This window comes from Squalius cephalus (assembly GCF_949319135.1).
Source record: "Squalius cephalus genome assembly, chromosome: 4".
In the NCBI taxonomy this organism is placed as follows: Eukaryota; Metazoa; Chordata; class Actinopteri; order Cypriniformes; family Leuciscidae; genus Squalius; species Squalius cephalus.
The window spans coordinates 4,494,035-4,566,123 of NC_137125.1; the positions used below are offsets into that span (position 1 = coordinate 4,494,035).

Here is a 72,089-nt window from a genome sequence, read left to right on the forward strand (position 1 = left end):
TACATAACGGGGGCGAGGCCATTTTATGTTGCTTTGGAGAAGAGTTGTTGTGGTAGTAGCGAATCACAACACACTGGGCCAGCTAACCAATCTGAGCCCATTGCGTATTTTTGAGGGCGGGGCTTCATAGAACCAGGAAATTATCCGACCGTTTTTACAAGGAGGGACAGAGCAGTGTAGAATAATGGTTAAATATGTGAAAAATAATGAGAATTTTTAAAAACGAAGCATGAACACATTACAGTGAACCCCGCAAACACAATCAAGCCTTCAAAAAAAGGTGTTTTACCACCCCTTTAAATGTGTATTATTTTTGTGTATACTCACAATAAAAACAAAGTGTTGTGCTTTTTGCCAAAATAAAGAAAAATAAACATGATGCGAGTTCTCTCTCTGTCAGTTAAGTCCATTCTGAAACACGTCCGAAAATGAACAATAACTCCGCGAATACTCAGTCAAACAGGCATGAAGCTTGAATTCTCTTCTTTTAAATGAAGTAATGTATATAAAAAACAAATATTCTCATCTTGTGAAATCTGTATTAAAAGAGAGCGATTCCAGTCGAGCGTGTGCTATTCAAATGCAAATTCTGAGAACCATTTAAGACCTGTGAAACGCCCACATCAGCTGTAAACGCAGCGCGCCGCAAGTGAGGCATGATATAGCCTACCTAATAATCCTGGAGAAAAGTTTCCTCAGAACACTGCTGATATGAGGAGCAATAGATCCCGCTGAGGAGTGAGGTAGGTTATAAACCGCTTTAATCAACTAAAATGCTTTGCTATACTGAGATGAGTAAAAATCGACTGAAATATGTTGAAATGAAATGTCTTTGTATAAGCAACGTATTAAACTGCAAATTAACATTTATATGCCCTAATATTTCATAAAAACAATGTTACAGTCAGGCGAAATATGAAAGACAACATTTTGTTGACTAGATTTGGGTACAGTTTTTACTGTAGAATATACTGCCACATCAAATAAGCTTTTGTTTAGCAATTTCTGCTCATATGTTCTATATATATATATATATATATATATATATATTATACACTCACCTAAAGGATTATTAGGAACACCTGTTCAATTTCTCATTAATGCAATTATCTAATCAACCAATCACATGGCAGTTGCTTCAATGCATTTAGGGGTGTGGTCCTGGTCAAGACAATCTTCTGAACTCCAAACTGAATGTCAGAATGGGAAAGAAAGGTGATTTAACCTGTTAAGCTGCAACCCCACTTTTGAAAAATCCCCAGAAATGACATACCCAAACTGAAACAGATACAGTTCATGAACCCTTTGTACTAAAAGCACAAGTATGGTCTCATTTGAAAGCTGACACCTGGCAGTTTATTGTAAATGTAGAATTAATTATTATCATAATGACAAAAATTGTTATAAATAGCTTCAAAGTTTTGTAAAGTTATTAGAAATTAATTTTTATGAAACATCCTCATGAAAATAAAATTGAAGTTGGCACTGGAGCAATCTAGAAATGCACTACAGCTAAAGCCACATGTCTAAACATTTTATGTTTAAAATCTGAAGATAATAAGTCCAAAACTCTGTATTTAGTTAAATGTTTTTCAAGACCATGTCAGTTGACTTTATTTTGATTTGACGCTAAGATGCTTCTGATGTTTATTGTCATCTTCTAACCATCTATCCAGTATATTGTCTCTATTGTTTTGTGGTGCAAACGAGCCCCATTCAGTCTCAGTCTCCCCCTGCACACATTCACACCTCTCCAGCCTGGTTATGGCTCTAAATATGCATTTCTTTTGTCTGCATTATAGTTACTAACGACTGGCTATTCACAGGCTATTCATAGGGTTTCAGTCCCTAATTTCTTTTCTCAAAGTTCACCTCACATTTTAAATAAAGAATAAAGAACATTCTTGAATAAAGAAACTTTCAGTAAGCATTCAAAAAAACATAAGTATAACTTCTAGGTTGCAGGTGCACCTAGGGCTAGCTAGCATGTTAGCTTAGCACACCATCAATACACGACTATTTATGAGATTAAAACCATGTTTGTGCTCCAAACTTACTTTTATAACGCAAGTGGAGTATTTTAAATAATCTTCTGTGATCTAATTTGGCTTCAGATAAAAAAATCTGACAGAAAATATACTATTGTATACTGTTCTGCACAATGATAGTCTATATAGATTAGCATTACATTATAAATATAATCTATTATTATGAAAATACCTGGCATGTCTTGAAAAACACAGGTAACTCAAATATCATTGCAATCATGTTTATTATCTTCAAAACATCTTTATCTGCATTTTACAGCGCGAACTCTGTAGCTTTGTGTGTATCAGTGACGTCCTGGAATGTCACATGATCATGGCTCTTCTTCATGTTCCATATATGGACAATTATTGTGCATATAGCGCCCTCAGGCTGTTGGTATGGATTGAAAACACAGTATCAGAGTATGCAAGCGCTCATAATGATTACATCGACGCATTTGGGTATAAATTCAATAAATATTATTCCTGTCTATAGAAATATGATGTGAATCTATGAGAATATATCAATATTTCTCCAAATCTGCATTAGCTCACATTTTTGAGCTAAAGCCCTGAGGGACGTTGTTTTGTGTATCGCTGTCATGACGACAGCACGGGAGTTTTTTATGAATGAAAGCGGCTGACGCGCATAATTCATATCAAAGGTATCGACTCATTTTTTCATTTCATAACTCCTGACACAAATTAAGAAATAACTGTCGCTATAAGTTTCTCAGAATACAATAGTGGTCAAATACTGAAACTTGAGTCTTATATCTTTTTAATGATGTATAGTTTGTCGAAGTATAACATTAAATCTGATAGTAACTTTGAGCTATATATAAAAAAAAACGCTTCAGTGCGCCGACGCACTGGTGAGGCTTAACAGGTTAAGCAATTTTGAGCGTGGCATGGTTGTTGATGCCAGATGGGCCGTTCTTAGTATTTCACAATCTGCTCAGTTACTGGGATTTTCACGCACAACCATTTCTAGGGTTTACAAAGAATGGTGTGAAAAGGGAAAAACATCCAGTATGTGGCATTCCTGTGGGCGAAAATGCCTTGTTGATGCTAGAGGTCAGAGGAGAATGGGCCGACTGATTCAAGCTGATAGAAGAGCAACTTTGACTGAAATAACCACTCGTTACAACCGAGGTATGCAGCAAAGCATTTGTGAAGCCACAACACGCACAACCTTGAGGCGGATGGGCTACAACAGCAGAAGACCCCAACGGGTACCACTCATCTCCACTACAAATAGGAAAAAGAGGCTACAATTTGCACAAGCTCACCAAAATTGGACAGTTGAAGACTGGAAAAATGTTGCCTGGTCTGATGAGTCTCGATTTCTGTTGAGACATTCAGATGGTAGAGTCAGAATTTGGTGTAAACAGAATGAGAACATGGATCCATCATGCCTTGTTACCACTGTGCAGGCTGGTGGTGGTGGTGTAATGGTGAGGGGGATGTTTTCTTGGCACACTTTAGGCCCCTTAGTGCCAATTGGGCATCGTTTAAATGCCACGGCCTGCATTAGCATTGTTTCTGACCATGTCCATCCCTTCATGACCACCATGTACCCATCCTCTGATGGCTACTTCCAGCAGGATAATGCACCATGTCACAAAGCTCGAATCATTTCAAATTGGTTTCTTGAACATGACAATGAGTTCACTGTACTGAAATGGCCCCCACAGTCACTAGATCTCAACACAATAGAGTGGTGGAACGGGAGCTTCGTGCCCTGGATGTGCATCCCACAAATCTCCATCAACTGCAAGATGCTATGCTATCAATATGGGCCAACATTTCTAAAGAATGCTTTCAGCACCTTGTTGAATCAATGCCACGTAGAATTAAGGCAGTTCTGAAGGCGAAAGGGGGTCAAACACAGTATTAGTATGGTGTTCCTAATAATCCTTTAGGTGAGTGTATATATATATATATAATATTTGTCAAAAATAAAGTCATCAACTAAGATGTTAGCTGTTCCAATGTGGGCTAAATTCAAACTAATGAATACATTCTAACAAAAGAGAGAATATTGTTGAAATTGTAATTATTGTTGTAATTGTAACCTTTTTAATAAAATAGCAAAACATATTTACAAGATAGATGTAAGCTAAATCTTAAATGGTCAATATAAGTCTTCTAAATATATATTTTGTCCTTGCTTTCATTCTTGTGGCTGAAGTGTCACACCTGAATGAATGGCTCATTATGCAGAGTGGGTGGGACATTGTATTCTCAGGTGTAAACCACTCCTTGTTCACGCCCCCCTTGCATATTGGCTTTCCAAGCAAAACCTGTCTTACTCAATTTAACCCTCTGGTGTCTAAGGTGTTTTTGGGGTCCTTGAGATGTTCTGACATGCCCTGACATTTGTGCTTTGTTCAGTTGCTTATAAACATATTAATGGCACACTAAAAATACACACTATTTACCACAAACAGGGCTACAATAATATGTGAGCAACAAGAATGTACATGTCTGCATTTTTGAGAGAATAATGTTTATGCATGGTTATTGAAAAAACTAAAGTTTCTAAAATAAGACCACAAAACACATACTAAATATGTGCCAATAAGACTTTTTTTTTTTATGGATGTCATCGCCTAGTGTTTTTTCTTCAAAATGATGTGAAAATCACCCTGCCTAATCATTCACATAACACAATACATTGATTTGAATTTTGCAAAGCACTTTCTGTTTGGAAAGGCAATATCGAGTGGGCGTCAACGATCATGTATATTTAGTGGTTCACACCTGAGGAGACAATGGGGCCTGCATACTTAATTAGCCATTCATTCAGGTGAGTCACTGAGCCACAAGAATGCAAGAGCAACAGTTGGAAGCATCTCAATTCTTTTTTATTTTTCCACATATTGTACTTGCAATTTGGCCTATGATATCCAAGGAAAACATGTCTAGTAATTGTGCAGTTAATTCTCATACTGTATTTTCAGTTTTGGAATATTTATCCTCTCCCCAAATTTGTCACTAATAAAACACAATAAAAATTATTTAAAGAAAAGGCTTATATTTACCTTTTAATAGTTTGTTTACATCTACCTTGTAAATATATTTTTTTTATTAAAAAGGTTACAATTACAACAACAATTCAAGTGTAATCTTTCTTTGTAAAAACTAAAGTATACATTTTATCATACATATTTCAAAGTTAAGGATTTGATTGATTATTTGATTACTTTATTTTTGACAAAACATACTATATTTAACATATGAGCAAACATTGGCAAACAAAAGCTTATTTGAGGTGGCAGATATTTTACAGTAAAAATGTATAATTATCCAAAACTAATCAACGAAATGTTGTCTTTCATATGTCTGTAACATAGGTCTTTCATTTTTATTATTAGAAATATAAATGTTAATTTGCAGTTTAATACATTGCTTATACAAATACATTTTATTTCAACATATTTCTGTCGATTTTTACTCAACTCAGTATAGCAATACAGTTTGTTAAAACATCATCATTCATTCACACAGAAACGCAATATAAATTTAAACTCTTTTTGCGAGCTGTGGTAAACAGCGCGCATCTCTGCGGCTGCCTTTCATTCATTCACAGAAACGCGATTAACTTGAGAAGGAAAAAAAAACATACTACAGTATTCGGATTCTCTCTCCTCGCAATACCCGCACTCTGAGGTAGATTTTCCATTATTATTATTCCTCACAGCGCTGCCAGATGGTGTAAACACGTAGGCTACAATATGATTAAACTTGTGTTTTCTCGAGCTGATATGGGGGGCGTTCACAGGTTTGCTTGGATTGTCTCAGTAATTTGCGTTTGAACAGCACGCGCTCTCCGTGGGCGGGTTCACATTACATTTGAATGAGCTCTAATTAGCTCGACTGGAATCGCTCTTTTAATACAGATTTCACAAGATGAGAATATTTGTTTTTTTATATAAATTACCTCATTTAAAAGAAGAGAATTCAAGCTTCATGCCTGTGTGTCTGTATGCCTGTTTGACTGAGTATTCGCTGAGTTACAGTTCATTTTCTGATGCGTTTCAGAATGGATTTAACTTACAGAGAGAAGGCAGAACTCGCATCACGTTTATTTTTCTTTATTTGGCAAAAAGCACAACACTTTGTTTTTATTGTGAGTATACACAAAAATAATAAACATTTAACAGAATCGAATGATGTATGAAACTTGCTTGTAATATCAAAGTCAACAGAGCAAAATTAATTTCTTTTGAACTGAACTGAAAAAAAGCGAGCTGGTATCGCCGGCGATACCACTGACCCCAGGGGGTTAAATCAATGTATTGTTTTATTTGAACGATTAGGCAGGATGATTTTCACATCATTCACAAGCCAGAACTCGAAGTGACAACATCCATTAGTCAAAAGTCTTGTGGACACATATTTTGTATGAGTTTTGTGGTCTTATTTCAGCAACTTTAATTTTTATTTTTTTTAATAACCACACATAAACATTATTCTCTTAAAAATTCAAACATATACATGCATCTTAAGCACATATTATGGTAGCCCTGTTTGTGCTATATAGAGTGAATTTACACCTTTGCCATTAACATGTTTATAAATAACTGAAAAAAGCACAAATGTCAGAGCATGTCAGAACACTGCCAGGGCCGAGAAAACCCCTCAGACCCCAGAGGGTTAAACATCCAAAATAAAAGAAAACTGTTCACACTTTATATCAGGGTGGTCTAAACGTCTGGTCACGACGTATATGGGCGATTCTACAGAATTGGTGCAAACTGCTGTCCCTCATCCAAAAAACACATTTGAAAAGCATTTAATTATTAAAATCTTAGATGTTTACTAAGATCCTTCAGTTATCTATTGAAACCCACAATAATATTTAAGATATCAGTAAGCTTTATATATATAAAATCATCATTTATGGGCTACTTTCAATTAGGAGGTGGCTGTCCCAAACCCCAACCCCTAAATTTCAACTTGTGAAAATGACATTGAAAATTTTTTTGCAAATTTTTCCATTCTTGTTTTAAAAAAAAAATGTTTTTTTTTTAAAAAATGAAGATAAAAAAAAATATTTTATATTTTTTTTTAAATCATGAAACTTTATCTAAAAAAAAGGTGTCCTGCATTTTCATGTCACTACCAAAACAGTGAATGTTGTAGTCCATTGGCTGAGACTGATTTTAACCACACCCCTACATTTTTGATCAGGAAATATTCCTGTGTCCCTCTCTCTCATGTGCTATATGGTGAGTAGATTGATCCCATCATTTTGAGGTAAATGTGTTCTAAAGCCTAAAAAATCGGTGTGTAACTTTAAGGAATGTCACTACCAAACTCATTTTTTCTGCTATTGAGAACTTTTTTGGATGTTATTCCATAAAATTTAGTTGTTATGTGTTCAACTGTTCTGACCAGTGATTGCTAACCATGTGCTGATTAGCATCTTCGAGCTAGGCTCAAAAGTATCTAAAATTGTCACTACCAAAACAGTCACAACCAAAACATTTTCTTGAAGTTTCGGTTGTGACATTATTGTTCTGGTAGTGACAAAAGGGAACACATAATCCTTTATTTGGAGGAATAAACTACATTTTAGTACAGTTATGCAAATAATTACTACTGTAGTATGTTTTAGTAGTGTTTAAGTATGCAAGATTCTGTTAAAATTCTGTAATGTGATGAGGTTACAATTACTTAAGGTTGCAGTCCATGAGACTAGCTTGGGTGTAAGGTTGTTGTCAGTAATGTTCATTTCTATGATTAAAGGGATAGTTCACTTTGAAATCAAATTTTGGTATGTTTTAGCTTACCTCAAGGGCATCCAAGGTGGAGGTGTCTTTTTTTCCGCAGTAGTTTCAATTTTGATATTTTTAGGTCAAACCGTTCTTGTCTGTCAGTCATATAATGCAGGTCTATGGTCACTGTCTCAAAGAGCATGCACAGAGTCCAAATTAAACAATTCCCCATCGTAAGTACACATTGATGGCCTAAGACACGAAACAAGCGGTTTGTGTGAGAAAACGAACAGTATTTTTAAAAAATGAAATAGATATATACTAGATGTCGCCTTGGCTACGGCAGTTCATTGGAACGAATGCCGTAGCCAAGGCGGCATCTAGTGTATATATCTATGCACCAGTCTGCGTACACGTCACACACCAGGAAGCGCGCGCGCCCTCAGATCACTTGGACGTGGCTGTGTACAAAAGGTAAAAACGATATAAATACTTTTCGTTTTCTCACACAAACCACTCGTTTCGTGTCTTAGGCCATCAATGTGTACTTACGATGGGGAATTGTTTAATTTGGACTTCTCTGTGCATGCTCTTTGAGACACTGACCATAGACCTGCATTATATGACTGACAGACAAGAACGGTTTGACCTAAAAATATCAAAATTGAAACTACTGCGGAAAAAAAGACACTGTAGGATATTTGTAATTTGTAGTGATTACAATTTAGCTCAAAGGAATTATTAATTAATTTATAGGGAATTCAAAAGAGTCACTTATTACAACCGAGCAAATGACTCGTTCGCGGTTCATTTGAACTGGCTGTAACTATCAACTCTGCAACGGATATAAATATCCGAACTATAGTGAAACACTATATAGTTAGCAAGGTAACTTAGATCAGAAGTTTAAGACATTAAATTTGTAAGCAAAATAACACAAGTAATATTTCTCTTTAGAATACAAACAAGACTTTATTGATTATTCTAACACATAAAACTAATATCTAACACAAACACACACATACACATTCATACGCGTTGCAGAAAGAAAAGAGTAAGGAAAGATTAAGTTTTAAGAGTGAGTTTAAGAGTGAGATGATGTAATCCCAAGTTTCTATGCACTTATAAGACACAACCTGAATGAACCATCAATCATTAGTTTAACCTATCGTTTCCTAGGTTATTAAATCTGTATCAAATACACCAGTTCAGCTTAAGAGTCTGGAGGCAGTACTTGCTTGTCTTTGTGTTTGGGGATTCCCTTTTGTTGCGTGAAAGGGGTTTTCCCGGTCGTTCTTGGCTGGTCTCCTCGTGCCTGATGTCTGGGTCACGTGGTCAGTCACGTGGCGTGCTGGCGGAATGAAAGTCTTTGTTTGAAGCTGGCTTTGCAGAAGAAACGTGGCTCGAAGTCTTGTTGCAAAACTTAACTTAGAACCGAGACTCACAACGGAAAAGAAAGGAAACTAAGAAAAGAAAGGAAATTGAGAGGAGTAGATGGTGGCTTGAATGAAGCTGTTTAACCCATGTCCTTCAGATCTTGATTTGGGTTGTTTCGTCTGCGCGTTTACATGGTTCCTGGTCTGTCTTAGATCTTCATCTCCCGCTGCATTTTTGGTTCTGCACTAAAAACTCTAAACTTTGTTCTGGTGTTAAGATTTTAAACTCAAATGTCCGCCCAGCCTCCTGGATCAGTTCTAACCAATTAGACACTGTCTTTGTTTAGGAGGTGGCGTTCTCTTCACTTCTTATCATAAATCAAGCTTATCTGTGCTCTCCTTACTCTCTAAGCTCTAGCAAAGAGTACAGAGGCCACAGCTAAGACATTATTACTATTATAAGAATCCGAAACATTTTCCACAGATTTCAATCAAGCCATCCTTTGAATTAAGAACATACGATAATATTGATATGAAACACAACACATTTTCATTCAAACATCTAACAATAATAACAATTACATGAATTGTATGGCATCTAAGCATATCAGATACACCCATCTATTGTCGGAACAATATAGAATCATGTCGTTGCATGATGCTTGATCTATAAGTCCATTGAAAATTGTTCTTGAATGATTTTATGTATGTTATAGGTAAAATCTCAGTTCTGTGGTTTGAAACGATTTTACACCCTGAGGTCTATCAGAGGTCCTTAAGGAGGGGTCTGGAATGTTGTGGGCTCGAGCAGCTTCTGCTGTTATCTTGATCGGGCTGAATTGTGCTATCTCTGAGCCAATCATTCTTTTCCAAGCTATCTTACATTGACCAGTTCTTTCTTTAGTTGGGCTCATCTTCTTTGAAGCTTGCATGGCCATAAAGTTCTTAGCTGGGGGTTTTCGTTGGTCAACGGAGACTGGCTGGCTGGAGCCTTCTTTTATGGCTCTGGGGTTGGTGATTTGGTGTCTGGAATGTTCAGTTCTGTGAGAAATTATGTTTGAACAATTCACCTGGAAGATTCATTTGTGTTTGTTTCGCACTCAATCCTACAACACCTACATCTTTGATGCCCTTGAGGTAAGCTAAAACATACCAAAATTTAATTTCAAAGTGAACTATCCCTTTAACTTGATAGAGATGATGACATAAAACACCAACATGCCTAAAAAAAATAGAAAAACTACAACAGAGACAGAGAGAATACAAACAAAGGTTGAGGGAAGACCCAGTGAAGTACGAGGAATACTTAAGGAAATAAAAAGAAAGAAATAAGAAATGAAGGGAAGAAGGAAAGTTGAAGAGTATCAGTGAATTATCTGACAGGGAGCAAAGACATGTCAGAAAAGCATGGAGGAATAGACAGAAAAGTCACAGGATGATGGTGAAAAGACAAAAAGAGGTGGAGACATTTTGCAGGGCTTCCACACCACCTAGCACTTCCAGTGAGGGTGATCAGACACCAGTACACACACACACACACACACACACACACACACACACAGTTCAGTGGTTCTGGAGATTTATCTGAATGACTCATAAACAAAATGTTGAAAATGTGAAAATAAAACAAAGTGGTTCTGAAACAGTCTACATTGTAAGTTGTTGGGGGTTTTTAGGAAGAAAAATCTATGAGCATGCCTCTTCTCACTTGCACCTCAAGACCCAAAGTATAGAATAGCTCTAGGTGTTCTTATAAGATATTTACTGTCTGATGTGTGTCTGCTATATGTACTGACTGCATATGTGCATCATAGTTATTTATTAACATAAAATGTGGACAGTCTGATTCAGCCATGGCAAACTAAGTATTGTGGTCACTACCAAAACATTACTGACACTACCAAAAATGTGCAGTCACTACCGTAACATGGGATGTTTTGTCAAAAATAAAGTATATTGAATTATCAACTAAGATGTTATGATAGTGTTTGGTTCAACGCATATTCAAACTAATGAATCCTTAACTTTGAAATCAGTACGATAAACTTTATGCCTTCTACAAAGAAAAATTGGGTTCAAAATACAACAAATCTCATAAATTACACTTAAAATATTATTAAAATTATAATCTTTATTGATGTAACCTGTAAAAATATTTTTAAAAAATAGTCAAAATATATATTTATAAGGTAGATGTAAACAAAATCTTAATAGGCAATTATAATCCTTCTTAATAAATTATTTAATATTGTGTTTCGGTAGTGACAAATTTGGGGAGAAGGAAAATATTCCAGCATTTTCTGAAAATACAATATGAGAATTAACTGCACAATTACTAGCAAAGCATACCTTGGATATTATACAATTTGCATACATGCAAAATTTGTGGGGAAAAAACAAAAAAAATTCAAGATGTTTCCAACTCTGACTTTGCACCAATTCTGTAGAATATATATTAATGATTTGTTGCGATGAACTTGCGTACCTACATTTTTTTTTATTTTTTTTTATTTTTTTTGTTGAGAGAACAGTGATTTTGACACCTATAAGGAGGTTGAAATGTATGAAAAAATTTAATAGAAAGGTAATAGTTTTTTTGTTGTTTTTTAAGGTGGTTTTATTGTTAGTTTGACAGAGGAATTTGTCCAAAATTGTATGTATTTGAAGTTAGCCTTTACCCTCTGCTGAAGCTGGGACTCAATGCGTTTTGCTCCATCAGCTCTAACTTCTGCTGCTGCTGTTCCTCCCTCATATGTAGCCAATCCTGATAAAGCTTAGACTGCAGGAGAGAACAAAAACAGTCAGAGGTGTTGAGGATCTCAGAGGACATTACAGTGATGTCAGAAAATGTATTTTTGGCTCATGTGGATGAAAGACAACAACTCCCAGACTCATGACGAAATCTGGTGGGTACGCGTACACACCGTCCCCATCGAAATCGACGCCTATGTGTTTCATACCATGTAAAGGGAAACATGATAATATAAAAAGTACTGTACAATAATGCAGAAAAGCACATTACAACCATGTTAAAGCTATTCAAAACGTTCAGATGCAAAAAGCAACTAAATGTAAAATTAGATAAACTAGTTAATGATATTGCGCAAATGCTCTCGGTCTCTTCAAAAGGTCTTCGCGAATTATTGTGTTATAAGACTCAGTTATCATACATCACGTCTCTTCTACTGTAAGTACACAGAAAAAAAAGACAAATGACTATCAACTTAATCATTTTATATTTATCTGTACAGTGCGTATAAATCATAGACTGTAAAAAATATGGACAAAGCGTCTGTGACGTCACCCATAGACTTTCTCAAGAACGGTTTTGAAGCCGTTTATGGGGGGTATGGGCGGCGCCATCTTGCATTTGTACTAAACAACAGATTTTGCAGTAAACAACATTACAGATCATCTTCGTTGTTTTAACATTTAAAATGACAAAACAATTCAGTTTGATCATTATTAGCCATTATAAAAGTATAAGTAAAAGGTACAAGAAGCTATACAAATAAAGCAAACAATTCAGTCAAACATCAGCACTCCAGTCTAACGTTAACCATACAACGGTAAAGTTAAATAGCTTAGAAAGTTATGAAACTTCCCCTCAGCCAAAACGATTGGCCAGGGAACAAATTATAGATTCACAAAACCAAAAATCGCCCGTTAGATGTACACAAGACGAATTATATCTCATATTTAACCACCACAGAGACGCCAGAGTCAGCGGCAAAAGGTCAGAACGTCTACCCGAGGAAAGGCTGTTCTCGGCGGGGTACATGAGCGCCGAGCGCCCGGTCATCGCTGGATCTCACAACTGGATAAAATTTTCTGAAATCTTTAAATAAACCACAGATTTGAGCTTTAAACAACTACATTCTCGCATGAAAAACTCTTAAAACTACATTTCATGATACAGAAACAGTAGTATTATATTTCAACTGTGTAAAAAAATGGTGCTTCTTATGTTGTCATTCTCCTTGGCGCAGCCTATGCTCGTTATCAGCTGCCAATCAAGCTGTCAATCAAAGTTAACCACGCCCTTATTTGGCATACATTTTATATCTAAATACAATCTAAACTAACGAGTTAGAAAAAATTCACCCCCCTCACAGTTGTCAGGGACTCGGAACCTATCGAAAAATACAATAAAAGTCCATGGGACCAACCTGTAAAAACATGAATTTATGCTGTGAAAACGGACATTTTAACATGGGGGCTATGGACATTTGCTCCCTTTTGGGACCTTCCCCTAGCGGATTTTCAATGTATTGCAGTTTTTCGCACTTCCGGGTAGGCTTCATTTTTCAGATTAGAATGTTGCCCCTTGGTATAAATGCATACATTATTATACATGATTCTGCTAAAACTTACTGTTCATGCAGACGCCTGAGGTGTCATGATTCTGCCATCTAGTCCCTGTCTTTCTTTAGTCTCGAGGCAGGATCATGACAGACCCATGTTTTGTGTACAAGCACATGGCCATTTGTTTGCTTGTGGTGTCTCGTTACTTAACCCGGCCACTTGTTATCCTTGTTTAGTCATTATTGTTTCACCGTTATCACCTGTTGCCCTCTTCATTTGCTCCCTATTTAATCCCCTCATGTTTTCTGTCCTGTGTCGGTTCATTGTCAATCAATGTGTAACCTGCCTGTGTTTGTACCATTGCTGAGATTTCCTTGTCAAGTAAGAGTTTTTGTCTGAAGAGTTGTATGTAGTATATCCCAGTTCTTTGTCTAGTTATTGTCCTGCTTGTTAGTCAACCATCCTTACCTCTGTTTTACTCCCTTGTGGGCTTTGTTTTCTGTTATAAATAAACCTTGTGTATTGTCTGCAATTGGGTTCATCCTTCCACCTCATGACATGAGGTCGCTCGTGACGTTGCCAACTGGTATCCCTTGTTTGGACAGAAAAAATCTGCCCTGGTCATCCACACTGTCCTGCAGACATCCTGGACGAATCTTCTGGAAGTATCAGGGTATATGCAGGAATCATAGAGATGAATTTACTACCTTTTTTACTACCTCCACAATATTTTTTACTACCAACACGACATCAAACAGCAGCCCTTTTTTGGGGATGTGAGAGGGGTATGCAAAGCACCACTTACTATAAGGTATAAGTGTGACACTGTCACACCCATCATACATATTAGTTTTATCCTTGCCACACGCAAAACTTTTGGCTATATCGGAGTCAGTGAACATGTTTTCGAACAATTCCCCAATGCCCTTATTCGAACTGAATGATGGTTGGCTGCGATGTTCAGGCACCAGAGAACCTCAGCCCTGAGGGCTGATGTTTGTGACGGTAAGGTCTGCTTTCTGGTTATCGCTGCTGTTACGGCTGGCTCATATACCGCAACATAAAAGAGGCAAACAACCAAATACTTTAACAAAAAACAATTTATTAACAAATCAAGCAAAACCAGTATTAAACAATCAAAATAAACCGACGTCTAGGGGAAAAAACACACGCGTGTGGTTACTAAATAAACAATATCTGGCACTAGAAATAAATATGGGAAAACAAAGATAGGCTACAAAAGAAATAAGAAGTGAGAGAAATGAGAGACCTCACACTCCAAGTCACAGGTCTTTATACCTATGGTGAGTTAATTAGGGATGGAATACACCTGTTGCCCAATTAACATCTGCACTGTGTAGCAGAGCCAGTAGGGGTAAACAGGCAGGCGTAACACCTCCCCCACAAAATGTATTCCTCTAAGGAATGCAAAAAAACAAACAAAAAAAACCAACAGCAACAAATTCTCCACTTGATCCCACTCCACTTGGTTCCTAGTTCCTGCTTCCTGGGCCCTAGGAAACAGGATAGAAAGAGAAGAGAAAAAGGGAAAAAGGAGAAACAACAAAATATATATCCTCATGCGCGAGATAGGGCATCAGCAATGACATTTTCACTGCCCCGGATGTGTTTAATGTCAAGGGAAAATGGTTGTAAGAAGAGACTCCACCGCATTAACCTCTGATTACGATCCTTCATTCGGTGTAAAAACACCAGAGGATTATGGTCGGTATAAACCACGATTGGACTTGCAGACGATCCCAGATAGATTTCAAAATGTTGGATGGCCAAAACAAGAGCAAGTGTCTCCTTTTCCACAACAGAGTAAACCCGCTGATGGACATTGAATTTTTTTGAAAAATAACAGACTGGATGTTCTACTCCATCCTGACTTCTCTGTAGGAGAACAGCTCCGGCTCCAGTATCGCTGGCATCGACAGCTAAACAAAAAGGCTGAGAAAAATCTGGCGCAACAAGCACAGGAGCACTAGCCAACAGTGCTTTGGCTCCATCAAATGCCTGTTGGGTAACAGTGGTCCAATTAAAGGATACTTTCGTACTTATAAGATCGGTCAAGGGTGCTACAATAGAGGCAAAGTTTGGGCAAAACCCACGATAATATCCGGCCATTCCTAGAAACCTACGCAATTCTTTGCGATTTGTAGGCACTGGAAAAGCACAGATGGACTCAATCTTAGCTTCAATGGGGCGAACATGTCCATTTTCTACTATTTTACCTAAATAGGTAACAGTAGCTTTTCCAAATTCACATTTTGCCAAATTTAAAGTTAAAGAAGCCTCAGTCAAACGAACAAATAACTCCCTTATTTGGACTAGGTGATCTGACCAAGATGAACTATACAAAACCACATCGTCCAAATAAGCATCACAGTCAGATAAACCAGACAACACCTTATTTATAAGGCGCTGGAAGGTGGCTGGAGCATTTCGAACCCCAAATGGCATAACACGGTACTGGAGAAAGTCGTCAGGTGTCACAAATGCAGACAGTTCCTTTGCTCTAACAGTCAGTGGAACCTGCCAGTACCCTTTAAAAGGTCAAATTTGCTCACAAACTTCGCAGACCCCACTCTATCCACACAATCATCTATGCGGGGTAAAGGATAGCAGTCAGGCTTAGTGATAGAATTAAGCTTGCGATAGTCTGTACAAAATCTGTAGGATCCATCTGGCTTATTTACAAGGAGACAAGGTGAACTCCAAGCACTAAAGCTGGACTCAGCCAAATTATGATCTAATAAGTAAGTCACCTCCTTTTTCAACAAGTGCCGTTTCACAGGGTTTACCCTATACGCATGCTGCTTAATTGGTGAAGCAGAACCCACATCAATGTCATGTTCAATCACTGTAGTGCAAGTAGGCACATCAGAAAACAAGTGAGGAAAGGACTCCACTAACTGAAGAATGTCGTTTTTCTCAGAGGGAGATAGATGGGGTAAATGATGGGCCAATTTTGAATACATCTCAGAGTTATTCAGTCGTCCTTCGACAACTCCTCGAGAAGGAAAATGAACGCAATCATCCCCCATACAATTCAAGGAGGAACTCTCTGAAAAGGAAGTTCCCTCCCCACTCAAATGTGAAGAATCATCTGACACAGTGGTTACTAACCCCACAGAAGATGCAGAAGGAAAATAAGGCTTCAAAAGATTTATGTGGCAAACCTGTACTCCATTGCGTCGTTCTGGGGTTTTCAAAAGATAATTCTGTCCAGAAAGGCATTTGAGGACTGGATAAGGACCTGCAAAACGGGCTTGAAAAGGATTACTTACAAGTGGCAACAAAGCTAGTACTTGGTCTCCAACCTGAAATTTCCGAGCCACTGCTTGTTTGTTAAACAACCTCTCCATCTTACTCTGTGACTTTCCCAGTTTCCTCTGAGCAATTGCTCGAGCCTCATGCAGCCGATATCGAAAACCACTCACAAAGTCCAAAACATTTTGGGAGGGTTCAGAAGGAATCCAGTTATCAGCTAAAACCGCAGTGGGACCACGAACTTCATGACCAAATACCAGATCATTTGGACTAAATCCAATGCTCTCCTGAGTAACCTCTCTAACTCCCATAAGCAGCCAAGGCAGCCCCTCCTCCCAATCGGAACCAAGCTCTACACAGTATGACCGTAGCAATGACTTCAGGGTCTGATGAAATCTTTCGAGGGCCCCTTGACTCTGAGGGTGATATGCACTGGAAATGTTATGACTGATTTTCAATTGTCGCAAAGCCTTAGCAAACTGACGGCTCATAAAATTTGAGCCTTGGTCAGACTGGATAACTCTAGGAATGCCAAATGTTGACATGAAAGAGGTTAAAGCTTTTAGAATAGATTTTGTAGTAATGGACCTGACAGGATATGCAGCTGGATACCGGGTAGATAAACACATAACTGTGAGTAGATACAAATGACCAGTCTTTGATCTAGGTAAAGGACCTACGCAATCAACCAGCAAATACTCAAATGGTTTTGATATAGCTGGAATAGGTTGGAGAGGAGCCACAGGGATTTTCTGGTTTGGCTTACCAGTGAGTTGGCACACATGACAAGTTTTGCCACGTCTCTTTTTAAACCAGGCCAGAAAAACTTGCGTTGCAATCGATCATATGTTTTCCTCACTCCCATATGTCCAGCCACTCCATCATGTGCTAACCTGATCACAGACTGCCTAAATTTAAGAGGAACTACCACTTGAACATAAACCTTAGTAATGGGTTCAGATTCACTGACCCACCGTCTAAGCAACATTTCATCTTTCAGGAAGTAGCAAGAGGGTAGCTGAGTCTCAATATCCCCCTCGATACAAACCATTGAGAACAAAGGTTTAAGAGTTACATCAGCTAACTGTTCTTGAATCAAGTCCTCTCTAGAGACATGAAAAACAGAGGATAAAAGATCCTCTGATACTGCTTTCTCCCGAGAGACAGACTCCTCAGAAAAGAAATCAGATGAATCAGAAATGTTATCTGCCAAAGTCATACCAAGTGGTTCCCCTTCAACTGTCTCACCAACAACCTGTTTTGAGGGAACAAAACTAAACCCATCTACATCATCCTCCAAATGAACGGGTAACCCTTTCTCCATAGTTACCTCAGGATGTAAAGAAACTTCACCTTCACACAGTCGGTCGGCTTTAAGTTGTTTTCCTCTGGCTCGGGTGACAGCACAGGAAGGAAACACATGGGGAAATTTCAGACCACATTCATCAGGAACATCGGCAGACATGGGTGAGGAGACTACAACAGTAGATGGTACAGGTTTTGATGCTCCCCAGACATTTCCCTGAGCAAGATCGTTCCCCAGGATGAAAGAAACCCCTGGCACAGGAAGGGAAGCCCGTACTCCCACAATCACATCACCAGTTACAAGATCAGAGATAAGATGTACCTTATGTAAGGGAACTTTTAAGAAAGTCATTTCTATCCCCCTAATCAATACATCCTTCCCAGTCGCAGTCTGACCTGAGAGTGGAAGAACTCCCTCTAGCAAGAATGATTGAGAAGCTCCGGTGTCTCTCAGGATCCTCAAAGAAACTTTTTCTTCTTGTCCTGGCAAAGACACAATGCCGTTAGTAATAAATGGAGCATACTCAGTATAATTATCCCCGACATCTACCTGTTTTGAGATCCCCTTCCTAATCTCAGAATTCTGTTGGGGAGCATGAATCTCCAGCGGTTCAAGTCCAACCAATCCGACTGGCTTGGCAGACTTCTTTAAAGCGTTACATTCAGATATTTTATGCCCTACTTTGTGACAGTAAAAGCAGATCACCTTACCCTTCTTATCTGATGAAAAATTCTGACTAACAGGGGGCACACTTGACACTGTATTCGATGTACTCACTGGAGGCGTCCAACGATTCCGAAATAACTTTCTACTCTGATCACTTGAACCTCTATCAGGAAAAGAAACTCTGTGAGTCAGAACAAATTCATCAGCCAACACAGCCGCATTAGCTAATGTAAGAGCCTTCTGCTCATTCAAATAAGTAGACACAGACCCTGGTACACAGTTTTTAAATTCTTCCACAAGAATTAACTCCCTTAACTGGTTCAAGGTTTCTACTTTCTGAGACTGACACCACCTTGTAAACGCAATCTCTTTTTCCCGAGCAAATTCAACATATGTTTGTCTTTCAGGTTTTTTATAACCACGAAATCGTTGGCGATAAGCCTCTGGTACTAACTCATACACTCTCAAAATGGCTGTTTTGACTTGTTTGAAATCTACACTCTCCTCTTCAGAAAGAGAAGAAAACACTTCCTGAGCCTTCCCTGTCAGAACACACTGCAGAAGTAGAGTCCAGACTTCTTCTGGCCATTTTAGAGAAGAAGCAACTCTTTCAAAATGGGCAAAGTACTTGTCTACATCACGTTCACAAAATGGGGGCACCATCTTAATGTTTCGACCAACATCAAATGAAGAATGCACAACCTGAACGGATTTTGAAACTTCAGATTTTTTTACTTCCAGTTCAAGTTCTAACTTCCTCATCTCATACTGCCTATGTTCACGTTCACTCTCACGTGCATACTCTAACTTTCTCAGCTCAAATTGTGTACGCTCACGCTCCTGTTCAAACTCTAATTTTTTAAACTGAAAACGTTTTTCCCATTCCCTATCTTCTAATGCTTGAGTACCTTCAAACGATAGTCTCTCAGTTTCAAACTGGGTTTGTTTCTCTATGGACATTAAATCTCTCTCAACCAGTGGATATGCTGCCTTACCAAGACCAGCTTCATCTCCTACAACCAGAATTCCCTTGGCTATCAACTGGCTTTTAACAGCTCTTAACAAATCCTCCTTGCGCTTCTTATCAGTTCCAGTCAAAATGATTGCATGACACTCTGCGATTTCTAAAAGTTGTTCTTTGGTGCACCTATCTAGAAACTTCTCAGAAAGTTCTACACTCAATCCCTGAATGGAAGTCATTTTGGACTTAACATACAATTCACACAATGGAGATTAGTTAATTGACCACAACAAATCCAAAATAATTTAATAAAACCTCCAAAAAACAAAAGTGCCAGAAAACAGCCTAGCTCAATCCACTATAACACTAGAAATTCAAAAAGATCAAATGAATTAATATATCCAAGACAAAAAAAATCCTGCTTTTATTATTCAAATTAAACAAACAGACCTTAAAGTCACATCAACAATTTCAGTGTTATAACAAGGACGGTAAATCAATGCTCAATTACAATAGGAAAAACCCTGCATAAGCACTCAATGCAGTGTTAATTTACTCACAGTAAATAACAATCGGTCATACTCAGGCTACAACAGCTGTGACAAACTTATTTACTCATCTATCAACTCTATTGTCCCCAACGCAAGATCTTCGTGTAAACGAATCAAATTTGATATTTTAACCGTTCTACACAAACATCAACTTCCTATATAAATTGGCAAAACCTAGCACATAACCACACGCGAAAACATGCTCTCTTTATAATCAAACTAAACAAACACCAGGGAGAAATATAAAGTACTCACCAGGATTTCCATTGGCTTTTCATCTCCGATATGCCTGCCTGTTGAAACTAACTATCCTAACTAGTCTTCAAAGGACTGCCGGGCTCGAGGCGACTTGAAACACTGAACCTCGTAACAACCGTTCTCCAAATGAGTTCAGCTGCGCGAGAAGCGTACCCCCACCCAGGATTTCCTTCCAAAACTCCAAATAAAATACAAAAAATCAACAAAACAACAAACAGCGTTCCGATGGAAGGACCGCTCACGAGCAGCCCAGCTGAAACACTCTAACTAACCGGAGTGAAAGCCGATCCTTTCAAGAAATCCTGAAGAGACAATAAAATACTCCCTCAAAAACAAACGCTCAAAAATCTCGGACGAGGCCCCATTTTTATGTTACGGCTGGCTCATATACCGCAACATAAAAGAGGCAAACAACCAAATACTTTAACAAAAAACAATTTATTAACAAATCAAGCAAAACCAGTATTAAACAATCAAAATAAACCGACGTCTAGGGGAAAAAACACACGCGTGTGGTTACTAAATAAACAATATCTGGCACTAGAAATAAATATGGGAAAACAAAGATAGGCTACAAAAGAAATAAGAAGTGAGAGAAATGAGAGACCTCACACTCCAAGTCACAGGTCTTTATACCTATGGTGAGTTAATTAGGGATGGAATACACCTGTTGCCCAATTAACATCTGCACTGTGTAGCAGAGCCAGTAGGGGTAAACAGGCAGGCGTAACACTGCCGTGGTGGTGCTGGTGGCACTGGTTTGCTGCTGAGGTGGTGCGACGACAGCTGACCTTAAATTAGGGCTGGGCAATATGGACCAAAAGTCATATCCTGATATATTTAGGCTGAATATCGATATACGATATATATCCCGATATTTTTTCTGCAAACTGAGAGCAAATGTTCAGTCAAAGTCAAAGCCAAATATGACATGTCACAAGTAGTTTTATTGAAACCGGCTATTTCAGTGAACAGTTGCAAAATCAAATGAATAAATAATAAACAGGTTTTTTTACCTTAGGGCTGCACTATTATGACAAAAATCATATTTGCTGATTATTCCCTTGGAATTGTAATTGTGATTTATTTACAAATTTTGTGTAAACATGTTATAATTTGCCTATATATATATATATATATATATATATATATATATATATATATATATATTAGGCAAATTATAACATGTTTACACAAAATTTGTTTATATATATTCAATGTAAACTTTGATAATCATAATTAATAACGACCTAGGACACGTGAAAAGTGAAGAGGGACCTACGTGACATTAGCAGACAGTTTCCCCAGATGAATATTATGCTGTCATGCCTAGAAACTGTCTGCTAATGTCACGTAGGTCCCTCTTCATTGATTTGAGAAGCAGCACACTTTTCACGTGTCCTAGGTCGTTGCCTCCACAGTGAATCACTAGCACATTCAGAGCAGTTCTTCCTTTAAGGCACTGTTGGAAGAAGGGAAGGAGGTCTCCCCAACACATGCCTCCCCTGCCAAACCACTGGACCTGGGAAGCCACTCCAAGATTGGTGCCTATGGAGCTCTTGCTCGCTGTTGGCCACGTCTAATGTAACGGTCACCAATAATCCAGAAATCCAAAAACTGAGAGACAAGAATAAAGAATGCTCAGAAATGCAATATGAATAAAGCAAGACTTCGCAGTGAGTGAGTGTGAAAACCAGGCTATTATAGTGTGAGTTAAACAAGGTAATGATACACAGGTGAATGTGATGATGAGTCCGGGCAGTGTGACAGAAGTACCATAAATTTGCCTCCTTCCAGAGGCCCGCTGTCAAGCACATTGGTCACCAGCTGCCAGGTTGTTGGCCTGGGCTTGCAGTATAGAGGAAGAGCTAAGTTTTAACCCCCTGGGGTCTGAGGGGTTTTCTGGGCCCTGGACATGCTCTGACATTTGTGCTTTTTTCAGTTATTTACAAACATGTTAATGGCAAAGGTGTAAATTCACTATATAGCTCAAACGGGCTACCATAATATGTGCTCAAGATGCATGTATATGTTTGAATTTTTAAGAGAATAATGTTTATATGTGGTTATTGAAAAATATAAAAATTAAAGTTGCTGAAATAAGACCACAAAACTCGTACAAAATATGTGTCCACAAGACTTTTGACTAATGGATGTTGTCGCTTCAAGTTCTGGCTTCAAAATTATGTGAAAATCATCCTGCCTAATCGTTCAAATAAAACAATACATTGATTTAAATTGAGTAAGACAGGTTTTGCTTGGAAAGCCAATAAGTGAGGGGGGTGTGAACGAGGAGTGGTTTACACCTGAGAATACAATGTCCCACCCACTCTGCATAATGAGCCATTCATTCAGGTGTGACACTGACTGAGCCACAATGCAAGGACAAAATATATATACATGTACTTCTTAGGTACATTTTCCATTATTATTATTCCTCAGATCGCTGCGAGATGGTGTAAACAAGTAGGCTACAATGATCTGATTAAACTTGTGTTTTCTCGAGCTGATATGGGGGGCGTTCACAGGTTTGCGTGGACTGCCTCAGTCATTTGCGTTTGAATAGCGCGCGTTACAAATAATTAGATGAGAACGACTGACATCTCACTCTTTTCTTACAGATTACATGAACTGAGAATATTTGTTTTTTTATTTAAATTACTTCATTTAAAAGAAGAGAATTCAAGCTTCATGCCTGTGTGTCTGTATGTCTGTTTGACTGAGTAACCGCCGAGTTATTGTTCATTTTCGGACGCGTTTCAGAATGGACTTAACTGACAGAGAGAAGGCAGAACTCGCTTCGTGTTTATTTTTCTTTATTTGGCGAAAAGCACAACACTTTGTTTTTATTGTGAGTATGCACAAAAAAAATACACATTTAACAGGATCGATTGATGTATGAAACTCATGGAAAATCAAAGTCAACAGAGTATTTATGAGTTTCTTTTACACTGATAAAAAAAAGCGAGCTGGTATCGCCGGCGATACCGCCAACCCCAGGGGGTTAAGAGGCAAGCTTCCGAGGAGCGGTGATCAAGTGCTGGTTACAGGGTTAAAAGCTCAGAGAGATTATGAGGTGCCAGATCATGCAAAACCTTATTAGCAAAAGCGTGAGGATTTTGTTGAAGGTGAAGGCTCTCAGGAAAGTGGGGCCCGACCAGAAAGACCCCTTCGAACCTGGCGTACGTCTGGGTGACCGTCTTCGCCGCGAGGTCATCTGCATATGCCATGTACCTGCATTGAGACAGATGATAATACAGTTACTTTAATCAAGGCTTTTCGATGCTCTTCTTAGTGTGTGTGTTTTTTCTTAGTGTTATTTTTTTTTTTTTTTATGTTTCGCTATCACATTCGTTCACAATTACTCTTTTTCCGTTACTCTATAAAACTACACCTGTATTACAAACACATGTGCTCTTCTGCATGCATGCACGACTTACCACTAACGTGTTTATCATCTTCCGGTGTCGCTCGTTGTGTATGTCGCACATGGTCACGACGTGGCTCACCGGGTGCTTCGCCGCGGCCGGCGTGTGGCAATGGGTCGTCACGGTGTAGAGCTGCAGAAAGTTGACCTTGACGTCTTCGCTTCGCAGGACTCCCATGAGCCTCGGGTCAACGTCCATGGGCAGGTGGTCGAGGTTACTTTGATAGTTCACCGTCTCGGTCATGGAATAAGAGGGGAACAGGGTCCCCCGGTGACCCACCACCTCCTGCAGCCCACAGCGTGACTGGTTGACTGATCAGGTTGACGGACGCGTCCTTAGAGGGGTGAATGTTGACGGCCACTTGATAGGAGATGTCCGCGATTCCCTGCGTCTCGACCAGCCTCCTCAGGTCGAACCACCCTCTGTCCGAACTTGGTCAGCGTCAGGTATATGCCCATGTTCACGTCTTTCACCGAGCTCATGAAGAGGTCCAGCAGGAACCTCTGGTCACCGGCCAGGACGTTCATCCTCGTCAGGTTGCCGAGGTCGTTCTTCATCACGCTGGGTCTGGCCAAGTCACGCGGCGGCAGGCCCTTCAGCCGAGCGGTGAAGTTTTTGCAGACGGCGTTGATCATGCCAATGGCATGCGCCTTCGCCATAAGATCGCTCCGGAACATGGGGGCGGTGTTGTTCAGGTTGACTGGCACGCAACTGATATTAAGAAAGTAGCCACCGACGACATAGGCCAAAACGCGGCCCATCAACCTGCAGAAGGACATGACGCCCTCCGCAGTGTAGGCGGTCAAGTCCAGCTGCTTTTTCAGTATGTGCCAGTGGTTGACCACCTTCGATGGGTCAACTTTGCCCACGAAGAGGTAGTGGACCGCAGCTTTAAGGCAGCTCACATCTTCTAGGTGGATGACGACCCCGTCAAAATCGTAGGAGTACGTCACTACCTCGCGGGCTTTCTCCAATACGGTGGCAAAGACGGGGATCCGCGGGGAATACACACTTAAAAACTTAGACAGACACCCTCTGGAATTTTTTTTAACTTGGTCACAAGGCCGCATGTGTTCTCTGCACATGCTACTTCAAATGGTTCAACATCCTCACTGAAAAACCCCAAGAAAAAATGCCAATAAACTACATGGTTTGACACACACACTATTACACGTCACAGATTAATCATATATAAACACTCACATGACCATTTTTGAAACTTTTCGTCTCTGAGGAGATGGATGGTAAAGGGTGCAGAATAGATCCCATGTGCTGGCAGGTGAATCTTTAAAGCCTGATGCTTTTCTCCTGGTAAGTTCAAGAGAGGAGTGGGAACCATATGCATTGATGCAGTTTGTTTTAATTTATTTATTTTTTATTATCAGTATAACTATTACTGACAGTATAACTATTACTGACATTTCTAGAGTTACAGTTCTTACTAGATCAAGAAAATTTGACCATATAACACCAATTTTAACATCACTACATTGGTTACCTATAAAGTTCCGTATTAATTACAAGGTATTGCTACTGACTTATAAAGCCCTAAACGGCTTAGCTCTATTTAATGGATCTTCTATCGCCCTATAATCCATCGCGCTCTCTAAGATCACTAAATTCGAGGCTTTTGGTCATACCTAGGATATCCATATCCACCAAAGGAGGGAGAGCATTTTCACATTTAGCTCCAAAACTCTGGAATAGCCTTCCTGATACTGTTCGTTGCTCAGACTCGCTCTCCCAGTTTAAAACTAGATTAAAGACGCATCTCTTCAGCCAGGCATTCGTATAATACTTTTAATCTTACAGTTAATTCCGGTCTCTAGTTCATAAACGCCAGAGGAGAACTGGCCCCCGACTGAGCCTGGGTTCTCCTAAGGTTTTTTTTCTCCATTAGGTCACCTGATGGAGTTTTTCGGTTCCTTGCCACTGTTGCCTTTGGCTTGCTCAGTTGGGGATACTTAATTTAATTTAATTAATCAATCAACAATACTATTGATCAGCATTACCAAACGTGGACGTTTTACACTAGAAATAAAACACTGATGTATTATTTTTATTTAATACTGTGAAGCTGCTTTGATACAATCTGTATTGTCAAGTCAAGTCAACTTTATTTATATAGCGCTTTTCACATTTCGCTCAAACCCAATTGTTATAAGCATTTAATTAAGCATTTAATTTAAGCTTTAAATGATTATTATTATTGTTTTTTTATTCAAAAAGGTAAAGGATTCACACATGTAAAGTAAAACCAAGTCCCAGACACCCATTCGATTCATTTTTATATGATTTTTTATTATCAATATTACTAGGGTGCTCTGACAGGACTCTTTAATACAATTATGTACATATAATCTGTGAAATTCCTGAGGTTTGTTAAATGTTAAAACATTTATAAACGTTTCCTATAAGTATTTATAACATTTTACAATAATTTAATCTTATAAATGCTCATTTATTCATTTCATTTACACAGGTAAAAGGATTTACACAGGGAAATTATGAAATCGCAACGATGGAAGCAGGTGAGTAAATGATGAATGTAGTGGTATACAGAAACACGACCCAGCTCCATACAGAAACTCACCCTGACCCAGCATCCCTATAGGCCTTTATCACAGTGCGCGTGTCGTCACTTCCAATGGCGAATAGTAGCGTAAAGTGTCTTCTGGTCTAGTCTGTAGAAATGGTGGCGAGCACAGCAAGGAATTGTTGTTGCGTCCAGCAGCTCTATTGAGAAAATCAAGTCTAAAACTGACCTTTGACACTAACACTGAAAAAGACTATCTATCTATCTATATATCTGTATGTTTATCTATCTATCTGTCTATCTATCTATATATCTGTATGTCTATCTATCTACAGGGTTCCCACGGGGTCTTAAAAAGTCTTAAAATGTCTTAAATTCTGAACTTTAAATTTAAGGCCTTAAAACGTCTTAAAAACAGACAGATTTTCATCCGCGGTCTTAAATTTCATTTAGTCAGGTCTTAAAAAAGATTTTACCCTCGTTCATTTCCAGAAACGCTGGCCGCAGAAAGTTATTACAAAGTAGCAAAAAAGTATCGAAGTCGCTCGCCAAGAGGCAGTTCACATATCACGTCTTTTTCGCGCTCAAGTTCATTCAAATGTAGGCGCGCGGTGAGCGCGCTTATAATTGAAGCGACGCGCTCGTTTTTTTCCAGGCGCAGCGCCAGCGACATGAAAAAAGACATGAAGGATGCGGGTGCACCCAAACACTCAAGGGCGCCGTAAAGGGGTGGAAGGTTAGGACGATTCTAAGGGCCCAGGCTGATTTAGGGCCCAGAAGAGCAGACCCGCTTTTTCTTTTCTTATTTATTTTCTCTTTTTTATACATACATTAAATGTGCTAGGGCCCCTCATGCACTAAATGTGTATTTTGTCCGTTTTGACCATAAAATAATATTTAAAAAACAAATAATGTATTTACTGTTTCAGTAACACCCCTCCCCGTCACAATGGTTCATTCCACCTGCGCTGTCCGAGCTACGATCGCTAGTAGCGCCTCTTGCTTATTGCACTTGCTATGATGCAGCGCAGACAGTGACACAAGCAGGCATGTCACATCAAAAGTCAGGGCATCAAAAACGGAAAGAAAAGAAGGAAAGAGAAGACAGAGAACGCCGAAGTCGACAGTATGTCACACAGTTTTTCAAAAAGAAATGTAGCTTGCCCTATTCCTGTATTCCAAAACTTTCAGAGTTACTTATTTTGTTGCTACATGACCTGCTTTTATCTAGCTAGCTTAGTAAAATAATTACTGAATTATGATTTACATCCAACAATAATAACATCTCTGCTGTCTCCGGGTTATCATGTCTCATAGGCACCGATTCAGCGGCTGCTACACACCCACGTCCTCCTTCCCCCACGTCCCCCGTCCCCGTCTCAGCCGAACAAGGTGAGCGCGAAACTTCACTAAGATTGAAGCCTCTAAACACGTCTTATCTACTGTGTTTGCCACATGATGATAACTTGTCTTTACAAAACAAAAAGTAATCTACACGCTTCAAAAATTACAAAATCAGTTTGCCGTGTGTGTCGTGTGTTCTGTGAAGTGACAGTGCTGCTGCTACGATCGATGCGGTCAAACTTGACGTTCTTAATATGAATAAAATGGCCCAGAAAAAAGAATATAAAATTGAATAAAACATGTGTCTGTAGTAGGCTAACCATTGGCTATAAGGAGTTTACAAAATAGATATTTTAATATTTTATATTAAGAAAACTAAATAAATAATTTTAAATATGATTATAATTATAAAAAATTATAATAATTATAAAGTGATGTTGAACATAATTTTGTTAGACCTGGATAACAAACAGTTGATGTCTGGTTCAGTAGTTGTTTAGTCCTGGACTGGTTTAGGCCTGGCATTACTCCTGGTGTGTCTTGATTTTGAGCCCTTTTGGCCTAGCTAGTGACTGATTTAATTATGGGTTAGTTCTAGCTGATGTTTCCTGATTGAGCAGTTTGACCCAGCTAAAGCTTATTCATGTAAAGTATGTCAATATGTGTACATTATATTCTATATTTTTTTCTTGTTTTTGTAGGCTTTGTACTCATCTTTAGACATTTTAACTATGCAATGTGCTAAGTATCTTTTTTAAAGTATACAGGGCATGTTTATTGGGTTAAACTTTATCTGTAAAAAATGTAGGGGGCCCAGAAATTTTGGTTTCCATAGGGCCCAGAATTTCTGGCGGCACCCCTGCAAACACTACGGGTGTTTTTCTCTTCTCCGTAAATAAATCTTGTAACAGAGCTACAGCAAGCGTTTTTCGGCGGTGGAAATCCATTAGCCACTAAAACTTTTTTGTCATTGTGGAGTTGCATAGGAACGACAGACGCCACGGGAAAATCGGACCGAATTTTACTATTAATAATAAAAGATAAGCTAAGGTGTATTGTAAATGCCACTAAATCATTTTTTATAAAAAGAATGAGTCAAAAAAGATAAATTAAAGTCTGAAATATGTGAGGTTTATCTTTTTATAAAACCCTTTTTTGTCAACTTTATTTGAACTTGTACATGTTAGTATATAACATGTTGCAAGACACTTTTAAAATCTGGCTATCATTTTTAATCGTATTATTTTAATGTTTATGTTAGTGTGTATTGATGCTAATTTTATTTGTTTGCTGTTTTTCGACATAAAACTTGGTGAATTGATTTCATTGTGTAGTATTAGTACTTTTGAACAGGATTCTGTGATAACAGTGATAATTTTTGGCACTATAATAATTAAGTGAAATGTTCATGCCATTTCATCTCTAGTTATGATCAACTATGATCAACTAAAATCATCTAATTATGTGTTTTTTACAGTAGGCCTATAATATGCAAAGTACAATTTTCTATTAAAAAAATTATATCTGATTCTGTTCTTTTCTCTGACACGCGTTGTTGGGTCTGGAAGGTTACTAATGTGATTGCTTTATCTGTAAATTAAGTTAATGCTTTTTCAATTACTGAATTCATTGAAATAAAATGAATTCTTTGATTTGAATATTTTTTGGCAATGCGTCGTGTAGGTCTTAAATTTCAGGTCTTAAAATGTCTTAAAAAGGTCTTAAATTTGACTAACTGAAACCTGCAGGAACCCTGTATCTATACATCTGTATGTCTATCTATCTATCTATCTGTCTATCTATAGTGGGCATCGGCGGGTGCAGTAACGTTTCTCGGCGCCTGATGGCGCTAGAGGGACGGGACCGAGCTCATTCGATCGGGTGTGGCCCGATTAGTATATGTACAAGACAGCGGCCCTCCAGGACCGAGATTGGTGAACCCTGCTCTAACACCTACAGAACTCGAAAAAAAAAACATTGGGGTGCACTTGAATGGAGGGTGCAGTCTTCGCTTTTACAGATATGTGACCAGTCACGGAAAGTAGGGACACATGTCGGTTCTGGGGCATTTTGAGTTATTCACATATTCTGAAAGTGTAGTATTCAAGCTTTCCAACGATGTGTAACACATGGAAATCTGATAATATTTTGAGAAGTTGTGGCCATTTGAAGGTAGGCACTCAAAAAAACTGAAATGGTAGAAATCTGCTTTTAAAGATTGGCAAGTTCTCACCTTCTGGGAATGACAATAGGGCTCATTTACATCTCATTTAGATAAGTCATACCCCCTGTAAAGCTCCCCCGTCTCCCCCTCCCCCCTGAATGTACCAATTCTACAAATTCTCTAAATAAAACATCTCCAGTTAACTGGCAGAGCATTCATTTTGTTCGTTTTTTAAATAAGATACTAGCGCTGAAAGATACTAGCGCTTGGTTTTTTTAAATCAAGAGATCAAAGTGCTCGTTGCTGCTGCGATCAGTGACGCAGACACAATGTATTACATTGTACACATAATGCAAATGCGCACATAATGCAAACGTTTGCGTGTCCATGCTTGATATACAACCACTGATGAACCTAATCGTTTTGATGAGAGAAAAAAACTATACGAGAAAAAAAAACCTATCCGAGGCGGACTCGATCTCAGAGCCTTCTGACTCAATCGACGAATGCTCTAACCACTAGGCCAGGGGTCGGTAATAGGCGGCCCGCGGGCCAAAACTGGCCCGCCAGCAATATTTTCTGGCCCGCCGGATTATTTTGGAAGTCCGTTTTTTGTTTTTTTTGTTTTTTTTCAGCTTATTTTTATTTTACAATAACGGTTTACAAATAGGCCCCGTGTATCATTCGTTACTTATTATTTACTCGGGTAGCCTATAACACACTGATAAATAATATGTATTAGCCTACCTGATAAAAAATATTTGCACTAAATGCTGCACAAAACTCTTCCATAGGCTACTTGAGAAAAGCCGTAGCCGCACGGCGATTTCACCGCCGCATACTGTGTAAAACGCGCATGAATCATGCGGCGCGGGATTCAATTTTAAAATATAAAGACGGTAGCGGTCGGAACTCTGTAGCCTACCTATACTTTGGACGGAGCGGGCGGTCTGACTGACAATAGCCCACTCCGACATCTTTTGACAGCGTATCCGCACTTCATTCTGACCACCAGGCTGTTTGGTACTGAAACCATTGTTAATAAATAATAAACAACATTATTTTTTTTGCAAGGATGTTTGAAATAGTTGGCAGAAAATAGCATGCTTCATTTGTCAGTAGGGCAATATGGTTTTCGTTTATGTTGCTTAACAATTTGAGTGATAGGCTTTGTCCTATTTAATTTGTTATTTATATTTCATTATTTTTTTCTGTGACATTTTTTTCTCTGCTGACAGTAGCCTACAATGTTAAAATAATATTTGATGTTGACACGAACACAAAGCATTTATAATTGTTATAGGCTGCTACTTAATCTCTCAAATTTCCGTTAGAGACATTTGAATGTGAGATTCTGGAAACTAGATCTAAATTTTGCGGACTCGTCAGGTCGGGAAATAATGCGGGTGAACACAGTGTATTTTAATTGCTGAATTGAACCTTGTGGGAGCGGGACGAAAAGAAGAGAAAAAAAAAAACAGTCCCGCGCAGACCTCAAACCATAGGTGTGTATGTGTCCCGAATAAATAATAATAATAAAAAAGGAATAAAGTTCAAAAGTCGGACTGTAAGCAAATTAGGCATTGCTATTCACACCTTTATTAAAATAGCTGTAATATGTTAACACAATAGTACTTGATCTGTTTAAAATGATTTCATTGATATGCAATGTAGACGTTAAGAGTATAATAATTAATAATTAATAGTTAAGAGTATTTAATTTGTACCCATAGGGCTACTCCGTGTAGCTGGCCCGCCATCTACTGGCTAAAAGAAAAATTGGCCCGCGGCCAAAGTTAATTGCCGACCCCTGCACTAGGCCATTAAGATGCACGTTTGTTATATATCCGGATCTATGTATTCTGAACTCGTGTTTAATGGTTTAGCCTATTCCTGCAATAAGAAACAAACTTTTGCTAACATGGACTAAACATAACGTGTAGCCTACGTGTTCTTAGAATAAACACAAAACGACAAACTTTGATGTTTATGCAAACTCACCCCATAAGAAACAGAAAAGTATTCTTGCAGATCTTGTTGTCTCCAATGAAAAGTCGTTCTTTGTCTTCGAGGGCTGCATAATAAAGTAGCCACATGCTGAAAGCAGTCCGTACGTTCTTCCTCATCTTCATCTTCGTTCAGTTGTAGATTAGGATATTATTCAGTCATAATGCCGCTTTCATCGTCGCTCGCTTGTTGTTTATAAACATCCGTCTTGTCGAAGCTATAGCTACTTTAAAGCCAGAGAGCGCTGCATAATAAAGTAGCCACGTGGCACGCCGCTTATCTAGTTTCAGAGACAATGACACGCCCCTCCTGCATGGTAAAAACTCTGGTAAAAACAAGCCGATTTCAAACTTAAAATGTACGCTTTTAAATATACCAATACTGCTATCTAAAACATGGATAGGCTTCTTCGTGATCTCAACTAGCAGATTCTGCAAAAAAATGAAAATCCCCAAATTTGAAAAAAAAACACACTATTTTCACGTTTTGCTCGAAAGTTGTGCTGCCGACTTGTGTCCCTACTTTCCGTGACTGGTCACATATTACCCTATAGCCAGACTTTTCTGAGAACTCACTTGCACTTTCCCGTTCCAAGGACTCACAAACATTTGGGATCTCAATGGACATAAGCCTTCAGCGCAAAGACCAGGATTTTGATGACTTTGTTACTAGGGGTGGGAATCTTTAGTCACCTCACGATCCTTTTCCGATTCTGGGAGTCACGATCCGATTCCAGAACGATCCCCCCATAATTTAAGATTATCTGAACGTTTTCCATTCAAGAACTGTGGGTGATTTTTTTTTTCATCTTTACTGTTGTTTTTTACTATGACATCATAGACTGCGGGAGATCTATTTAGCTGCATTCACGCACGGATCTCTTTTGAAATATGTGACTTTTTTCACAAATGGTATAAATACTTCTGAAATGTTTTGTGACAATTTTCTTAAATTTTTAGGGGGGGTTTCGTCACCTTGTCACTCTTGTGGTGTTCCCGGTCAAAAATGACCGGACTACAAAAAATAGCTTATAAATCTCTCATTATACTATATTTTCACCCAATATTGGATCTTTTTGTCAACTTGTTCTCTTTCAATTAGGACTTGTTTTATATTTCTATTTGCATCTGATTAATCGTAGGCCTCATTTATTTGAGAGTAGGCATCTCATTTTTTGAGTAAAAAATAATTTTGGAAATATTAAATAAAATCTGAAGAAAATTGGCACTGTTGATCACACTAGTCTACTTTAATTTTTCACCAGGAATTTTGTTTTGAAAAACTTTTATTTTGTACAATATGGCACAGAGTTACACTTGTGGTGTTCCACTGGGCCATTGTTTCAATGGGCCATTGAAAGTGAATGGGAGAGACCAATGCAAACAATGAATGGAACAACATAAAATATGTATCATTTTAAACATAGGTCTTCAACCCTGCTCCTGGAGGCCCACTGTCCTGCAGAGTTTTACTCCAACCCTAATCAAACACACCTGAACCACATTCAGTCTGTGATTTCAAGTGATCCTGAAGAGTTTGACTAGCTGGTTCAGGTGTGTTTGATTAGGGTTGGAGTAAAACTCTGCAGGACAGTGGGCCTCCAGGAGCAGGGTTGAAGACCTCTGATTTTAAAGCTTAGAATCTCAGCTTTTTAATGCATCTAATCAGTTTGATCAACTCCTAACGAATGCTGAGTTATCACTCTGAAAACGGAGTGTACCCCCCGCAGGCGCCACCTAGCTGCGAAATAAATAATCATAATATTTTTCAAAAATATTACCTTGATCAACTTAAAATAGGTAGCCTGGGTTTCCCCATACTGCCTTGCTCGCAGCGCGATTTTATTCACGCTGCTAGGCAGTCTGGACACCATGGACCAAATTTTCCCCTGAAAAAGGGAACCAATCACAGAACGGGGAGGGAGCAGCAAGACGATGATGACACCGAAGCAGTTTGTTTATATCTATGGATCCAACATGGCATCAGACTCGACGTTATCTTCTACCCTCATGTTTATCTTGCACAAACGGTAATATTCGCTAAACGCCATCGTGTACAAATAAATCTTTGACCCATCGTCTTTTTCCTCGTCGAATTTCTGTCACTCTACATACGTCATCTGGTATAATTGAAGCGATTGGTTATGAGCTACATACAGGCGCATTTGATAGACATTCATAGCGCCCAATAAACGGCTCTGGGCATTCGTAAACCATGCCTCAAATACGAGAAAATGAACACGTGGTTCCCAGACCAAGTCTCAAATGAGACTTGGTCAGACGTTAGCCAGGCTATAAAATAGGTGTCATTTGAAAGCTTAGAGTCTGAAATTTACAATGAATGTAGCCAATTTGATAAACTCCTAAGTAGTGCTGAGTTTTTTGCTGATAAATAGAAAAAAAAATCATAATTTATAAACTACTTTTTTGTATTACATTCAGCAATATGTCAAATACATCATACAGCTCAGATAGTCCTGTGTCATATGTCATTTGAAAGGTCTCAATGAGTAGAATACAACAAGCATAATTGTTTCAGGCTTTTTACTAAACTTGAGCTGAATTTTAGACACATTTCCGCTCGTAACTTCATGAAACATGCTCCGATTGTGGAATATGACACATCATTATTTACAGCAGATGCTTACAATTAAAATGAGTCCAATATAAAAACTAATATAATCCATCACTCAGAACTAAAGATATTCCTCATGGAGTTCTAACACAAAAAATACCACAGACACACAAACTCACGTAGCCAAGCAAGGTAGCTTAGATTTGGCCTTTTTACTCGTATCTTCATGATACATACATCGATCATGAAAAATGGCACAACGTTATTTACAGCAGGGGCTCACGATTAAAAAGAGTCCAAACTCAATATATTCCATCAATCAGATCTAAAGATATTCCTCATGGCGTTCTAACACAGAAAATACCACAGACGCACCTAGCCAAGTATATACTCATGAAGCACTCGCGTTTGGTTTTCGCTCATAACTTCACGAAGCATGCACAGATCGTAGACAACTGTACATCATTATTTTCAGCAGACTATCACGATTAAAAAGAGCCCGAACTCAGCATAATCCATCGCTCAGATCTAAAGATATTCCTAATGGAGTTGTAACACACGAACCCCAACAGGCGCACACAGAGTCTTGAATATAGACGTAGCCTAGCACTTATGTCGCGTTTTAACTCATAACTCAATGAAGTAATGCATAAATTGTGGAAAATGGTACATCATTACTTACATGAGATTGTTAAGATTAAAAAGAGCCCAAACTCACCATAATCCATCACTCAGATCTAAAGATATTCCTCATGGACTTCTAACACATGTCTCTCCCATTCACTTTCAATGGCCAATTGAAACAATGGCCCTCAATGGCCCAGTGGAACACCACAAGTGTAACTCTGTGCTATTTTGTACAAAATAAAAAGTTCTTCAAAACAAAATTCCTAGTGAAAAATTAAAGTAGACTAGTGTGATCAAATATAAGCTATTTTTTGTAGTCCGGACATTTTTGACCGGGAACACCACGAGAGTGACAATGTGCCATATTTTACAAAATAAAAGTTTTTCAAAACAAAATTCCTGGTGAAAAATTAAAGTAGACTAGTGTGATCATCAGTGCCAATTTTCTTCAGATTTTATTTAATATTTCCAAAATTATTCAAAAATAATGTTTTTTTACTCAAAAAATGAGATGCCTACTCTCAAATAAATGAGGCCTACGATTAATCAGATGCAAATAGAAATATAAAACCAGTCCTAACTGAAAGAGAACAAGTTGACAATAAGATTGAATCCAATATTGGGTGATAATATTGCATAACGAGTGATTTATAAGCTATTTTTTGTAGTCCGGTCATTTTTGTACGGGAACACCAGGAGAGTGACAATGTGCCATATTGTACAAAATAAAAGTTTTTCAAAACAAAATTCCTGGTGAAAAATTAAAGTAGACTAGTGTGATCATCAGTGCCAATTTTTTTAAGATTTTGTTTAATATTTCCAAAATTATTCAAAAATAATGTTTTTTTTACTCAAAAAATGAGATGCCTACTCTCAAATAAATGAGGCCTACGATTAATCAGATGCAAATAGAAATATAAAACCAGTCCTAATTGAAAGAGAACAAGTTGACAAAAAGATTGAATCCAATATTGGGTGATAATATTGCATAATGAGTGATTTATAAGCTATTTTTTGTAGTCCGGTCATTTTTGACCGGGAACACCACAGGTGAAATTGGGTTGTGAACACCACACAAGGGTTAATACATAACTGGCTGTGTTTATGTTAATTTTGCACAAGTATATTTAACCAGTGGTTCTCAACTCCAGTCCTCAGGACCCGCTGCTCTGCACATTTTGTATGTCTCTCTTATCTGACACTTTCAGTTCAGTTCATGGAGTCTCTCCTGACTAGCTGATGATCTGGTTCAGGTGTGTTAAATAAGGGAGACATACAAAATGTGCAGAGCAGCGGGTCCCGAGGACTGGAGTTGAGAAACACTGTATTAAACCACTTACACGGAGTCGTACAGCCGCATGCGCGAGCAATCTACACAAACAAAATGTGCGTGCGGCGCGTCAGCATGCACGTCAGCATTTGAAATTGAAAGCAGCCTTCTGTTAGATATAGTCTTATATAGAAGTCTTCGGTTCATATATAGTCCACTGTATACCAAACCACATAAATGATGACTTCGTAGAGCATTTGTAAGGAAAATACCAACGGGTCGAGACAGCACACTTCAAGTGTAACATCAAACAAAGCGCGCGTCTCTCACAGCGCGTCCTGTGCAATGAAGCCTGTGAATGTCCTTGTAATTCACTTAAACCTTTCCGAATTTTATGAAAGATTATTTTACAGAAGGTTCGAGTGTGTGAGGAATTGGAAGCAAGCAGAATACGGGTATATCTAAAGCAAACTCAGCGTCCATCGCATATCTGGTTAAAAACTAAGCTCAATCTAGAATCGTTGGAGAGAGAATCGCGATGCATCGATGGATCGATTTTTTTCTCCCACCCCTATTTGTTACTGTAAGTTCAATTGATGACCTGAAGGATAGGGACACACTGAGGATAGTCTATAATCCACCTGTCATTTTGTTGACAAATGTTGACATTCCTGAGCTCCCAACAGAAGATTGCTCTGTCTCCAGACCAGTGTCAGAAAATGACTCTGTCTCAACTATCAACATCAAGTGGCTCCATCTCTGCGGAATCTGATGACACTATAATACTCAGTACAGTAGCCCTGGAATGCACAAGCCATGGCCAACTGAGTTTCCAATTCCAAAGTTTTCATATAACACTGAACTAATGCATCAAAAAGGCAATGAAAACTACCTCCGAGATGGTTTCCTTTTGTGCAAAGAAAAATCCGACCCGACAGAAAATTGGAAAAATAGGATACAGGCTTATAGGTGCACCCGCTGTGAGCTGACAAGGTGTCAGCATGCTCATCAGGAGATGTTTGAGTCATAAATGGTCAAATAAAAAGGCTATTGTTACGTTTATTTTGGGGGGAAAGTTGCATATAGCCTCTTTAAGCATACCACAAAGATAAGATGGTAAAAAAATAAAATTGCTTTGTATATCAATAAGTACCAATGCATTCGTACAGCAAGAGAAACTCTGTTGTATAATGCACAATGATGTGTAGAAAATGTACAATTCATAATAAATCTTGATATATGGAATTTTTCTTGTGCCAATAATACTGAACGTAGCTTTTCAAGAAACGAATGAAAATATAAACTGAAACTAAATAAATTATCTCTGAAACTGAAAAAGAATAAATCGCAGGCAAATTTTTTGTCACTGCATGTTTTGCAATGTTTTGTGATTCTGCAAATCACTGCATGTTTTGCTAACTATTTCTCATATTTCAATCGCTAATCTGAACTTACAAATGCGCTTCCAGAGTTTATTTAAGCTTCTGAAGTTTCGCTTATGCTTCTGAAGTTTTCGTTTACGCTGAGTTTTCGTTCGCTGTTCTGACACACTTCTCTCGTGGGGGCGGGGCTAGTAGCAGTGTGTTCTCATTGGCTACTGAGTTTTTGATTGACAGCTTCTTGACCTGGCAGTGAAGACGTCAGTGGTGTGTTTATCTATGTGTGGATGTGAGCGTATGTAATCGTAGCTTTCTATTTCATTTTAGTGATATGTTAGGTTTGTTTTTTAATTGTATCTGTATTTACCTGCTGCTACTACTTACTCGGCAGAAGCTTTTAGGAGCACAAGAGATCTATTCAGTCTATTCAGGTGTAATTGTAGGCCTACATTGTATATAATACTTAAATGTTGTAGTGTCCAATGTTTTCGGAGAATATTTGTTTATTCATGATTATTATTTTGCATGTTAGGCTCTGATTATGTTCAGCTGTTACAATTTAAAGAGAATACTAGCAAATGTGTGTGATATATTCAGCCGTCAAGAAAGTCAAACTTCAACCAGGTAATCAAGGTTGGCAACCATGGCCATCACACTACTCATAGTTAGCATGATATATATTTACACCATCAAAATTAATGATCACTTAAATAAGAGGAATTTAAACAAAATGAAAATTACAGTCGTGGCCTGCTGTCAGATGATACAGACCTCAAAGGGCATTTCATTACAATGTCACACAAAGAATGTTCTTGTTGCCATTTTTTTAATTGATAATTGTATTTAGTTATTTCATTTAATTAACACTATCTTCTAACATTTAAAATTGTAAATATATTTTAACAATCATCAACCGTTTCAATTGTGACTTATACAACCAGTTAAATGAATGTAATTGAAAATATGAATTAAAATAAATTTACATTCTTTACTGTCACTAAAGCATATACACAAGTATCAGAGTGAAAGTATTGGATGCAATTATGTTGTGACAGGAAAGACCAGAATCCACAAAACATTAACTGCATACTATACATGTAATGCACAGTATTCTCATCATATACATTACTACACAAAATGCAAAATTACAAATACAGAATACATATTAAAAATTCATATACATTTTAAATGTTGCAAAGATTCTTTGAGCAGTTCCTGTTGCAGTACAAGGATAGTCCACCCAAAAACATGAGGATTCTCTCATCATTTACTCTCCTTCATGCCATCCCAGATGTATATGACTTTCTTCTTCACGTAAACATAGACAAAGATTTTTAAGGAAATAATCCATCTCTGTGAGTCCATAATACAAGTGGATTGTAAACCATGTACGTAAGACAGTTGGTCGGAAGAGATTTTTAATAGTTAAAACAGTTTACATTATTAGTATTGACTTTAGAAGGCATTGATTCATCCACTGAGGTCGCATGGATTACCGTCACTGTATGTGGTTTAAAGTGTCTTTAGGACTCGCAGAATTCGTGTTTATCTGTAGAAAGAAAGTAAAATGCATCTGGGACAGCATGAGGGTGAGTAAAATAAGAGAGAATTTTATTTTTGGGTGAACTATCCTCTTAACATTCATATGCTGTGATGGGATCAATCTACTCACCATATAGCACACGAGAGAGAGGGACACAGGAATATTTCCTGATCAAAAATGTAGGGGTGTGGTTAAAATCAGTCTCAGCCAATGGACTACAACATTCACTGTTTTGGTAGTGACATGAAAATGCAGTGAGGTCAGGACAGACAGGACAGAATTGTGGATGGTGAAGATACTCTCCCCGAAATCTCTGAAAAGAGTGATGTGTGCAGTTGCAGTGGACTTGCTCATGGCCGGTTTCTGAAGCATGTTGCATTTTTTGCAACGATGGAATTTGTTCTTTTGATGAAACTCTGACTGCCAAAACTTGCAGTTCCTGCAGCTGCGGGACACAGCGACCTCGGCCCGGTTGATCACACCGTATACAGATGTCACTGGTTCTTCTTTTTGTTCATAAGGAGTTATGTCACCAAGGCCAGGCAAGGATGGAATTTCTTCAATTTGACTCTCTTTAGTTGTCAGAAAGAGTTCTCCATTAAATTCCCTGGTGCTCAAGCAGGTGAACTGGTAGGATTTTCCATAAGAAAGTAATCCAATTTGAGCTTCCCAGACCTGCAGCCGTATTCTGCCCGTCCCGTCCTCCACTCGAGCGCTCTGAGTTTCCAGCTGCCTCCCTTGGATATCCACGCTTTCTGTTCCCACGGCCAGGTGCGCTACTCTGTCAGGTTGGTGTACTCACTGCAAAAATATAAAGAAGAAAGATAATTCATTAAAATAGCAGATAGGTATGAAGTATAATTTAAAATAATATAAATTATTTAAGAACTTACATGTTGTTTTCCGGACCTTTTCTTGACCTCTACGGTTCGTTTGCACGTGTTTGGAGGGTCTCTGAACAGAAACTGTAGGTCGTTGACCACAGTCAGGTTGGTTCTGCGTCCGCATACAATGTCCAAGCCTTCACCTGAACGACCTAAGAAGAGGAGATAATACAATAAGATATACATATACTGTTTGTAGGAGAATAAGTAGCATACGTACGAATCATAGAAAGTTGATTAAATAGGCTACTTGGTTCTTTGGAGATTCCAGTCAATTTAACCGCAGATTTGCAGTTTTGCGCTCGGAGAAAAACATTTCTTTTCTCTACACAAAAAAACGGCAACTTGATAGAAGTCGTCGCGATCAACTTATGCATTAAAATATCTAGTTTTTTTTTAATGCTGATTGTTTAATTATAGATACATTGTGCATGTATCCTGTTACACGTGTCGTCGTCGTCCAGTTTAGTTTTCTTCGGTCTGGATGCTATGATGAGCTGTCAGTTATGGAAGCCCGTTTCCGCCACATTGAGTAAAAAAATAAAGATTCTTTAAGTCATAATAATGAGAAACTTTCTCATAATAATGACTTAACATCTCATAATAATGAGAAACTTTCTCATAATAATGACTTAACATCTCATAATAATGAGAAACTTTCTCGTAATAATGACTTAACATCTCATAATAATGAGAAACTTTCTCGTAATTATGACTTAAACATCTCGTAATAATGAGAAACTTTCTCATAATAATGACTTAACATCTCGTAATAATGAGAAACTTTCTCGTAATAATGACTTAACATCTCATAATAATGAGAAACTTTCTCGTAATAATGACTTAACATCTCGTAATAATGACTTAACATCTCGTAATAATGAGAAACTTTCTCGAAATAATGACTTAACATCTCGTAATAATGACTTAACATCTCGTAATAATGAGAAACTTTCTCGTAATAATGACTTAACATCTCATAATAATGAGAAACTTTCTCGAAATAATGACTTAACATCTCGTAATAATGACTTAACATCTCGTAATAATGAGAAACTTTCTCGAAATAATGACTTAACATCTCGTAATAATGACTTAACATCTCGTAATAATGAGAAACTTTCTCGAAATAATGACTTAACATCTCGTAATAATGAGAAACTTTCTCGAAATAATGACTTAACATCTCGTAATAATGACTTAACATCTCGTAATAATGAGAAACTTTCTCGAAATAATGACTTAACATCTCATAATAATGAGAAACTTTCTCGTAATAATGACTTAACATCTCATAATAATGAGAAACTTTCTCGTAATTATGACTTAAACATCTCGTAATAATGAGAAACTTTCTCATAATAATGACTTAACATCTCGTAATAATGAGAAACTTTCTCGTAATGACTTAACATCTCATAATAATGAGAAACTTTCTCGTAATAATGACTTAACATCTCGTAATAATGACTTAACATCTCGTAATAATGAGAAACTTTCTCGAAATAATGACTTAACATCTCGTAATAATGACTTAACATCTCGTAATAATGAGAAACTTTCTCGTAATAATGACTTAACATCTCATAATAATGAGAAACTTTCTCGAAATAATGACTTAACATCTCGTAATAATGACTTAACATCTCGTAATAATGAGAAACTTTCTCGAAATAATGACTTAACATCTCGTAATAATGACTTAACATCTCGTAATAATGAGAAACTTTCTCGAAATAATGACTTAACATCTCGTAATAATGAGAAACTTTCTCGAAATAATGACTTAACATCTCGTAATAATGACTTAACATCTCGTAATAATGAGAAACTTTCTCGAAATAATGACTTAACATCTCGTAATAATGAGAAACTTTCTCGTAATAATGACTTAACATCTCATAATAATGAGAAACTTTCTCGAAATAATGACTTAACATCTCGTAATAATGAGAAACTTTCTCGTAATAATGACTTAACATCTCATAATAATGAGAAACTTTCTCGTAATAATGACTTAACATCTCGTAATAATGACTTAACATCTCGTAATAATGAGAAACTTTCTCGAAATAATGACTTAACATCTCGTAATAATGACTTAACATCTCGTAATAATGAGAAACTTTCTCGTAATAATGACTTAACATCTCATAATAATGAGAAACTTTCTCGAAATAATGACTTAACATCTCGTAATAATGACTTAACATCTCGTAATAATGAGAAACTTTCTCGAAATAATGACTTAACATCTCGTAATAATGACTTAACATCTCGTAATAATGAGAAACTTTCTCGAAATAATGACTTAACATCTCGTAATAATGAGAAACTTTCTCGAAATAATGACTTAACATCTCGTAATAATGACTTAACATCTCGTAATAATGAGAAACTTTCTCGAAATAATGACTTAACATCTCATAATAATGAGAAACTTTCTCGTAATAATGACTTAACATCTCATAATAATGAGAAACTTTCTCGTAATTATGACTTAAACATCTCGTAATAATGAGAAACTTTCTCATAATAATGACTTAACATCTCGTAATAATGAGAAACTTTCTCGTAATGACTTAACATCTCATAATAATGAGAAACTTTCTCGTAATAATGACTTAACATCTCGTAATAATGACTTAACATCTCGTAATAATGAGAAACTTTCTCGAAATAATGACTTAACATCTCGTAATAATGACTTAACATCTCGTAATAATGAGAAACTTTCTCGTAATAATGACTTAACATCTCATAATAATGAGAAAATTTCTCGAAATAATGACTTAACATCTCGTAATAATGACTTAACATCTCGTAATAATGAGAAACTTTCTCGAAATAATGACTTAACATCTCGTAATAATGACTTAACATCTCGTAATAATGAGAAACTTTCTCGAAATAATGACTTAACATCTCGTAATAATGAGAAACTTTCTCGAAATAATGACTTAACATCTCGTAATAATGACTTAACATCTCGTAATAATGAGAAACTTTCTCGAAATAATGACTTAACATCTCGTAATAATGAGAAACTTTCTCGTAATAATGACTTAACATCTCATAATAATGAGAAACTTTCTCGAAATAATGACTTAACATCTCGTAATAATGAGAAACTTTCTCGTAATAATGACTTAACATCTCATAATAATGAGAAACTTTCTCGTAATAATGACTTAACATCTCGTAATAATGACTTAACATCTCGTAATAATGAGAAACTTTCTCGAAATAATGACTTAACATCTCGTAATAATGACTTAACATCTCGTAATAATGAGAAACTTTCTCGTAATAATGACTTAACATCTCATAATAATGACTTAACATCTCGTAATAATGAGAAACTTTCTCGAAATAATGACTTAACATCTCGTAATAATGAGAAACTTTCTCGAAATAATGACTTAACATCTCGTAATAATGACTTAACATCTCGTAATAATGAGAAACTTTCTCGAAATAATGACTTAACATCTCATAATAATGAGAAACTTTCTCGTAATAATGACTTAACATCTCATAATAATGAGAAACTTTCTCGTAATTATGACTTAAACATCTCGTAATAATGAGAAACTTTCTCATAATAATGACTTAACATCTCGTAATGAGAAACTTTCTCGTAATAATGACTTAACATCTCATAATAATGAGAAACTTTCTCGAAATAATGACTTAACATCTCGTAATAATGACTTAACATCTCGTAATAATGAGAAACTTTCTCGTAATAATGACTTAACATCTCATAATAATGAGAAACTTTCTCGAAATAATGACTTAACATCTCGTAATAATGACTTAACATCTCGTAATAATGAGAAACTTTCTCGAAATAATGACTTAACATCTCGTAATAATGACTTAACATCTCGTAATAATGAGAAACTTTCTCGAAATAATGACTTAACATCTCGTAATAATGAGAAACTTTCTCGAAATAATGACTTAACATCTCGTAATAATGACTTAACATCTCGTAATAATGAGAAACTTTCTCGAAATAATGACTTAACATCTCGTAATAATGAGAAACTTTCTCGTAATAATGACTTAACATCTCATAATAATGAGAAACTTTCTCGAAATAATGACTTAACATCTCGTAATAATGACTTAACATCTCGTAATAATGAGAAACTTTCTCGAAATAATGACTTAACATCTCGTAATAATGACTTAACATCTCGTAATAATGAGAAACTTTCTCGAAATAATGACTTAACATCTCGTAATAATGAGAAACTTTCTCGAAATAATGACTTAACATCTCGTAATAATGACTTAACATCTCGTAATAATGAGAAACTTTCTCGAAATAATGACTTAACATCTCGTAATAATGAGAAACTTTCTCGAAATAATGACTTAACATCTCGTAATAATGAGAAACTTTCTCGAAATAATGACTTAACATCTCGTAATAATGAGAAACTTTCTCGTAATAATGACTTAACTTCTCGTAATAATGACTTAACTTAACATATAATAATGATAAACTAATTGTGACGCATTGTGCGCTCGCGCTACGCCTACAGACTATAGGCGCCGGTTGTTGCTGATGCTGATTCTTGCTAACATGGGCATCTGCGTGATCCATGGATTTTAAACAAATAGAGCAGTATTTCAGACGAGGACTAACAAATCGTGAAATACTAACTCTACTGAAAGAGGTACATGGAGTCATATTTAGCAATCGCACCCTTGAGCGACTTTTGAGTAAGCACCAGCTTTGGAGGAGGAAGAACAAGACTGATGAAGCTGATGTGGCAGCTTTCATTCAGCAACAACTACAAACATCAGGACAGTCGCATGGTTACAGGTGGATGCATCAGAAATGCTGGCTCAATGGAATTATCACTGACAGAGAGACAGTGTGGGTGATTTTACGGTTGCTAGATGGCGAGGGAGTTGACCTGAGGTCTAGGAATCGACTTCGCCGCCGAGTGTATTTCAGCCGTGGACCTAATTATGTGTGGCATATCGATGGATACGATAAATTAAAACCATATGGAATTGGTATAAGTGGGTGCATAGACGGGTTTTCAAGAAAAATGATGTGGCTTGAAGCTTACAGAACAAACAATGATCCTCGGATTATTGCTGGGTACTTTATGACAGCTGTCATAGAGGCGGAGGGCTGCCCTAATATGGTGAGATTGGATCTCGGCACAGAGAACGTCAATGTTGCAGAGATGCAGAAATTTCTGCATCATGGAACGCATCCCGACTCTGCTTGCGTCAGTTTTGGGCCAAGCACCAGCAATCAACGGATTGAGAGATGGTGGCTTACACTTAGAAGTCAGTGCATCCAGTTTTGGATGAACCTGTTTGACAATATGAAAGAGGATGGACATTATGCTGACACTTTCCTGGACAAATGTTTGATCCAATTCTGTTTTCAAAACTTAATACAGGTAAGTACAGCTTAATACATGTTTTATTTTGTTAATTTGTTTTTAAAGGGAAAGTTCACCCAAAATGAACATTCTGTCATCATTTACTCACCCTCATGTTGTTCCAAACCTGTAGGCCTAAATATGTTTCTTTCTTTTGTTGAACATAAAGGAAGATGTTGTTTTGTCCCCTTTGACTTCCAAATAGTATTAAAAAAAATACTATGGAAGTCAATGGGGACCCAAAACTGTTTGGTTATCAACATTCTTCAGAATATCTTATTTTATGTTCAACAAAAGAAAGAAACTCATATTTAGGCCTACAGGTTTGGAACATCATGAGGGTGAGTAAATGATGACAAAATGTTTATTTTGGGTGAACTATCCTTTTACGTCTAAACCTGTTGACAATTACTTTGTGTCTCTAAAGTAGTGTTGAGTAGATAATTTAAGAAATGCAATTTCTACATGGCAGTTACATGGCACAACGCATTAAACCTGTGCGCAAGACTCTACAGAAGTTTTGGTTCAATGACTCATTAAGGCAGTGGCTTTTTGCCACTTACTATCAGTTTTAATTGTGTATTTAAATGTATAATTGCATTTCTCTATAGACTATTAAACATTTTTACATTTAAAACATTTATCTCATAACATCATTTCTGCAACTGTAATTGTTGTGTAACTGCATTGTCACTTCTGAGATAGATTTTGTTGATACATTTCATTTGAATGGTAAAAACCTAAAGTGTCTTTCTATTTTTTTTTATGATTAAATGTAAGAATTTTACATAAAAGATGAACGATAATTTTTATAAGGCTAGAAAAAATTGACCCTATAAATGTAAAAAAAAAAGGTCCTGGATATCATTTTAAGGGGACATGGACCCACAGCCCCCTAAGTAACAGCCTTCACTACCCAACACTGCACAAAATAAAGTAACTGGTGAATTACATTATGGAAAAATAATAATCTTTTGTAAGGGTGCTTTGGTATCCTTCCTGACTAAATGATAAACCCATCATGTAAATAAACCTTTTATTCGTTTTATTTTTCAGGAGGAACTGGATCAAGTGACATCATCTTGGAACAATCATAGAATACGACCAATTCATAACTCTCGATCTCCAAATGGTCGCCCATCCATTATGCATGCAGTACCTCAATTATATGGCGCAAGAGATTACTTACACCCTGTAGGCCCACAAGAAGTTGAAGTGTGTCTGGAGGAATGTGTATTCAAAGACTACCCATGTGACAAAGACGTGTTTGATGCCTGTGTTCACCTCATTACAGAACACAATCTGGATATGTCAAAAGATGTCTATTCAACTGTGGATTTTTATATCAAACTCAGGGAGTTGATAAATACTGAACTAAATGCCACAGACTAAAACTATTTGTGAAGCATATCTAAAAACAAATGTTATTCGCTGCTTAGTAATACACAAAATGTCGGGCAGCAATACCTTGATATGATCACACAATGCATCTCATTTGACTTGTACACTGTATTTCACTTTATTGGTGTCAACCTTCCTTTACATTAAATTTTTAATGCTGTGGAACACTTAATTGAAATGAAAAGGCAGGCCTACTAATGTTCAAAATAAAAATAAAATAAAAATGCTGTATGGGTTTTGTGCTGCATAAGCAAAGCAAGCAGGCAATTCTATAACCAAAAAAAAATGTGTTAAGTTTATGGTTACAGTATTCATGAAACAGGATTGTATGTGTACCATTGGAAAACAGCACAACATATCTTTGCATTGCAACATATCCTTACGACATCACATACTGAAAGGAAAGCAATGCTCACTGTAGTCACAAACAAATTTTCAACTAACATTAACGCTATAAACACAGCAACGCTAAAACAGGTTTGGATGTAGTGCTACTGGGTCAAGAAAAAAAAAAAAACATCCATATCTTTGCACTGAAATTGTGCAATATTTGTATATCTGTAAGACATACAAGTAAAGGAAATGCTCATCAGTGAGCAGCAACTGCAAACAGTCTTACAATTGACAATAACATTGCCACGTTATAATAGTTACAAAAATCTTTAAAACTTTTTCAATTGAACAGTACAGCTGCATGTACATTCAAACAATTCAGAAACAACAGCTTAAAACAAACAGTGAATAAAGGCAAGACAACTTTTATGGTGGTACATAATGTGAATTTACAAAGACTACAGTCTTGCATTTAGAAGCAGTAGTCTTTTCTAACTTCATTAATTAGATAAAGTCCATCACCCACACATTGCACTCTAAGACTTTGTTAATTTCGGATCTGAAATCAGGATAACTGTCATAGAAAACTGACAGCTCCAAGACACAACCACAAGTGTGTGCAACTGGGCGTCGTTGGAAGCCTTGAACCTGTGTGAAGTTAATGACGATAGTTTTTCCCAAAAAAAGATCCGAACCAGTGCAGAATCTAAGAAACCGAGACAGACCTTGTGTGCCAGATTCCCTAAGGTAAGCGGTTAAATACCTTTGAATCTCCCTCTGCTGGGTATTCATGTTCTCTGGGAAAGAAAGAGCCCTCAAAACCTTTCTCACAGTGGGCTGCAAGTTTTCATACACAGAAGAAATTTCATCAAGATGACTGATTGCAGTGGAAAGCATGTTTGCCCACTGCTCAATGACAAAGGCAGGCTCTTGAATCAGTTTTTTGTGGGCAAGTTCTTGTAAGATTTCCTCTGCATTGTTCTCTGTTGGAGTTTTACGACAGCTATGGCCATCCAAAACCTCAAGCAGTTCTTCTTTGTCAACAGTGTTGAAGTCAGATCGCCAGGCTTCAAAGACTGCTCGTTCTGATTCTGGAACAAATTTCAGGAAATTCTCAATGACATCGCTTTTCGCACTTCCAAAAGCGGCCTGCTCCAGGACTACTGGAGCTATTTTCACAGGAAGGTACTTTTCCTTTTTCCATCCAAAGGCAATTATACGGCCTACACTTTCCCAGTGCATTTGTCCAAAATCATGCCGAAGGAAAGGCACCTTGAAAGAGCTGCCCATAGTGCACTGTTCATAAAACTCATTCCAGAACTCAGAAAGACAGTCTCTCACAACTCCTCCTTCATCATGGCCCCTCTCAAGTTTTCCATCTGGTGCAATAATTTGAATTTTTATTTCACACCTTAAAACGCTTTCATCCAAAAAATGAGCAATGAGTTCTGGGAGGACATGACCACGGTGGACAACTAAGATCCTCTTTATTTGTTCACTTTGTGCAATAGTGTTCAGAGGTGAGAGAGGTAATGTATCATCCAAAATTTGATCATCCACATTAAAAATGTCTCCAGTGTCTCCAGTGACAAATGTGACAGTGTTGCTGTCATCCAAAGCATTCTCATTTAGGGTGGAGGAAATTATCTCTGTTGAATAAAGGAAAGGCATCTCTGGTTCCATGTTGCTCCCTATGTAAACCACATCTGTGTTATCTGTATTTCCTGATCTTTCAGCTGGCATTTTTGTTGGGGAACTGTTCAGTTCTCGTGTAGTGAGACCCACATCTATTTCCTGTTGCATATGTGAGCCAGAGTTACTTCTCTTCTTTGTTGTGAGGTAGAACCGTAAAAGTGGCAACCTGGTGTCTGCATACAGTTTTCCAACTGTAATGTCTTCATCAATAGACATTTCTTTGTAATCCTTTAAATCTACCTCAAACTCAGTGATGTCTCCCTCAGGACTTTTTCCATCTGCAAAAAACAGCTTGACTGCTTGCTGAATCAAATCAGATTTCTTGGATTCTTTTGATACATCAACTTTTCGTGTGCCACCACCCCTTCTTGTTCTCACTTGTTTAAAGATTTCATTTTCTGTATCGTAATTCATCCATCCTAATTCTACCTTTCTCATAGTCTTCTGAGCATTCTTTGCTGTGTGTTGTTGACTTGTTGTGGCAGAATCATCATACTTCGATTTTTTGGATATTTTAGATTTCAATCGCTCAAAAAGTTTTGATTTTCTGTTATTGGGATCATTCCTGTTACTGGCTTTCTGTCTGCAAAATCCCAAAATGGCCAAACGATCACCATATGATGGAAAGTATGTCTTTAGCTGTTCATCTGTCATTAGTTCGATGACACTGGCATCAATCTATAAAAAAAAAGGAAATGCAGGTTTAATATATGACATTGAGTTTGCATGTCAACATACAATTTTCGCTGAAAAATGGTTGGGTGCAAATTTATAAACAAACAAACAAACAAACAAACATACATACATACACATATATACATATATACATATATATATATATATATATACAGTCATGGTCAAAATTGATGGCACCCCTGATAAATATGATAAAAAATGGCTGTAAAAAATAAATCTGCATTGTTTATCCTTTTGATCTTTCCTTCAAAAAAATTCACAAAAATCTAACCTTTCATTGAAGTAAAAGAATTGAAATTGGGGGGTAAATCACATTATGAAATAAATGTTTTTCTCCAAAACACACTGGCCATAATTGTTGGCACCCCTAGAATTTTTTATGAGAAAAATATCTCTGAAGTATATTCCCATTAATATTTACATTTTTAAGCACACCAGGGTGACTAGGAACATGAAATTGTCCAGCTATGACTTCTTGTTTCACAGGAGTTTAAATATGAGGAAACACAAAGCCCATATTCCCTTAACCCATTTGTGCCCAAATTTTTCTGAATGGTTTCATGCATATAATCCTGTTAATAGTGTCCTATGTGAACATGTTCTGCATTTATTTTCCCCAGGTTTTTTTTTTCTTTTTTGAAAATCATATTTGAATGTGCGGCAACTATAGTTGCCGGTGGGCAAATATGTTGTATGCACCCCTTCAATGTAAAATATGAATAGGAGGAGAACATTTGGCATTTATCTCAAAATAACTGCTTTCAACAGATCAATCTTTATTCATAAACAAATTTATTATGTATAAAAGTCGAAGAACATTTGATGCAGACCCAAAAAAACTGCATCTATCTTATAATCTCTTGAATATGAATACACAACAAACAACAAATCCATTTGTATTAACCACTGTGCGCTGTTCAGGGTCTTTTTGACCCACATTTCTGACTTTCATTCATGGGGATAACATGGATAATTTGACATGGTTAAGTGTTTTTAAAAGATTTTTGCCCATCTTTTGGAAAATGCTGTTCTAAAAGTAACAATTTATCACTTTAACCAGTAGATGGCTGCAGAGCACCACTATTTGCTATTTGCTTTGTGACTAACTGAAAGACATCTTTTCACAAGTTTTTCCAGTTGTACTCATATCTACATATAATGAAATCACAATTATAATAATAAAAGTTACTTTTTGTCAAAGTTTAGGCACTTTTTGTACTGAAAAAAAATAATGTTATATTATGATTAGAATCAAATGAATTTGAACATTGGACAAAATTCATCCTCAAAATCAGAAACAACACAGAACACACAGACAGAAATGAAGTGGCACACTTTAAATTTGTAGAATTATATGAAAAACAGACGTTTGAAATAAATGATAAACTCTAAAAACTCCAACTTTTCTCTTTGTAACATCCTGACCAGGTTTGATTCTAATCATAATGGAACATTATTGAAAAACAGATTTTTTTTTCAGTACAAAAACTGCCAAACTTTGACAAAAAGTAACTTTTATTGTTATAATTGTGATTTCATTATATGTAGATATGAATCTAACTGGAAAAACTTGTGAAAAGATGTCTTTTAGTTTGAAACTTTTAGTACTTTTAGAGCTCTGCAGCCATCTACTGGTTAAAGTGATTTTTTTTTTTTTTTTTTTTTACTTTTAAAACTGCATTTTCCAAGATTTGGCCAAAAATCTTACACTAAACCATGTCAAATTATCCATGTTATCCCCATGAATGAAAGTTAGAAATGTGGGTATTTTATTTTTGGAGAATTTTTCTTTTCTTTTTTTGAACATTTTGTGGAGTAAAAATGTCCAAATGAAGAGTAAAAACATTAATAAACTGAGTAAAATTACATTTGTTTAAAATATATATATTGTTACAAAATAACATTTTGTTGCCTGGGGTCTCTCAGACCCCAAACAGCCTGACTGTAAACCTCAAACGAACAGCGCACAAGGGTTAAAGTTGTGGAACATAGTGCAGAACAAAGTGCAGCCATAACAGGGCATTGTGTATCAAAAAGGTAAATGAAAATAAATAAATACAAATAAATAGAATGAAGAAAAAAATATATCTATATAGAGATGTCATTTAAAGGGTTAAGTTATGTTTATGCACTAAACAAGACCAATAAACTTGATTTATTAACCTATTAACACAGTAATATGCCATATAACACTAATAACCATTTTCCCATAATATATGTACTTACAAGGCATTTGCCCACCGGCAACTATAGTTGCCGCTTGGACTTTTGACTAAGTATACAAAAAACTATAAATCTCTTGTAAGATTTGTTTTGTTTGGCTGATTCTAGAGACCTTCATGATTATGTAGATATATATATGTCAACAAAAAATACTTATTAGTAACATGAAAATGGCCTTTCTTTGGGAGCGTTTGTCTTCGCCCTGCTTCCTGGAAATAGGGGTAGGAAGTTGACAGCCTCATGTAACAGGGAGGAAGTGAATACCTTTTTTTTTTTCTTGAAATCCTTTATTTGGTTGTTTGCTTGCATTTCATTGAGAAATAAAACATGGACAACATCTAGAAAAATATTTACAAAAGGAAAATGACAACTATGTACTGCGGCAACTATAGTTGCCGGTGGGCTTAAATGGGTTAATCATCCATCACAATGAGTAAAACCAAAGAATATAGTTCTGATGTGCAGCAAAAGATTGTTGAGCTTCACAAAATACAAAGTGACTGTAAGAAAATAGCTAAAGAATTGAAAATCCCCATTTTGACCATCAGGGCAATAATTAAAGGAGAACTCCGGTCAATTTTAACATTGAGCTCATTTTATTGTACATTTACAATAAATGTACAATACAATTGACTGCTGTCAATACAGAGAACAACTACAAAAATCGGTGTTGCCTACACCGAGTTATTCTATTTTTAAAATTTGCACCCTGTTGACTTCAATGGGGCAAGTACTAGTCGATTGCCGAGTTCACGCGCGTGATCATAGGTAACTAAACCTATGCGCGTGAACTCGGCAATCGACTACTTTGGACTTCAACCGAAAAACAGGATGTAAACAGGTATTTGCGCTGGCTTAAATAACATCATTTTTATACATATCTTTCACATCTACTGCAGTCAGATCCACTCGTGTTCACTCAGAAGGAATCACTCACATTTTCTGTGCACTTGTAATGACACATTAAGGATGTTAAGAGCCTAAAAGCAGGTTTAGTACTTGCCCCATTGAAGTCAACAGGGTGCAAATTTTAAAAATAGAATAACTCGGTGTAGGCAACACCGATTTTTGTCGTTGTTCTCTGTATTGACAGCACTCCAAATGTACAAAAAAATGAGCTCAATGTTAAAATTGACCGGAGTTCTCCTTTAAGAAGTCATAATCAACTAAAGATGTTACGAATCTGCCAGGAAGAGGACGTGTGTCTATACTGTCTTAATGCACAGTGAGGAGGAAAGTTTGAGTAGCCAAAGACTCTCCAAGGATCATAGATGGAGAATTGCAGAGATTAGTTGAGTCTTGGGGTCAGAAAGCCTAATTGTTAAAAGAAAAATCCTCCTTGCTCATCCAAGAACAAACTCCAGCATATTCAGTTGTCAGACACGACTGGATCTTCAAAGGGACCGGATTCTGTGGTCAGATGAAACTCAAAAAAGGGCTTTTTGGCAGCAAACCCAGCAGATGTGTTTGGTGCACACAGGGATGAAGAGTACCCCATGCCTACGGTTAAATACACTGCTGGATCTTATATGTTGTGGGCCTATTTATTTGCTGGAGGTCCTGGACATCTTGTTCAGATACATGGTATTATGGATTCTAGCAAATACAAACAGATAAAAAATCAAAACCTGACAGCCTCTGCTAGAAATCTTATAATGGGCCGTGGTTGGATCTTCCATCAGGACAACAGTCCAAAACAAACATCAAAATCAACACAAAAATGGGTAATGGAGCACAAAATGAAGCTTCTGCCGTGACCGTCCCAGTCCCCTGACCTGATGAGTGGAGTGAACTGAACAGAAGAAGCACCAACATGAACTTGTGAATCTGAAGGATCTGGAGAGATTATGTATGGAGGAATGGTCTCTGATCTCTGGTCAGGTGTTCTCCAAACTCATCAGGCATTATAGGAGAAGACTCAGAGCTGGTATCTTGGCAAAAGGAGGTTGCAGAAAGTGTTTAATAACAGGGTGCCAACAATTGTGGCCGACGTGTTTTGGAGAAAAACATTTATTTTATAATGTGATTTACCCCCACTTTCAGTTCTTTTACTTCAATGAAAGGTTTTTTGAAGTTTTTTGAATGAATTTTTTGAATGAAAGATCAAAAGGATAAACAATGCAGATTTATTTTTTACAGCCATTTTTTATCATATTTATCAGGGGTGCCATCAATTTTGACCATGACATATATATACATATATATATATATATATATATATATATATATATACACACACACACACACACATATATACACACACACACATAAATATATATACACATACACACATCTATATATACACACATTAGTGCTGTCAATGTTAACGCATAAGATACATTTTTGTCCAGTTTAACGCGCTAAAATATTTAACGCAATTAATGCAGCATCTGTTTTTTCTGTCGTCATTTAGCTAGCATTACATTATATGACCATGCTGTTATTCATGCAAATGCTTTTAAACCATTCAAGAGAACGCACTGCCTGTGAATGTCCTGACAGCACAGAAAGACGCGTGTCAGTATCCTGCGCCAGAATAGAGTTCTCTTTCACGCTTGAACGAACAATAACACACAACACGTTGATCTTACAGTGATGTCACCATGTGGTCACAATGTCAGCAATCTGAGTTCACAGTGATCTAAAAGTGTAACCTCACAGCGCACTCACTAGGTGCGCAAACTATGACCACAATATAAGCTCATCCCAGCTAGACATGTTATTGTTCTATTAATGTTTTGGGAGCATTATGTTATGGTCTTGTAATGTTTTCTGTAGCTAATTTTATTTTTGTTACCAGAATGTTCTCATAAAAGCTAGGATAACACTCTCTAAAAAACATTTTAAACATTGATAGAACATTATCCCCTAACACTCTTATAAAGTTTTAGCGGAAAGTTTCCCAGCAGACACAGGACTGAACCTTTTACATTAAAAGAAGTTTGTTTGAAAGTAATAGTTTGGTTTGGTCACCATTGTGGAGGTCAGTGTTTGCTTTAGTTGGGCTCTTTGGCCTTGATTATTTGATGTTAGTTTCTTTGACTTCTGTAAGTGTTTGTTATAGCAAGAGAAAATGTGATCAAGTATGTTTGCTACTTGTTGATAATAAAGATATTATCATAATGTAGTGGCCTGATTTCATCCAGGGAATGGTCTCTAGTATCAATTTTACATGATCATAAAAATTCTGGATTTATACAGCATGAGATCCTGCAGCATTTTAATCTTTTAAATTTTTAATGCAGAGTATTTAATATTAAAAACAAAATTTGTGTACATTAACTTTTAAATCCCTTCATTGAGACAAACACATACCTCAAGAATCAGCACATGAATCTCTATAACGATGACATGCTTCATGCCGCAATGCATTCTGGGTGCATCACACAAAACTCATCAGTGGCTCCCAGAATGCATTGCAGCATGAAGCATGTCACCGTTATTGAGATTCACGCGCTGATTCTTGAAATTTGAATTTGTCTAAGTGAAACAGTAGTTCAAAATGTTTCGTTTTTTTATTATTATACAGATTGTCTTATTTAAACAGTGTTGAAAGTCATGCTATAAAGTGAACATTACTATAATCAATTATTAGAAATTAACACACATAGGCCTAACTGTCTAGAAGAGATCAACTAATCAGAGCACTACATGTTAATTATATCATTATCATCATCATCATCAAGTAGCTGACATGTTCTTGCCATAAGACAGTTACAGCAGCCAGAGAAAAACTAACATTAAAACATCATGTCAAACTGCCCAACTAAATGGGCATAATGTAGAATATGGGCATAAACCATAATGGTGACATCAAACCAAATTATTAATTTAAATAAACCATCAACATCTAAACCTCTGTTAATCTCAATAAGGACTTTTGTACACACATGACAAGTAAATCTGGTTTGTAATAAGTGAAGTTGGTAATGCTGTTTGTGGAGTTGTTTACTGAAGTTGGAGCCTGACATCAGATGTTTAGAACGTCAACCCAAATTTCATTTTCAACCAAAATTTGATGTCTGAGCGAAGTCCATGTCCAAAAACATTTCTAGCTGGGGTGACTCACATTGTGGCCATAATATGAGCACACAGTGAGTGCGCTGAGCGGTTACACTTTTAACTCACTGTGACCTCACATTGTGATCATATGGAGAGATCACTGTGAGATCAACGTGTTGCCTGGGAATTATGCCTAAATGTAAGTTTTGTCGAGTATCCTCATAAGAGCAGTCTTAAATTAGTTAAATAAAGTCTTAAATGAAAGTAAAGACAAAAGTATTCTTAGATTTCTAATAGTATAAGCTGAGTGCATGTGCGGCTTCAAGAGAGCAAAAATACAGATATGTTGTACTTCATTTATGCTATTTTATACATTTTCATCATCTTTATCTCTCTATATACACCCATTTCAATCATTTTATATTACCGTTTAATCTTGTGTGCCATGTTGTCTTCACCAGAAATTTAGAGAGAAGTGAACACCTCCACCTCAAAGTTTTTATCATCAAAGGATGATGTTGTGAAGCATACATTTTTCATCACTGTTGCTTCAGTATAATAAGACTTTTTGAATTTGTGCTGGTGAGATTAATTCTCATTGATAAATTTAACAAAGATTATTTAATAGATCTTCTGCTTCTTGCTCTTCCACTGCCTCTGTCTACCTCTTGGGCTATATTTAAAATTAAAACCAACTTTGTGATAGATCTAACTTTCTTAGCGATAAGAAATCTGGGGCAGACAAGATGGCTTCCAACCTCTGGTTTCACAGACAAAGCTAGTCTCAGACTAAAATGCATGTTGAGTTGTTTTAACTGAACCAAGTTACCACAATACGCACAATACTTAAAGGTATTTAGCAGTGATATTGCTAGAATTTTCTATTTACAGCAAAGTTAGCTGATTGCCTGCACAGAATATGATAACATTATAATATAACTATATATATATATATATATATATATATATATATATATATATATATATATATATAATTCTGACTTAGTCTAAGCCCTGTTTGTGAAACTTAAATGTACTAAATTAACTTGAATGTAACTAAAGAAAGTATAAATTACCAGTTTATGAAACCTTTATGTATAATCCTAAACCCCTGCCCTGCAGTCCTTCATCTGTGCCACATTTTTGTCCAGCTGCATTGTCTCACCTTTTCTTGTTCCAGTTTCTCAACGGTTTCCTCTGGAACATTCCTCATTCGCAGAAACTCAATTAGATCATCCATCCTGTAGACATATACAAGTTTTTATCCTCTCTAGGCCTTTACCCACATGACAAGTTTGATTACCAGTATTGTATTTAAAGAACACACACATACAGACACACATTACGAGTATATCAAAACCATAGTTACTACAGTAAACTCATCGTCAGTTTTGTATGGCTAGTGATGTGTAGATTTAAGTCGTAATTTATATTTGCACATAACAGGATGTTTTGTCCTGTTTTCTCTGAAAACGTTGTTTAGAATGGGGCTGTTTTGAACTGGTTTTGAACTTGCTTCAACACTGCCTTTATTGGGGTCTGTATCGAGAGTTTAGGGACAGTCCCTTAGTTCGGGCAGTGTTTAAAATGTTTGGTTCTGCACTATGCTGTTGATTACATTCCATGATTAAACTCATATAGTCTTCATATTAAACTCAAAAACATGCACATATAGTTATAGCTCGCGTCGCGCGATTCAAACAGTAACTTATCGTCTCACATTTCACTTGCGTGTTTAGTGTTCGATAATTAATAAACGTGACATAATCAAAGAGATTTGGCCAACTTAGTAATCGACCATTTATCTACCAATGGGAACGACAATACGCGAATGACAACCTGGCCCCTCTTGTGTTCACGCAACCAATCGTTAAACCGTGCAAACGTTTATGATATGCAACGTTTTAACTTACAATTACTTTTAAAAAAAGTGTTCAGCTGTTTTACCTTCATAGCATACTTACATTCAAAACAGTTCTTCATGATACGCAGCACTCCTCGTCCTCGCTTCAGTCGCTTGCTGTCTGAACGCATGTGCACAATGCACATTGCGCATGCGTGGATTAAGTCATAATTACGAGAAAGTTTCTCATTATTACGAGAAAGTTTCTCATTATTACGAGAAAGTTTCTCATTATTACGAGATGTTAAGTCATTATTACGAGAAAGTTTCTCATTATTACGAGAAGTTAAGTCATTATTACGAGAAAGTTTCTCATTATTACGAGATGTTAAGTCATTATTACGAGAAAGTTTCTCATTATTACGAGATGTTAAGTCATTATTACGAGATGTTAAGTCATTATTATGAGATGTTAAGTCATTATTACGAGAAAGTTTCTCATTATTACGAGATGTTAAGTCATTATTACGAGAAAGTTTCTCATTATTACGAGATGTTAAGTCATTATTACGAGAAAGTTTCTCATTATTACGAGATGTTTAAGTCATTATTATGAGAAAGTTTCTCATTATTACGAGATGTTAAGTCATTATTATGAGAAAGTTTCTCATTATTACGAGAAAGTTTCTCATTATTATGAGATGTTAAGTCATTATTATGAGAAAGTTTCTCATTATTACGAGATGTTAAGTCATTATTACGAGAAAGTTTCTCATTATTACGAGATGTTAAGTCATAATTATGAGAAAGTTTCTCATTATTATGAGATGTTAAGTCATTATTATGAGAAAGTTTCTCATTATTACGAGATGTTAAGTCATTATTACGAGATGTTAAGTCATTATTACGAGATGTTAAGTCATTATTACGAGATGTTAAGTCATTATTACGAGAAAGTTTCTCATTATTACGAGATGTTAAGTCATTATTATGAGAAAGTTTCTCATTATTATGAGATGTTAAGTCATTATTATGAGAAAGTTTCTCATTATTACGAGATGTTAAGTCATTATTTCGAGAAAGTTTCTCATTATTACGAGATGTTAAGTCATAATTATGAGAAAGTTTCTCATTATTATGAGATGTTAAGTCATTATTTCGAGAAAGTTTCTCATTATTACGAGATGTTAAGTCATTATTTCGAGAAAGTTTCTCATTATTATGAGATGTTAAGTCATTATTTCGAGAAAGTTTCTCATTATTACGAGATGTTTAAGTCATAATTACGAGAAAGTTTCTCATTATTATGAGAATGTTTCTCATTATTTTGAGATGTTAAGTCATTATTATGAGAAAGTTTCTCATTATTATGAGATGTTAAGTCATTATTATGAGAAAGTTTCTCATTATTATGACTTAAAGAATCTTTTTTTTTTACTCAACGTGGCGGAAACGGGCTTCCATAGTCAGTAGCCGAATGTGATACAAGGTGAATTGTTGACACTTTTATAACCTACGTTCATCAGAAGTTAGTCAAGGCTAGACAGACCAATTAGGTAGGACAGACAGATGTCAAGTGCATAAGAGTTCAATTAAAGTTCAAGCAGTCATGCCAAAGTCAAACATAGCCTATTAGTGGGTATAAGTATACTTTTATGAATAGATTAACAGTATAAATGTAATGTTAAGTATTTATTTGTTTTAGTTGTATTGTAATCTCTTATTGTTTTGTTTTTTTTATCATTTTAAACGAGTGTGAATGTGTTAACATGAAATACATAGCTAGTATGTTAAAACAGTTGTTGCATGACAGAACAATTTGAACGTTGTCATTCTTATTGTTATGAATTAGGCTACTGAAAGACAGAAACGTTGGAAAACTATATTGTGTTGAAAAGAGTGTTCATGTCAAAATAAGAGCATATACGTCATTGCATTAAATGTATGGGAAAAAAACTTATAAATGTAGGCCTAGACCATCATATTTGAGTTTATTTGATTACTAGAGAAATTAAAGGACTGCTCATTTATTAGTCTTACTTTGTTTTAAAAATGTCATTATATTTTAGGTTTTCGTGTAAGAACGTTTTTATGAATATTAATTAAAAATAAAGAGATATTTTGTTTATTAACTTTAGAGTAGTTTAAATACATGACTTACAAATAAACTTCTGTAGTTTAACACATCAAGACGTATTTATAGAGTTAATTCAGAGATATATATATACAGTTGTGTTCAAAATTATTCAACCCCCATTGAAATTGATTGTTTTGGCCGGTTTGACATTGATTTTGTCACCCGCCATGCTTCACAGTAGGCAAGGTGTTCTTTTCTTCATAGGCCTTATTCTTCCTCCTCCAAACATAGCGTTGATCCATGGGCCCAAACAGTTCTAATTTTGTTTCATCAGTCCACAGAACACTATCCCAAAACTTCTGTGGTTTGTCCACATGACTTTTGGCATACTGCAGTCGACTCTTCTTATTCTTTGGAGACAGCAAGGGGGTGCGCCTGGGAGTTCTGGCATGGAGGCCTTCATTACGCAGGGTGCGCCGTATTGTCTGAGCAGAAACTTCAGTACCTACATCTGACAAATCTTTTCTCAGTTCCTCAGCAGTCACACGGGGACTTTTCTCCACTCTACACTTCAGGTAGCGCACAGCAGTCGAAGTCAGCATCTTCTTTCTGCCACGACCAGGTAGCATTTCAACAGTGCCCTTTGCCTTGAATTTGTGAATGATGCTTCCTATGGTGTCTCTTGGTATGTTTAACATCTTTGCAATCTTCTTATATCTTCAATACCTGATTGAAAACACTTCAATGAACCTCTGTTCTTCAGAGTGGTAGTCTTTAAGGGGTTGAATAATTGTGTCAATGAAGAATTCACAAAAGAAACATTTACTACTGTATTACAAAACCAATTGATGTCATTTTAGTTGCATATGGTTCTTTAAGAAGTCCTTGTAGGATTTCATTCTGAATACAATTACAAATGTACACTAAATTCCCTAAAACCATTTACAGCATTGGGGGGGTTGAATAATTTTGAACACAACTGTATATATATATATATATATATATATATATATATATATATAACATAAACATAAAAATAAAACATAAAATAACATAATTTAATGCATACTTTTCCATTTGTAATGAACATTTTCTCGTCATATGTCTTATTAACAAAAACTACAGCAATGTCACATCTGCAGACTAATTAACCATCTAGACAAACTTGAACACATGACAAAGCGCAGGACAGCCGAATAGATACATTTGTAACTAATTTCATGTCTGCAAAGGCCCTTTAATCGAAAAAAAAGTATCACACATACAACAGTCCTGCTAGACGAACTAATTAACTCTTGTTACTTTTCTTGTTACTAAATACTTGACGTGTTAAACACTAGATACATGAGAAGAGTTTTTTCCCCGAACTGAATGAATCAGTATTTGAATGTGACTCACTCGTTTAAGACAGTGACTTACCTCCACCTACTGGCTATATATTTAAACATACAATTGAATTGATTCCATCATTTCATATTTCTATATTCAAATGTTTTATTTTGAACATTAATCTCATAACGACTTTTATGCAGTTGTAATTGCAGTGTAAAAGCATTCTCCTCTGTATTAAGATTTTGACTTTTAATGACTTATACCTTTTTGTTAATTTTATTTTACTGATAACAGCCAGCCTTATTATTATAATAACTGAGTAGTTTATCGATTAATATTAAGCACTTGACATATATGATGATGTATACTTATTTAATAAGGTTTGGGGGAAAAAACGCCCTTGGAAATTAGTTTATAGGGGGAAATATCAGTACGACCATGGGCACGACAGCTGCTGTTTGAATGGGCATGATGCTCCAATGCATGGCGTGAGATGCGTGGCTCACTAGCTGCGTTTACATATGATTCACAGAACACAAGTAGCATGTGAAGGAGAGGATGGGTCTATTCAAATATTATGAAAGATTTAAGAAAACCTATAACCCATAGAAACCCTGATAACCCTGTAATACAGTCAACCCCCCATGGTCTTTTTCCATGAGAAATGGATTACTATTTCTCAGGAACAAGACTAAGGCTGCATTCGAAACCGCATACTTCCCTACTATTTAGTATGGGAAAAAGAGTAGGCGAGCGAAAAAGTATGTTCGAACTCAACCGATGGATACTTTTCTATCCCAGGAGGCCACGTGAGAGGATGCGTTATAAAAAAAGAAGCAGAAGAAGGATACGTCATACTCGAACATGACAGAAAGGATGGACGAGAGTGTTTTCAAATGTGAGTATTACAAACCACATCGCATGTTTTGAACTACTGTACAGTAAACTGTTGAATTGTTGAAGGTGTAAAGACGCTAGTAGGCTATGGTACTTTTGTGATTTTGCTGTAAATCACATTTTATTATGTATAGCTAACAGAGGAGCTCCAGTAAGGACACATACGTCTCCAAAGTGGATTTGCATACATTTTAAACCGTATACATCTTAAATACAATTACTAAATGTCTCTTTAATATCTGGCAAGAAAATCTTCTATAAGAATTACTACGTCTAAAAGATATGAAATAGACATCTGAGGGATGTATGTGTACTATTGTTAAGGAGAATTTACTGTTGTCAACGCTGTTTTCATGAGATTAATGTTTAATACATTTACATAAAGTAACTAAACATAAGTAATCTATTTCATTTGTCCATTAGTACTGTTGAAAAATTGTGGAACATTTATGATGGATAAAAGGCTACTTATCAGCAACAACTTCAACATGTAAATGTAATGTTGAGCTCATAAATCATAGAGGTAACGTGAATCTTGTCTGGATGTTACAGGGACGGATGAGCACACACATCTGCTTATCCGGTGGAGAGTGGCTCATGAAGGCTTTGAGTGAGTATACAGAAATAATGAAACATCTATAAAAAAAAAAAAAAGGGAAAACCTTAAACAAAATACAAAGCAAGATCATTGTGTTACTTCTAATACAGAAATGATTAAATATTGTGATGTTAAAATGACTGCTTTTGTATCAGGTTTGTGCATTGAAGGATCTAAAATGTCTGCAGACAGGGGTGAGCACTGAGGATGGAGGAAGTGGCAGCATCCTGGACAGTGCCGTCGCAGGTGGGGTGCGAGGCCCTGTGCGAACTTGAAATGCGAGGCCCTGCTCTTTGATGTGGATGCTCAATTGCGCATGAATAACAGTCACACGGACGGACGTAGCTGTTCTAGTTCTATTGCACGCATAATCTCGCTGCAATACGTTTTTATCAAGTAGAATAATACAGCATAATCATGCACATCTCAGAGTCAGCTATGACTTTTTGCTATTTATTTCAGAGGGGAAAAAAATCAAATGTGCAACGAGGAGCTTTACATCAAGTCAGCTCGAGAATTTTCAGATTTTTTTAGATCCGCCTAAACTTGTAACGTGTTTCTTAATGGTCCAGTGGTAGAACTTTCGCCTCTTGTGTAAAAGGTTCTCGGTTCTAATCCGCCCTCGTATAGTTTTTTTTTTTTTTTTTTTTTTTTTTATCGTATAGTTTTTTTCCTCATCAAAACCGATTATGTTCATCAGTGGTTGTATATCAAGCAGGGACACATTTGTGTGCATTATGTTTGGTGATTTCACCAGAACGAATTCAACGGATTGAAGCGCGCGTCCGAGTGAAGTTAGTGCGGTGAGTGCGCGAGCACTCCTCACTCCTCCTGCCCTCGTTGCCTCATGTGGGCCGGATGTTGCTGTGGCCTCTTCATCCTCAGTGAGGCCTGAGCCAGCAAGAGCCAGGAAAAGGCCTAAAAACATAGAGGACCTTATCCACGAGATGGAGGAGAGAGAGCGGAAAGCAGCTGAGAGGGAGGAGAGACTGTGGAGAAGGAGGACAGAAGAGAACGGGAGAGACGAGAGAGAGAGGAAAGAGAAGAGAGATGGCACCGGGAGGCAAGCGAGAGAGAGGAAAGGAGAGGAAAAAGAAAGGGATGAAAAGATTCCTTTCAGTTTTTGAAATCCTTGCCAAAAAATAAATGGTTTGACCACACATGTTAAACCCAGTTTGAGCAACAGGACTGCTGTGACAGAAGGATTTATTATTACAGTTTGTTAGCGATGACATTGATTTCATTAACTTAACCAATAGTTAGTTGGCAAATAATTGAAATACACTGTAGACATTTTAAGTTTAATTATGCAATATACATATGGTCCAAGGCTAGAAAGGTCTTGGTTGATGACAGCACCAAAACAATGATCTTCCTGGACAAAACAGTAGACATTTAAAAAAAATACCTTAATATTGTCTTATCTTAGTAGCTCGGAATCTGAACGGGTTGGAAAAGCCAGAGCACAGTGTGTGTGCCTTCCACATCTGCTCCTGCATCCCTGAGAAAAGATGCTGCCACCACCTTTCAGCAGAGAACAAGCAAGATGACCATCCATGAAAAGTTAGCCAGAGAATTTCATGAGGAAAAAATGAAATATCTGAAGGAAGAACATGAAATGAAAATGAGAATTCTACAGGTTGAATTGGATATGAAGTTGGAAGAAAGAGGTATGATCCAAAAACGATACAGTAAGGAGGCAATTGTGATTACCAGCCATGGTGAACAATATGATGTATAAACAATAAAAACAAAAATAAACCTTTTGTCATTTAGATATTCATGACTGAGTGTATTTAAACAACCACAAACTACATTTTCAACCAGTATTGGTTTAGTAATTTATTTTAATTTTGCTGCACACTATTTTAATTTTGTACAGAACAAAAATTATCAAGGCAAAATAAGGCATAATGAATACATTCCATATTGAAATACATCTCATCTAGCTGAAGTGCTGCAATGTGAAAGCAACTCTGTGTGCAAGTCCTCGTTGGTCACTGGCTGCCTCAGTCATGGGCACATCTGCTTCATCGTCATCTTCCATTGGAGGATCAGGACAGCAGCGCTGCTTCAGGTAGTTGTGCAGCACCGCTGTAGCAATGATGACCTTGCAGCATCTCCTTGGCCTGAAGCGAAGTGTATTACGTAAACATTGGAATCGATTTTTCCATATTCCAAACATGCGTTCAACCATGCCTCTTGTTCGGATATGAGCTCTGTTGTATCTTTGCTGCTCAGCTGTTGTGGGATTTATGTATGGAGTGAATAAAAAGTTACTCTGACCATATCCACTGTCACCAAGTAGAAGTCCACTATACTGTCCACTCTGAAACTGAGCACATAATGAAGAGTTGACAAAAATCCTTGAATCGTGAGTTGAACCTTTCCAGCGCGCAACAATGTTTGAAAAATTAGGTGTACATACACCCTGAACGTTGATAGAAAACCCGTTCTTACGGTTCCTGTACTCCTCAGCATCAGGGGTTGATGGACACTTGACAGGAACATGACATCCATCTATACAGCCAATGACACCTGGGAAGTGCCCATATTCATAGAATTGCACTTTATATTTGGCTTGGTCAGCAGCATCAGGAAACTTTTTATGTAAAGACTCCTCAGTTCACAAATGGCTCTGCTGACTTTGTGAACTATTCTACACACAGTTGCTTCACTGGCACCACACAAATCACCAGTTTCACGGTGAAAGGTCCCGGACGCAAAAAACCTCAGTGTGAGCAGAACTTGGAGAGAAATGGGTAAAGGCCTTCCTCTCAGAGACAGACAGGAAAGTCTAGGCTCAAGCAAAGATATTATCTCCACTGCATTTTCCTTGGACATACGAAAGCGGTCTTGAAAAGCTGTGTCATCAAAGTAATGTAATGGATCACTCCTATCCACAAGTACTCTGGCTGGCCTCTGTTGTGCTTGTTGGTTTTCATTTAGATATTCCAAATATTCCATGCTCCCTCACAAACATTACTAAGCAGGAGTTAAACCTGCCTCTTTGAAGGATTAATTTAAGATTCAATTTAGTCATAGACTAGCTATAATCCTTCCTCTTGCAATCGGCTTTGTTTAATCCAGAACAGGCTAAATCTTTGACTATTTTATCTGTGCAAGTCGCTTTGAGTTAAAACAGCTCAAGTGGGCAGTTTAGTCTGGGACTAGGCTTAAGCCATGTCTGTGAAACCGGGCCTAAAAGTCTTTTAATTTTAGTCTAGTTTTACTCAAAAGAAAACTCAAGGTATCTTAGTCAAGTTTTAGTCGACTAAAAGTCTTTTAATTTTAGTCTAGTTTTACTCAAAAGAAAACTCAAGGTATCTTAGTCAAGTTTTAGTCGACTAAAAGTCTTTTAATTTTAGTCTAGTTTTAGTAAAAAAGGAACTCAATATATTTTAGTCTAGTTTTAGTAAAATAACACATTATTACTGAGATTAATACTGATAAACATTTTTAAAAAAGTGTTTCACATATCTCAAACATTGGTTAAATGTCAATTACCTGACAAAATACACTTGTTGAATGATTTTTGTTGAATGCAAATGTTAAAGCTGCAGTCGGCAAGTCTGGCAGATTGAGTGGACTTAGCCAAAATTTTGAATGTTTACAACTCTCATGCCCCTCCCCCACTACCAACGAGCACCCGCCCATCGTCAGTGCGTGTGTACCTGATTTTCTGTGAACGCGTCCGTCTCTTCAGCATCGATCAACACCATGGACTCGGAGGTAGGCTGCCCTGGCTAATCTATCCATAGATAGCAATAACCGAGGAATTGGAAGCTTGTTAGTAGATTTTCTCTCCGCCATCACGCTTCGTACAATCTTCAGGGAACTTCAGGCATGTTGTCATGTGCATGTGATATTGTAATGTGCGCGCCTGCGCGAGGGAGGGGGGATCTGTGGCGTGTGCACGAACTGTGATTGACAGTCAGATCGCACACCCCCCTGCGCTGATTGGACCCGATGAGACGGGAGCGGTGGATTTTTGCAAAACAAATAACACGCTCCAGGTGGAGTTAGAAGCTCGGGTTTTTTTCTAAAACCACCTTATTTATGTTGTTCTGTCGGATTATAGTGTCAATTTCACTGAATTTGATCAAAAAAATGTTGCCGACGGCAGCTTTAAATGTGTCTGGTTTTCAAATTCTGATTTAGGACTTGAGTTTGACTGCACATCACATTTTTTACTTTATTGATACTGCTTTTAATCGTAATGCAACGGACCGGTCATCGGGACATAAGCTGTCATGTACAATAAAAGAGCCTGCGCAGTGACAGGAAATATGACACAAAATGTCTGCCTAGACGGTGGACTTGCGTTTAGGATTTTTTTTTTATTATTTATTTATTTTTGAGCGGCATGTGCGGACGAATTCTTTCTACTCACACACTATTTTATTTCTTGATAACAGACCGCTGCTAACTAAAACACACCGTTGCCATGAAAAACAGAGCGTTGCCATGAACACGCAGGATTCTAACCGTAGAGACGGAGCGCACTATTTTCTTTAGCGGAAGCAATACAATCGGTTTTAAATCAATAAACTCCTTTTAAAATCATAATTTTGTGTCAAATTACTGATTTATTTGGTAGGTTGCAATGTAATAAGCGGGATCCGAACTCGTTCTGAATATTTTAAAGGTGTAACAGCTGATGAAAAAGCAGAGACGATTGTAGACGATTTTATCTTAGTTTTATGCAAAACATTTTCGTCTCGTCTTTTTTCGTCAACAATAATGCATGTTAATTTAGTCTTAGCAATGGCAGAGACGAGGATGGCCTGGATGCAGAGGGCGGCCAGAGGACGATGAGTGGTATGGGAGCAATGGCACAGAGGAGGTTGGCAGGGATGAAGAAGGTAGTGCAGAGGAGGAGGTGGTGTTCGCCAACCGGTCAGCTACCAGAGAGGTTGTTCTTTGCATATGCTGCAGCAACTGTTGAATATCATCTGCACTCCTAAGATCGTAAAAAAAGGGATGATAAACATGAAATTGTTGGTATATTATTCCAATTCCAGAATGGGTACCCCAGGAGTGGGGGTTGCAGTATAGGCAGAACTGTATTTAAAAAAGTCTTAAAAAAAGGGCTTCTAGAGTTCGCTACAATTGGCGCAGCAGAGAGACGTCGTTTCTGCAGCTTTTTAAAACTTCACAAGTCGCAAACAATGCTCCATTTCTTTATGAGCCGAAAGCCGTCATAGTTTGGTTAGCCTACACTTCAGCTAGATATAGCATGTGCTCTAGTAATAATGCAGACAAATTAAAAACAAACTAACGTTACCGAAGATCATGGGAGCTCTACTGACCGCTGCTTCAGTTAAAAAATAAAAAAATAAAAAAGCCAAATCTTGTGTGAAATTATCCAATTGTCCATTTGAGACTGCCATTCCTGCCTGTCGCTATGCTGTGACATTGACCGACTGAAAATGTTCTGGTATGGGAAGCTGTTCTTCTCCAGACGTTCCAAGCATTCAGCACATTTGTCTCCTAATCATCTCCTTGATAAATCCAGAAGAACAGCCTCAAACATCTCATTAGTCAGAGAGCATTCAAGAGTACAGAGCCAGAGCTAAGGCATATCTGATATAATCTTGCTCAATGTGATGAGGTTCAGTATATGTGGAAGGAAGGAGACAGGGTCTGCTTTACTGAGACTTGTGGATTTATTTACAAACTTCTTAAAACAAACAGGCGCACTCTGTGCTTCAAATAAACTCAGTCTTTTAACATATAAAATCCTTGGCATCTCTCCAGAGTATTCACACGATCACCACGAGTCCTCAGTCAATCTCTCTCCCTAGCTTCCAGTTTCTGCTGGTCCAGCAGTGGTGCAGCGTGGTACTGGAGGGATCCAGCTGTGGTGCAGCGTGGTACTGGAGGGGTCCAGCTGTGGTGCAGCGTGGTACTGGAGGGGTCCAGCAGTGGTGCAGCAGTGGTGATGAATTGGTCCAGCAGTGGTGATGGAGGGGTGCAGCGTGGTACTGGAGGGGTCCAGCTGTGGTGCAGCAGTGGTGATGAATTGGTCCAGCAGTGGTGATGGAGGGATCCAGCTGTGGTACTGGAGGGGTCCAGCAGTGGTGATGGAGGGGTGCAGCGTGGTACTGGAGGGATCCAGCTGTGGTCCAGCTGTGGTACTGGAGGAGTCCAGCTGTGGTGATGGAGGGGTGCAGCTGTGGTACTGGAGGGGTCCAGCTGTGGTGAAGCAGTGATGATGGAGGGATCCAGCTGTGGTGCAGCAGTGGTGATGGAGGGATCCAGCTGTGGTGCAGCAGTGGTGATGGAGGGATCCAGCTGTGGTGCAGCTGTGGTACTGGAGGGATCGAGCTGTGGTCCAATAGTGATGATGGAGGGGTCCAGCTGTGGTACTGGAGGGGTCCAGCTGTGGTCCAATAGTGATGATGGAGGGGTCCAGCTGTGGTACTGGAGGGGTCCAGCTGTGGTCCAATAGTGATGATGGAGGGGTCCAGCTGTGGTCCAATAGTGATGATGGAGGGGTCCAGCTGTGGTACTGGAGGGATCCAGCTGTGGTGAAGCAGTGATGATGGAGGGATCCAGCTGTGGTGCAGCAGTGGTACTGGAGTTCACTTATGTATCTGGGGCAGTCCATTTCTTCTTTTCTCTCTGAAAATGAACTTTAGGACGACGACAACAAATTAAATAAATATAGCATTAACAAAAATGTATACAGTGATTATTATATCAGTCTTGATCCTTGAACTTGATCCTTTGTATAACTGATACATTGCCCAACCTAGTGCACACTTACAAATAAACACACACTCTACAATAAATGGTTTAAGTTATTATAAAGTTTATAAAATGTAATGCAAGAAATAGCAAGAAAGGACAAGAACACAAACATTTTAACAGTGCTCCATAGACAGTCTTCAACCTCTGGAGGAGATCATCATCCAAAACATGATCACCACTTTAAATGGCATCAGCCACAATTGCGTTGTCAGCGTTCTTCCCAAGAGGCAGTATGGGATGGAGGTCAATGGCAGTCAACTTATCAAGCTGAAATATAAAAGAAATTGCATTTTACACATTTGTACACAAAATTCAATAATAAATAAGGATACTTCAATCTAAAGACAAATGACATTGGGCATTATCCATGAAAATGGGGAAACTTTTTTTTTAATGTGTAAGGGCAGATTCCTGCAGTGGTTCAAGCTGCAAGAAATGTCGAATGACTAAAGAAACGTTATCAGCAAGATGGTAGAAAACTGCACATTTCTTCTCTATTCCACCCACTGCCACTTTTACCAACGACGGAAAAGGCGCAGTTACAATAGCTTAATATTTGTGGGAGAGCGTTGCTATAGAGAGTGATAATATTGTATTGCAATATGTAGCACTTCAAAGTCAATACCAAATCAAAACTAGTTAGCACATTAGTCGTAATCGAAAAGGTTTAATGACAAAATATGGTTATGGTTACACTTAAAATAGTTACAAAATAGATGTATGAAATTATGATACTTATTTTTCATGTATGCTGGATACAATTAAAAATATGTTACCTGAGAGAGAGAGAGAGAAAAGAGGAGCCCCCAAGAAAGGGACTGTTACGTCCCTTTTTGATTTTAGATAGGGGTAAGGGAGTATAACATTTAAATAAAGATGTGCGTATAACTTAATATGAAGGACCGGGCAATAAAAGGAAAAAGATCAGCTCAAAAACTCCGCTCAAGTGAGCCAAAAAGCTGGGGACGTGGAAGAGATACGGGTATTTTGAGGAAGGTGGTGGAATATGATTGGATGGGTGAACCGAGACGTCATCATCCTTAAGGAAAAACTGACAGGCTGTAGGTTGATCCAATGAGTATCTGAAACACACACACACCCACACACACACCAAACTACCCACATCTCCCTATTACAACACTCTAAATACGTACACGTACTTAACAGGGACCCAGAGAAGAAGAGAGCCAGAGCATCAAAGAGCCAGAGCAACAGTTACAATCTTGTTTTATCCTTTCCTTGACCATGTGACTAAAACCCAAATGTGAGACACTGTACTTTGGGGGTCGATGTTTTGTCACACCTTTAGTACAAACACCCTGGCCCTCAGGCCCAGGTCAATATCAGCCCATCTGTGCCTTTAGGCACTCAAAATGGTCTTTGTGGCAGAAAGAGGGGGTAGAAAAACAGGCAAGCAAATATCTTTGTTCATTTAAAATATCTTGGATTATTTTCAATTCTACAAATGTAACCTTTTAAATTCAATTAAATTATTTGATTACTTATTTTAGCAGAAATTCCCCCTCATTTTTCACGAGCAAGGTCCAAGACAATGTTACTTCTAATATTTATTTTGTTATTGTCATGTCACATCTTACATATTTAACATAATAAAAATAAAATGTGAACCCTAGGGAAGATGCTCTCACATGCCCATGTGGATGAGGCATCTTTGGGGAGGAACCCTCTAATAACGTGTTTCCATCATGGTACTTTAAGGCTGAGGCCTGCAATTCGAACCAGGGTTCCTACTTAGGACCTGGCTTAGGAAAAGGCTTATCTGTAGCTCCCTTCGAGCCCCTTGATACGGTTTCAGACAAGTTTCTGATGTTAAAAACTGCGTTCCTTCTAGCTATCTTCTCTTAAAGAGTAGGAGATCTTCAGGCCTTTTCAGTATCCACCAGGGATGGTCAAGGCATTTCTTTACCCTAAACCGGGCTATGACCCTAAGGTGCCGACCAATGTTACACAGCCTATCGTTTTGCAGGCCTTCTCTCCTCCTACTTTCAGAAATTAAGATCAGGAAAAGCTGAACCTTCTCTGTCCAGTATGAGAGCTGGATACACGTGTCCACAGAGCTATCCTGTGGAGGAAATTGGATCTGTTTGATCCAACGAGACGCTGCAGCGCTCAGCCATATTTCCTTCATCCCTGTGATCGACTTGCTTCGGCTAATGAAAGCTCACGCCAGTCATTCCGGACTGCTTTCATCCTTTCCTGGTTGTGTTCCCGGGTCTGCCTTGTTCCAAACTTGCTCCTTGTTCCAAAGCACCATTGACACAGCATCTCATTCCCTTCTCAGGGAACTAGGGTTACAGTCATAACCTGAGACGTTTTTTTGTGTGGAAGCAGCCCAATCGAATTAGATTAATTCAAATCTTTCCCTTTTTTCTGCAGTTTTGCCTTGTATGGCTGACAAGTTTCAATATAACAATTATTTATAAATGCTTGTAAATCTACAAATGTACATTATACAATTTGTCTGAAATTGTGACTTCTATATTATAATATTACAATGTATGATAGTTCACGTATTGATTTTAACTCGTTTACTTTTTTTTTTTTATTATGTTTTTGTAAAGGAGTTAAAATAAAAATAAACAAACAAAAA

The 72,089-nt window shown here is 37.3% G+C and overlaps 1 protein-coding gene and 1 pseudogene across 2 annotated transcripts; both read right to left on the bottom strand.

Annotated features, from left to right (window-relative positions):
- Positions 1-40,100: 40,100 nt before the first annotated feature.
- On the bottom strand, positions 40,101-57,253 carry LOC307156962 (uncharacterized protein; the record flags this gene model as incomplete). The annotated part of the gene is made up of 4 exons (XM_079868692.1): positions 57,141-57,253; positions 48,085-49,732; positions 40,234-40,360; positions 40,101-40,125 (listed from the first exon to the last, which is right to left on the bottom strand). Exons 1-4 carry the CDS (start codon positions 57,213-57,215, stop codon positions 40,101-40,103), a joined length of 1,875 nt encoding a protein of 624 aa, XP_079724818.1. The 5' UTR covers positions 57,216-57,253.
- A 7,414-nt stretch (positions 57,254-64,667) lies between these two features.
- Positions 64,668-65,689, bottom strand: LOC307157851 (putative nuclease HARBI1; annotated as a pseudogene). Its single transcript has one exon. The product of its transcript is annotated as a putative nuclease HARBI1 (transcript).
- Positions 65,690-72,089: the final 6,400 nt, after the last annotated feature.